Genomic DNA, 72089 nt, shown 5'->3' with positions numbered 1-72089 from the left:
ATTGCAGATGGAAGTACGAGAAATAATTCAAGTTTTTGGTCCTTTTTTTAAGTATCGTTAAAAACTCAAATAAAAAATTCTTAAAGACGTCAAAAGTCAAAATTATGTAAAACCTTGTTTTTTCTGAAAAAATAACACTTTTTCAAATTTGCTGCAAATTTTCTTATAATTTCGCTCTACAATGGTCAGTCTGGGTTATGGAAAACGCCAAGTGGGCTTTTTGGTCAATAACCCAAATAAGTTCTGGGTTCTTAGGCCAAATTTTGTTAAGGCCCATGTATAGCTTGGACCAATTTGAAATTTGAAAAAGATCTTTAAATTACATCCAGAATCATTGCTCCAGAAAATGGCTTATATCGGTTCACTTTTTGGAACAGCCCAATTGCAATGTTAATTCCGACTTCAAGTATTTTTTACGTTTTGGCCATGTTTTTCATTTTATTTTGCTAAATTTTGGCATTTTGAGTTCTTTTCAACAAAAATTATTAAAATAATTTCACCTTTTGGTACAGCAGTTCTCTGGCCGTAAAATACTTTTTCCCAATAAATTTCAATGTAGGTAAATTTTTCGGAGATTATATTTCATATATTTATATGATTATATATCCCAGATATTGGAGATAATTTTTTATTTGAGTGCAGAAAACCTTTCGAGAGATGCTGTTTAATATTACCAACAACCGATTTGCTTCAAAAAAACTCTCTCGACTGACTCGAGAGCACTAACATTTAAAAGAAAAGAGTAGAGAATAAACTTTTTGTATGATTCATACTTTTGGAGCACTCCCGGTCAGGAATATTTTTCACTCGGGGGTTAAATCGACCAAATTTGAGATCTCATTCTACATGAACTGTCTGTGCCTAAATTAAATAATACTAAAATACTAATACTAAAATAAAAATTTACTTTGTTCTAAGTCCATAATATTTGCTAGTTTCTTTAAAATTATCAACGTTTATATAAATACACACTATTTTCTTTTCATATGTTTTATAATACTTTTTCTAACACTTTTCTTTATTATGATTTTCTGTAACATAACTTTATTTCTTTCACTAAAAAATATGTGCTATGAAAAATTGAACCTATATAATTTACGCCTATATCTATTTTACTCCTAAAACCCCCAGGTGCCGCCGATGATGAATGCGAGGGTACCAAAAACGAAGACAATACCCAAATATTTGTTATGAATAATTATTTTGGCATTGGCTTGGATGCCGATTTGTGTCTGGACTTTCACAATGCCCGAATGGAGAATCCATTCAAGTTCAATTCACGTCTTCACAACAAGGGTGTCTACGTTAAGATGGGTCTACGCAAAATGATGGGCGGTCGCAAATGTACAAAGGATTTGCAAAAGGAATTGCATTTGGAAGTTGATGGCAAAGTTGTTGAGTTGCCACCGTGTGAGGGTATTATCATATTAAATATATTAAGGTGGGTAGTTGGTGGGAAAAAGTGGGGAAATATTTTAATATTTTTGATAAATTTTAATTCTATTTCCTACTTGCAGTTGGGGCAGTGGTGCCAATCCATGGGGTCCTGACAAGGATGATCGTTTCTCGACACCCAACCACTATGATGGTCTATTGGAAATTGTTGGCGTCACCGGTGTGGTGCATTTGGGACAAATACAATCGGGTATACGATATGCGAATCGTATTGCCCAGGTAAGTAGTGGATTTTTATAGCCTACACCACATAGTTTTAAGGGTATTATGTCTTTGTGCATTTGTTTGTAACATGGAGAAGGAAGCGAAATAGACTCATAGTTACTTTTGATGATCTTCATAGAATCACTTTCTGAGTCGATTTATGTGTGTCAGTCCGTCCGTCCATGTATTTTTGTGAACAAAATGCAGATTGCATTTATTATCCGATTGAGATGAAATTTGCCAAACAATATTTGTTAGACCCAAGGACGAACCCTATTGAAATTGGTGATTATCGGATCAGATTTGGATATAGCTCCCATATATATATCTTCAACCGATTTCGGGTTAATAAGTCCAAATGACCTGCATTTTGATACGTCCCACCAAACTCAGTCTAGAAGCAAACAAGGAAAATTTCCAGAAAATCATTCCTCACATGCGTAATATGCACTCCACAAAAATGATATATGGTACCGGATATGAGATGCTGCTTGAAAATACCTCTGTAAAATTTTATTTGGGGTTAATTGTGCGTCAAATGGCCAATATCAGTCCAAATGACCTGAATTTTAGCATATCCGGTCGAATTCAGACTATAAGCAAGTACATTACTGCAACAAAGTCTAACGCCATAATTTTTACATTTTTTTTTAAATTTAATTGAATGAAAGCAAAAAATGTCGGAAATAGCATCACACATTTTAGAATAATGTTGCGAATGTTGCTCTGCGGTATTTTGGTTCATTCCCGGCGAAGCGCTTGTTTGAGGTGATCGAAACTTTTGTATTTTTTAGTGCCAGCCTTGCCTTCCAAAATACTCCAATGGATTGGTATCCGGAGATTTTGAGGGCCATCGTGCGCTGGAAATGAAGCCAGGAACTTCATTTTGTAACCATTTCTGAGTGGCGCGTGCTGAGTGCGACGGTGCTGAGTCCCGTTGGAATGTCCAAGGTCTGCGGCCAAAATGTTTGTGTGCCCAAGGCTTTGATACACCCTCCAGAACATTCATTTTGTAACCATTCTTGGGTGGCGCATGCTAAGTGCTATGGTGCTGAGTCCTATTGGAATGTCCAAGGTCTGCGGCCAAAATGTTTGTGTTCCCAAGGCTTTAAAACACCATCCAGAACATTCATTTTGTAACCATTCTTGGGTGCCGCGTGCTGAGTGCGATGGTGCTGAGTCCTATTGGAATGTCCAAGGTCTGAGGCCAAAATTTTTGCGTTCCCAACACTTTAATACACCCTCCAGAAAATTCATTTTGTGACCATTCTTGGGTGGCGCGTGCTGAGTGCGATGCTGCTGAGTCCTATTGGAATGTCCAAGGTCTGAGGCCAAAATGTTTGCCTCCCCAAGGCTTTAAAACACCTTCCAGAAAATTTTAGCGATAATATTCGGCATTTATTCTTATGCCACGTTCGATTAATACGAGCGGAGAGCGACCATCGGCCACTGCGACGCGGGTTTCGATCAAGTAGCTTCTTTACTTTTCGAACCATTTCTGCTGATGTTGCTGTTTTCTTCCGCTGTTTTCAAAATGCTTTTGTACACTTGTAAACAATATAATGAGCTGTCACTGGAATAATTTTAACAGCTGTCGGACGAGTGGCTTAGAAATGACAGCAGTCTGAAATTGGTTGCAGTTTTTTCATCTCACCCTGTAAATTTGGAAAAAATCTGTTAAGATATAGCTATAGCTCCCATATATATGTTTCATCAGAGTTGGTGTTTAAGTCCCTCAAGTTTTGAAAAATATAAATATCTTAGAAATAAAAGTTTCATTCATGTTGACGTTGTACTAAATCGACCCCTTTCTTCTAGTAAGGCCTTAACAAGAGGCTGAAATTAAAAAAATCACAAAATTCCATACAAAATTAAAAAGAATTTCCGATTTGGTCTAAAACTTTGCTCATTATAACAATTTGGTCAAATCTAAGCCAATTCCCCTTCAAATTCATTCCGAATAGTCCTGTAATAAACATATTGTCTTAATATATATATAAGAAATACTCCAAGCATTTATTTTATTTTCAAATCATAAGAAAAAATAAAATTAATGACCTCTATCTCCCTTTCCTCCCAGGGTGGTCACATTAAAATGCATTTATATTCTGATTTACCCGTGCAAGTTGATGGCGAACCATGGGTACAGTGTTCCGGTGATATTGTGGTTTTAAAATCTGCTCTAAGGGTAAGTAGAACTGTCATTTCTTAAAAAAAAATGTTGTTGCGTTTTTGCAAATCCTAGTTAACTATACTTGAGCTCCCTTTAAATTATTTTATAATTTTTATAAAAAAAAAATATATTTTTTTGCATGTCTTTTTTCCAAAGCATGTTTGAAAACAAAAAAAGTAATATTTTCTTAGATTGGTAGTTTTAATTTTCGTAAACATTTTTTTAGCTTTGTTGATATAATTTTGTACTGATTTAATTTTATTGATTTCTATTGAAAGCAACAATTATTATTATTATAACACTGCCTTTTTAAAGCTTAGATATTTTGTTTTATTATTTCGAAATTTGAAATTGTTTTTTTATTTTTGAATAAACTATTTTATTTAGTTTTTATTACAAATATGTTTTTTAGTTTTTTTAATCATATAAAACAAAAACATAAACATTTGAAAAACATCAAAAAATTATATATTCGCCAAACAATGAAAAACTTCAGAATCAACAAACAATTTTAAACAGAATGCAAAAAGAAATGAAACCAACAATTTGCAATACATTGATGTATAAATTGATGTATGTTTTAATTGCCAAGATGTAATTTAATGTGTTTTATATATATTTCCCCCCTTTTGACTTAAAAAAGAAAAACAAACCTACAAGAAATTAAGAAAAAAATTAACAATAGAATTATAACTAGACACAATAACCAAGGATGGAAAATGTCAAATATCTACTCGGTATCACAAGTTATTTCAATCGATATTACAATAATTGAGTGTTCAGACTTTTGTTATTTCCCCAAAACTTTGTCACCTTAAAGTGACATCTGTCCGAAAATGTAGTTATGTTTATACTTCCATCTTGATCAGAAAATCACCTCTAAAATCTAATGATAGGACCGTATTGGAGTATGTTTTAGAAATCAAAAAAAAAAAAAAAAAAATCAAAAATGGAAAGAAAGAATAGATGATACTGATTTTTTAAACACTTCAAATTTACCCTTTAGACCCCATAAGTTACATATATTTTGAATTTTGCTATGTCCACACTATATCTGTTCATATTTCGGTGTTTAAAGGGCATAATTCCATACTTTTAATAAAGGTCCATAATTTTGTATATGACCATACCATCCGACCTTAATCATTTTAAATATTTCAGATGTATATTTCAATCAAATTAGCTGTAATGTGGTGAACCAAGTTCCACTCCGTAGAATATGTCCAATATAGGTAAACTACTCGTCATAGAGCAAAGAATTCAGCTTAAGTACCTAACTTAATGTGCAGTATTTGGAATTTCACTCAATTAATAATGAAATATCCATAAATTAATAAAAATGAAGATAAAAGTATTAAAAAACTTTGACCTTGCACATCCGAGTAATTGCAGTGCAAAATTTTAAAAATAAAAGTTGGAATTTCATTGTTATAGATTTCACATTTAATTTTGCAGTAATTGTTAGACTTCAGCCAATTTTTCACGACCCCGATTCCGAAAAAAGAAAAATAGCATGAATTACAATCTAAATTCAATTAAAAATTAATTGCAGTTAAAAATTTGGAATTCAGCCTAATTCGAAAATTTTCCAGCAGATTTGATTTTTTAGACTACCTATAATTCCACATTTGCTCCCGTTATCAGAAAATTTCTCAAAGAGATATTTTATACCTCTTAAAACAAGTAAGCAAGGTTTTAGTAAAACGTAATAAAGTACCTTAAAAGGAGTTTTTCTGACTGTTTAATTGTATTTATTTTAAATTTAACATTGTGTTGCAAATACAGTGGAATTACACTACGCTACACGGGGTTTTTATACCCTACACCACAAGGTGGCCAGGGTATTATGTCTTTGTGCATTTGTTTGTAACAGGCAAAAGGAAACGAGATAGACCCATAGTTCCTTTTGATGATCTGCATAGAATCACATTCTGAGTCGATTTATGCATGTCCGTCCGTCAGTCCGTCTGTCCGTCCGTCCGTCTGTCCGTCCGTCCGTCTGTCCATGTATTTTTGTAAACAAAGTACAGGTCGCATTTATTGCCCGATCCTGATGAAATTTTGCACAGATCATTTGTTTGGCCCAAGGACGAACCCTATTGAAATTGGAGATAATCGGTCAAATTTAGATATAGCTCTCATATATATCTTCCTCCGATTTGCCTTTTATTGTGCACCAAACGTGTAATATAAGCCCGAATTGTATGGAATTTTGCATATACACCCAAATTAGGCCCACTATAAGTATGCCAAATTTGATCGAAATCGGTTCAGATATAGCTATAGCTCCTATATATTGTTCATCCGATTTGTTATATTTGTTACCCACACCGTAATATGCACTCCGTACCAACGATATTCAGGGAAATATATCAAATACAGCTCAGAAATACATTTGCTAAATTTTATCGAGATCGGTTCAGATTTGGATATAGCTCAAATATACAACTTCGTCCGATTTCAAATTAATTGTGCACCAAATGGGCAACACAATTCCGAATTTAAAAGATACAAATGCTTCGGCATATTTAGTCCTTAGAACTTTAAATTATAATTATAATCATAGGGTGTATGGTTGAATTCTCCCATAAAAACTTTTAATTGTTATGCGGAGCTCCACTAAATTAGCAAAGTGGTGTAGGGTATCATAAAGTCGGCTCTGCCCGACTTTAAGACTTTCTTTACTGGTTTTTATTGACTTCGGCTCTGGCAAAATTACTCGACTGCGCAGAACTAATACTAACCACCCAGGAAAAAACACTTTTTCAGTCTAGTTATACCCTACACCACATAGTGATAAGGGTATTATGTCTTTGTGTATTTGTTTGTAACTCTATCAAATTTTATCGAGATCGGGTCAGATTTGGATATAGGTCCATATATATCAGGTTTGTTGTGCACCAAATGGCTAATATCAGCCCAAATGGACGGAATTTTGGCAATTACGGCTGCATTCATCCTAAGAAGCAGTACTTGAAATTTGGTGTATATTGGTTCAGATATAGCTTTAGCTCCCATATATATGTTTTATTCGATTTGGGGTTTAAAGTCCCTCACAAGCGAAATTTGTATGTATGTATGTATATCTTTGGTACCAGATATCGGATACAGTCAAATTTGGTCAAGATCGCTTCAGATTAGGAAATAGCTCCCATATATATCCTCAACCGATTTCGGGTTAATTGTGCACCAAATAACCAATATTAGACCAATTACTTGAATTTTGGCACATCCAACCGAATCCATTCTAATTAATTGTTGGCTTAATTGTACACCAAATGGCTAATATCTGTCAAAAAGTCCTGTATTTTGGTGCAACCGACAGAATTCAGTCTAAAAGCAACTTCATCAAATTAGAAGAAAATCGGTTCAGATGTATATATATATATATATATATATACACTGGTGGCCAAAACTAAAGCAACTAAAATCGCAAAGACAATAAATGTCCTGTAACTTTTACAAAAATAAACAAATCGTAACTATTTTTCCAGTTTTAATGAGGTCTTTAATTCACTTTTAAGAAACTAAAAATAAAAATACAAAAATAATTTTGAACGAAAAATAATATATGGAAAACTAAAATGACCCAATTTTTGCTTGGTCAAAACTAAAGCAACTTTTTGATTTTTTATTTTAAAATAATTAAATTTTGGACAATAGTCGATAGCATCCATTATTTTTGATAGAAGCTGCACACCTACGAGGCATTGAATCTATTACACGCTCAATTTGATCCTTGGGTATGCCTTCCCAGGCACTCCGAATTATTTAGAAAATAAGCACAACTTATTTGTTTCCGAATCTCGCTTTATCTTCCTATCTACGATAATCCATAGGTTTTCTATGGAGTTCAGGTCAGGTGATTGTGCCGGCCATGACAAAACATCGATTTTTGACTCCCGCAACAAATATTTGACATGTTTTAATGCAAGTTTGGGATCATTGTCATGCAGAAACACCTAAATGAGCCGAATATTTTACTCAGTGTAAGGGAACAACGTGATGTCCAACACATCTTTGTAAACAAACCGATCCATAACTTCCTTTATTTCATGGATAGGCCCAAGTCCATGGAAAGAAAAACAGCGCTACGCCATTTTTGACCATCCCTCATGCTTCACTGTACCTTTGCAACACTGAGGGTTGAATCCTTCATTTTTTGGTCTTCTCACCGTAAAATTTTTCACGTCTGAGTCTTTAATATTAAAGGTTTACTCATCTCAGAAATAATGTTTTTGATTTTGATTGATGAATGAGCTTGATTCCACTTAATATTGTCGTTTCCGAAAGCCTTTTTGATTTTTTCAGATATGAATGGCTTTTTTGATGTCTTACGGGCATGCAGACCAGCTGCCACTACTCGTCTACGCACTGATCTCGAGCTTATATCCAATGATTGCTCTCTCACCAATCCAGTTGAACTCTTAAATGGTTGTTTTTTTATTTCTTTCACAATTTGTGGATCAGTACGGGTTAAAGTTTTTCACGGCCTTCATCCGTTATAGACTGTTACTACTGATCCAGAAATATTTCTCGGAAATCATTTTCTGTGATATGTTGTTTTCATAGTTACTGATAATATGCTGTTTTATTCATGTACTGTATTTGCTTCTAGCCATTTTTAAACTTTTTTTGGCAAGTACTTAAAAATCGAAAAGAAAAACACATGCTGTTGTAAAAAACTTCTCAAAAAGGATTTATGACAAGCGATATTGTCGAAGGAAGCAAAAAGCGATAAATATCACAGTAAAAAGAACTGAAATTGCAGCAGTTATATGAATGTACAACAGAGTTGCTTTAGTTTTGTCCAAGCCAAAATCGGGGTAATTGACTTTACCATACATTATTTTTTATATAAGAATGAATTTTGGTTCTTTGTTTTAGGTTGTAAAAAGTGAATAAGGTACCTAATTTAAAACAAGAAAAACTTTCTCATTTTTTTAATTTTTAAAAAAGTTACAGGGCATTCATTCTCCTTGTAATTTCAGTTGCTTTAGTTTTGGCCACCAGTGTATATATATATATATATGTACATATATATATATATATATATATATATATATATATATATATATATATATATATATATATATATATATATATATATATATATATATATATATATATATATATATATATATATATTTATATATATTTATATATATATATATATATATATATATATATATATATATAATTCAACTGATTTGATCTTTAAGTCTCTCACATTCGTAATATGCATTCGACAACAATATTGGTACCAGATATCTCATAGAGCTCGGAAATACCTCTGCCAAATTTTATCGAGATCGGCTAAGATTTGGATAAAGATACTAAATATCCTTAACTCGATTTCAGGATTATTGTGTAAATAATGGCTAATATCAGACCAAATGAAGTGAATTTCGGGACGTAGGTTTCCATTTTGAGGAACTCGGCTCAAATATATATTTTTCAATACAATCCTTCTCATGCATTCTAAAGCAATGTTATTTGGTATAAAAGATTAAAATGTCTCCGTCAAATTTAGTGAAAATCAATTGGATATGCTTCCTATATATTTGTTCCCTCTGAACCCAAACTATAACTGCTCTAATGTCAAATGTTGATAGGTGGTATGATCACTGCAAATAAGCTCTTTTGTTGTGGGAGCTCTAATAAATATGCATAGTGGTGTAGGCCCGACTTTTGACTTTTCCTTACTGGTTTTTTTCTAAATCTTAACCTCCGTAGGAAAATACTAACTTTTGTATCGAAGGCAAATATGTTTCTTTTATGTATTCACAATTATAGTATCATATTTTGTTATCAGCTTTGGCTATAGAGAGTGTGGGCATTTTTCATTTACTATATACTCTTCGAGATATAAGTATTTAATCTAAATCTTAAACTCGGGATAATTCTAAATCTAGAAAATGTATTTAATAATATACAACCATACAGGATTATTGTGTCTAGTTATATTCTATAAAAAAAGAATAAAAAATTAGATACTATCGCAAAATTTGTATTAAGGTATGCAATTTAAATGAGGTGTTACACGTTTTAATTACAATTCAAATAACATTGTCCTTTGGATTAGGAACAAAGCACTGTTTCTCTATAATTTCCCACCCCCAAAAAAGAAAAACCAACAAAAAGCAAAATAAAAAAAGATTATTAAATTAAAAAAAAAAAATTGGACATATATTGAAGGCTAACTGAAATTAAATATAATTCTTCATACAACTCTAGGCTTGGATGTTGCGTAAAGTTAAGAGTAAACGTCGTCTAACTGAGCCGCATATTTCACCGGCAGTACTCAGTTTGTCGTCGACAGCTGCGGCTACATCATCTTCGCAGACGGCTTTGCAAATTGTGGCACAGGTTACGGGCCAGCAGCCGCAACAGTTTTCGGAAATGACCAATTCAGCTGTCATGGTAACAAATGCCAATGATAGGGAAAAAGACAAGGATAAGGAGCAGCAACAACAACAAATGCAGCAACAGCAGGAGCAACAGCAAAACAAACAGCAGCAGCAACAACAGCAACCCCAACAACAGACATCTAACAGCAATACATAGAGGTCGCGTCCGTCCGGTCCAAGTTTTCTTTTCTCGTGTTTTTTATAAAAAAATCAAATGCAACAAACAGAAATTCCTTAAAGAGAAAATGATTTGATTTTCCAAATTTATCTTAAAATAAAAAAAACTCAACATCAAACAAACCCAACAAAATACAACAACACCAATAAAATAAAATTCTTTAAAAAATAATAGCTATCTATAGAATTTCAAAGCCACATAACAAAATAAAATGCAAATTCCCATTTTAAATAAGCTAATTAAGCATTTATTAACGTTTAAAGTCACAACAAATTACATTTACAAATGTTTAATATTTAAATTCCTCAACAATAAAATGAAAAAAAAAAAAAATACAGAAGCCAGTTTTAAATGAAAACCCATTTAATTTTTCAGGAAAGAAACCTGAAATTCATTAGGAAGTTATTTTGGACAACAAAAGAAATAATTGTCAAATAATAATATGAAGTCCTTTATTTTTGGATCGGTCTCAGTTTCGAAACAAAAGCATCCTTTAATTTGTTTAATATTCACCAACAAAAATTCCCACCATTTTATTTTTGATTTATTTCTCATTTTTATTTTAATTTATTTCTATTTTTTTGTATTTTCTTTTGCAATATTAAAGTATGTTAGTATTTGAATTTTTTCAAAAAAAAAATTTTTTTTAGATATTTACCTTTTTGTATCCAATAGATTTTCGCTTTGCTTCAAATTCTCTTCTTGTCAAAAATTCTTAAAAAAAAATCCCGTATGAAAATAAAATTTTGATTCCAAAAAGCTCTAAATAAAAATAGCCGTACACTTAGGTTTCCCGTTTTAGGATTTCAAAGGAAATTAATGTTAAAAAAATTATCTTTTTCGGGCTATTATGGTCAAATTAAACACCTATAAAATGGGTATTAGTTTTTCGCCTCATTTTCTTTCGATATTGCGATACAACTTGAAGTTAATCTCGAACATTTAATTACAAGTTCGATCCAGGGGTGTATATTAAAAACATATAATATTAAGGTTTAGAAAACATCATGATAATCATAATCAATATCTGAAAAATCAAATAGAAACCTTTCAATTTCTAGATTTTAAAACCAACAAATAATTCAAATTTAATATTTGAAAAAGTTGAGAAAAAAATGTTATTAAAAAATAATTTTAATTGAATTACAAATTTAATATTTCGCTACATTTAAAAAAGATTTGTTTTAAAAGTAATTTTAATATTCAAAGTGAAAATAATTTTTCTATTTGAAATCGAATTTTGAACCGGAAAAATACAGGGCGAGGTAAAAAAAACTGCAACAAAGTCAAACATCATAATTTTTACATTTTTTTAAATTTTATTGAATGAAAGCAAAATATGTCGGAAATAGCTTCAAATTTTAGAGAATTTAAGTTTAGATTTGTTCGAATTGGTCACCTTTTGCACGAATTATGGCCCGAATGTTGCTCTGCGGTATTGTTTTGTGCTCCAATGTGAGCACTAATTCTGCTGAGCGTAGAAACAATTGGCTTCATTAGGCACTGTTCAAGAAAGAGTAATCCATTATATTGGGTAGCTTTGCGGTCTCATACGAGGAAGAGAGGTTTTCACTATGTACTCACTGCTGTTAGTATTGACAACTTTTTTGAAGGATATGTTGACTCAAAAATGAGCAGAATTTGGATAAATCTAAAATTTTTTTGTGTTTGGTGCAATTAAAGTTCATTAATTATAAACTACTATTATTAAATTATAAACCATGATTTTGTTTAAGGAACGTGTACTCTTTCAATTGTAGTGCTCAAAACAAAAAATCAAAAGCACATCTTACTAGTCTTAGCTTCTATAGACAAATATTCTAACTTAGTAAAAAATAATTTTAAATACTAATATTTTTTAAAAGCTTTTGCTTTATTCAAATTGTCTATTTATTTGAAATATATTTACTTCTATTATTTTATTTTTTCAATAGCTAACAAAAATTAATTAGAGTTTCTTTAATATTTTTCAAAGCTTTTTTTCAATTCTTTATTATTTCCTTTTAATATTCTTCTTAAAATAATGGCGAATTTGTTGCACCTTTAATTTTGTTAAAATTAATAACTAATTTATTTTTAATATGTACGAAAATAAATTCTTTACTTAATTTACTTGAATTGAAAGAAATTAAAAACCAAAAATATCTTTTTTCTCTTTTTTTACCAAAAAACAAAAAATATTCCAAAAAATTAAATTTACATTTAAATAAAAAAAAAATAAAATTACAAAAAATAATAAAAATTTATAAAATAAATGTGTGCGAAAAATCCAAAAATTACAATTCCAAAAATATAAAATAATTATCCACAACCAGGCGACCATGTTGAAAAAAGTCAAAAACAAAATGAAACGTCGTAATACGGAACCTTCAATGGCTTTGGCCGGCCAACAGATGTCACTGGCCCTACCACCCACAACGGCTGAGGGGGATTCGGAAAGTGAAATTGCCAGCAATAACACCGATTTCTGAATATGGTACAGCGAGCGTTTGATTTAAAATGTTAATAAATTTAAATTAAAATCAACCAAACAAACATCCCCTCGTCCAGAGAATTTGAAGAAGAACAGAAAATATTGGAGGAGTAACATCATTAACCAAAAACGCCATCAACACCATGTACAGGACATTTGCGACAGATAAAGCAAAAATAAAGCAAGAAACCCGTAAAATCATCATAATATATTTTTTTATTTATAAAACAATTTTTTGTTCTAAAAATGACAACTGGAAAATTTCCTCTAAGTCCTAATTTTTTTTTGGAATACTTTTAAGTTTATTGTTTTATTTAAATTTCTATTTTTTTAAACAAATTTATTAACACTTTTAAATACAAATAGCTCTAAAAGAAGACGAAGAACTCAACCAACAAAAAATTCACAAAAACTCCAAAGTAACAAAATGGCGCAACAGGTGCAAAATTGAAAACAAACGTCGCACACAAAGAAAACCGCTAAACAAACCTATAGAAATTATTTTTTAAATTAACTTATAAGTAAATGTAATTTAGATTTTAGATTTATGATTACCAAACAAAAGAAAAAGGCGGCAAACTAAAAGAACAATTGGCCGGTTGTATTGAAATCTAAAAACAAAGGCACAAAAAGAACTATTTAACAACAGCAACAAGAGCTTTTGAAAGTACCAAAAAAACAAGAAGTAGAAAAGTATTTTTCCATTAAAAAAAAAACTAAATATATATTTTATATATTTTTATATAATTTTTAGAATTTTAACCAAAAAAATAAATATTTTGACATTTTTATTTATTTTTAGTTTTTTATTTAATTAATTTTTTTTTGTATGAATTGTTGTTTTTTTATGGGAAAATTGTTTTTCTCAAATAAGGGTTTATGATTTGAAACAAGTATTAAAAATATGTGTCATACATTAAAAAATGAGATTAGCTAACAAGAGTATATTGTAAAATGAAAAGAAACAATTCTTAGGGTCTTTTTGAAATTAGAAAACAAAAATACAATTCTTCAGAAAAATATTAAGCAAACTAATGATTATAAATTACCCAAACTGTTAGTTTCCTTTTCCACGCAAATAGGAAAGTTTTTATCCTATGTTTTTTTAGAGTTTCGTAAATAAATTTTAAATTTAAACAGTATTTAAGCAACTCTTACTCAAAATACAGGATCCAACAGGATTGAAACAATTAAAAGTAAGGCATGTAGATTTGACATCATTGATCATTCTATCAGAAATAGCACATTAAATTCGATTAAAGGGAGAGAGAGAATAAGCATTTTTCAGCTTAAAACATTATATTAACATTTCAACAAAAATCCCATATCAAATAGACATCATTGAAGAATTATTAAAAAAGATCCGAGACATTCAAGAGTTGCAAGAATTTTCAACTGCGATTTTTGCTTATGTTTGGTTGCCATCACTACACTCTTTCTTAAAGAGAACAATCAGAAATGTCTGAGAGAAACAACATCTCAGACAGAGAGAACAAAAATATGGAAACATAAGTCAAGTGTGGCTCCTTTTTCAGGAGAGTACAAAAATGTGTCAGAGAGAAAATATGTAAACGTCAGTTCTAATGCGTATATCCGTATATGAAAGTACTTTAGACATTGCATTATCCTATCTTTTTGTGGTAATTGTTTACTTTTTTCATCTCCATTCTCCCTTTTTTCAGAAAAGTAAAAAATATCTCAGAGAGAATATGTGTAAACTTTAACCATTTCATTATCCTATCTTTCTGTGCTAATTGTTTACACTCTTCATCTTTTGATCAGTGAAGAAGAGTCAAACTGAGGTAAAAAATTTCTCAGAGAGAAAATATGTAAACTTCAGTTCTAAATCGTATACATATGAATGTGCCTGACTTATTTAATTATCCCTCCTCTCTGTGCGGTTTGTTTACTCTCTTCATTTTCTCAAGAAGAAGAGCTCGCTGCCGATCTCTGTTCCAAAGGGAAAAATCGATCGATTTTCATTTAAGCTTTGCTAATTTTAAAATGCGAGCAAAACTCGAAATCGACATCAGAAACTGTTTGCACACAAATCAACAAACTAAATAATTGTTTCCAATCGATTTCACTCTTTGAGGATACTCTTTCTCTCTTTCAAACATTTCAACTCTTACTCTAAGATTTCAAAAATTTTTAACTTGGGAGTGCTTACACAAGAAACAAAAACGAGTGGAGAGTAAACTTTATATAAATCTCATATTTTTCGAGCATTCCTCAAGTAAATATGTGTTCTAATAAAGAAGGTGTCGGGATCAACATAACATATTTCCCTCAGGTTCTTTTTGGCCCTTAAAAAATGTGTGTAATATTTGAAATTTTTGGAGACTAAAAGGAAGCATATACAAGGACTTCTGTTGAAAACAGCAATGAATTTGTTTTTCATAGCACATATTTACAAGAGGTTTTCGAAGGTATTTCGTTTATTGAAGAGACTTCAATATTTAAAACAAAATCCTTCAAGAAAATAGAAAGTCCTCTGCTTACAGGATTTCATTAGAAAGTATTCAATTTATAGACAGGATCCGAAAAATGTGTTCGATGTATAAAATTGCTGAACACGCAATAGCATCTATAAAAGCGATAAAGAAATTATTCCATTTCCCACTTGGGAGATCTTCGATTTTTAGGAGATTTATGGAAGATGTTTTATAAAAAATTGTTTCTCCTTTTGAACGATTCATAGAAAATCTTCTGTCAATAACAGGTCTAAATGAGTTATTGTGTCTTTAGAAGACCTAAAGAAGCATTCTATCTCAAGAAAGTCTATGGAAGTTTTTTTGTTTATAGAAGGTCCATAGAAGACTTATGGAAGCTATCTGCTCTCTGTAGAAAAATCATAAAATGTGTTTTGTTCATGGAAGACTGATATTAACTCTTCTGTATATAAAATTCCTTTAAAAGAAATTCTGTCTACTGGAGAATATTTCTGTATATGGGAAATCTTAAGAAAATATTTTGTCCATGCAAGACTTATTCAAGAATATTTGTATCTACATAAGACTCTTTATCACGACCTTTTGCCAAAAGAAGATTCTTCTGTCAAAAAGAATCTCCTATGGAAGGTCTTTATAAAAATCCACACGTAATAGTACCCATATAAGGTATTTTTACGATCCAGGACATTATTTGCTCTATATGTCAAAAGAAGTATATTCTTACCTTCAGTGAGAGCTTAAAATAGGAGAGCAATCTTTCTCTGGAGAAGGATTTGTATATGGGAAATCTTAAGAAAATATTTTGTCCATGCAAGACTTATTCAAGAATATTTGTATCTACATAAGACTCTTTATCACGACCTTTTGCCAAAAGAAGATTCTTCTGTCAAAAAGAATCTCCTATGGAAGGTCTTTATAAAAATCCACACGTAATAGTACCCATATAAGGTATTTTTACGATCCAGGACATTATTTGCTCTATATGTCAAAAGAAGTATATTCTTACCTTCAGTGAGAGCTTAAAATAGGAGAGCAATCTTTCTCTGGAGAAGGATTTGGCTTAAGTTTTTAAAGCACCGCTAGAATATAGATAAAGCCAAACTGCCTTAGAAAATTGGAAGGTGGCAGATGGAGTATATTGTAAATTCATTTATATTTGGCACAGTAAAAAAAACTATATAAACTAAAGTAATGTCTAGACCAGGTTCAACCAAAAAAGTTATCTTATATCAGATATTGAAAGTAAGGTTAAGCGACTGTTTATACCCTACACCACAACGGTCAGGGTATTATGTCTTTGAGCATTTGTTTGTAACTGGTATAAGGAAATAGTTTCTTTTGATAATCTGCATAGAATCACATTCTGAGTCGATTTATGCATGTCCGTCCGTCCGTCCGTCTGTCCATGTATTTTTGTAAACAAAGTACTGGTCGCATTTATTGCCCGATCCAGATGAAATTTTGCACAAATAATTTGTTTCACCCAAGAACAAACCTTATTGAAGAAATTGGAGATAATCGGTCAAAATGTAGGTATAGCTCCAATATATATCTTCGTCCGATTTGCCTTTTATTGGACACCAAACGTGTAATATCAGCCCAAATAGTATGGAATTTTGCACATACGACCAGACCAGAGCCTAAAAATAAGTATGCCAAATTTGATGGAAATCATTTCATATATAGCTATAGCTCTCATAAAGCTACAAATGCCTCGGCAAATTAAGTAGAAATCGATTCAGGGCCGACTTTAAGACTTTCTTTACTGGTTTATTTTTGGGAAAGAAAAAAAAGAGATGAGGATACAGAGAAGGAATGATGAGTAATTCCATTTTAATAACTCTTTTCAATTTCCAATTAAAATGAGTCTTAACTAAATGTTTCAGTATTTTGAAAATGAATGTAAATCTCGGAACTTTTTATTAAATTTATAAAATTGTCATATCTCCAACAGCCAAAAGTAGGTTTTTGGTAGAACTAAAAAATATTTATCTTAATTTAAATAAAATAATTTGTTTGACTTTTTTTGGAAGTTTTCCCAAAATTCTCATCAAACTTGATGTCAAGCAGGATTTTTTTAATAGTTTTTTTTATATTATAAACCCTTATTCACGAGAAGCTAATTTATTATTTTTTCAAATTGTTTTTATAACAATTATTTTATTATATTTTTTTAAAGTACTCTCATTTTTATTTAAAACAAAACAACAAAACACAAACAATTTAAAATTGGCTTGAATATTAGCAAGAAGACCATCAAAATTAAAATGAAAATTTTAAAATAAAATAAAATATGGTAAATAACAACAACAACAATTGGCAACAACAAATATAGCTATTTATGTGTAGTATACACGGGAAAAGAAAAACTTGAAGAAATCTGAGACCAATATTACCAAAAAAAAAAAAAAAAAAGAAATTCCTCTACAACTGATGATTGATTTTTAAGACAAAAACGAAAATAAAATCCTGAACAAGTCAAGCTAACATTACCAACAAAATTGTTAAACAAAAAAACAAACGCGAACCTGAGTAAAAAGTAAATTCCCACTGAACAAAGAAAAAAGTGAAATTATGAAATTGAACCAAACATGAAGTACCTTTGTAATTAAAACAAGCAAAACAAGTGAAAACCAAAAAATTATTATATTTTTAGCTAAAAAGTTAATGAAGAAGTAAAAGAAGATGAAGAAGTATTTTAAATGAAGACCTTAATAAAAAAAAAAAAAAACAGAAATGTCACAAATGAAAACTTCTTCAAATACCAAAAGAAAAGAAATGCAAAGAAGAAGCAAGAAAAACGGAAACACCCAAACTTTGACACAACAAATACAGTAAATGCTTGAAAATTGTTCACAAATGCTAATTTTGGAATGTATAGCAACCAAATTTGAGACGTAACATTGTTTTTGAAGAAAATTTTGTGGAACGATTTGTAAAAGAAGACCAAAAACGAATAAGTGACAAGGATTTGTTAAAAATTTTCTTCATTACTGTAGGAAGAAATTCTTTAAGAAAAAAAAACAAACAAAATCTCAATGAATTGAATGAAAAAAGAAAACCTTAAAAAAAGAAAACATTGAAATTCCTTTGGAAAACAAATTATAAACAAATTTCCTGTTTCAAAGCTTAAAAAAGATTTTTTTTCTCAAAAGAAAACAAAATTCCAATTTTATTTGATTTTTTGAAAAACAATTTTAATTGGAGGTTGACCAACATTTCGAAAATTTTTTAAAATAATAATTTTTAACAAACCCAGAAAAAAACAAACAACCTCTAAAAAATTTAAATGAAAATTATAAAATTTATTTACAACAAAAGAAACAAAAAGAAAATTTAAATATTTTAACAAAATCACTATCACCGCTGTCATGATTCATCTCCCCCAATCGAGTATCATTCGATATTTTGAAATAGTTTTGTATGTCTCCGCTCGGGTCTAAACACGGAAATCCCAAGGGGAGACCTAAAACAATTTCAAAATTCCCATTCCAGTAGCTCATTGACATACTGCACAATGTTCCGAAAAAAGGGAACACACAACAGTTAGCACAACAACATCTCCCCCACGAAAAGTCATTCGATACGCAACGAATTAAGGGGCTCAAAATGTACAAAGATTAATCGAAATTTCCGTGTACCAGGGCCAAAGGCCTTCCACCTGCCCGGCCCTTTTTGTGAGCTATGGAAAATTCTTTATTTTTTTGACCCAGGCAATGTCTACTCAGAAAATTATCCTCTCACCAAAAACCAAAAATGTAGTTGTAAGTCTCTCACGGGAGGATTGAATTTTCCCAGTTTTCAATGTTCTGGGTTTCCAGCGCCAATTAAGGTGGCCGCACAAAAAAAAACAAAGAATTTTTCGATATTTCCAAAAATGTCCCTCCTTGGTTGTTGTTTAAAAATACTAAACAATTGCCAAGAACATAGAATGATTGATTGAGTACATATTTAAAATTCGTTACGAGATTGAATGATTTTTGCAAAACAATCTCCCTCTCAACAAAAAAACAAAAAAGAAATAAAAAACAAAATTACAACACAACACTTTACATATACTATATTTTCTCATTAACATACTACTATATTTTAATTTCCATAAAAAAAAACAAACAAACAAAAACCAACAAATTTAAATCCTTAAAAACAAAGTTGAAAAAATTTTAGTATAAGTTAACAAAACCAAAAAAAAAACAGCTAAAAATACCTTAAATTATATGGTAATAATTATAAAAACAAAACAAAAAACAAATAAAATAAAACAAAACAATTGTAGTTTCTCTAAACAAAGAAAACATAAATTTCATCTAAAAACAAAAACAAACAACAAAAATCATTCCTCCTGTTTAAATAACAACAACAACAAGATACACGACGTTGAAACTTTGAAAAAAAGAACAACAACAATGTGAAAAAAGGGAAACTCCTACAAACTGATGCTAACTACAACTATTTACAAAAACAACAACAACAAATGAAATGTAAAATATACCTAACAACACACAACAAAAACATTACACTATAAAACACACACATCCACAAATACAACAAAACAGAAGAAGAAGAAGAACAACAACAAAAACAACTAAATGAAATGAAATTAACAACAATTCGAAATTAACCACAAAAGAAAAAAACAAAACAAAGAAAAACTATAAAAAATAAAAACTATATGTAAAGAAAAACAGAATTCTATGCGATGAGTTTTTTATTTGGTTGAAAAAATAGAGGATTTGGCGGTAAGTACAGAGTTTTTATATTAAGTCTTTAGGCTAAAGAGAATATTTAAAAAAAACCGGAACTTACCCCCGGTGCGATTCACTACCGTTTCGATTGTATTCACTTTATAAGGAGCTATGCCCAAATCTAAACAGATTTCAATATAACTTGGTAGATTTATTTTTCGAAAATGTATATAGCCAATTTTATTTCCAGGCGATATTGAAGTATATTAGGAAATTTGCAGGAAAATCAGTCTAGCGGTATTGAGTCTATAAATTACAGCAAACAATTGTAGATATGAATTTGAAAATCCCCTTAGAGCTAAACCCATTTAACTAAATTTTTGGAAACAATTCAACACATTACGTAAAAAAATGTTACCTTTGGTTTTTGACCGGTGACGTTTGCCCAGTATTTGCTCCATCTGTCGTATTTAAAAAACAAGTAAAAAAACAGTAAGTTCGGCCGGGCCAAACTTTTAATACCCTCCACCTTAGGGTAAAAGAAACATTAGAAGAAATGTGGCAAAAACCATTAAAATGCCGAATATCGGGAGGTACCGTTATATGGGGGCTACACCAAAACGTGGACCTATAATTACAATGTTTCGCTACACAAACTAGGACCCATTATGACCCACAAATACCAATTTTTAGACAAATCCCAGTATTTATAGTTACCGTTATATGGGGGCTATATCAAATCATGGAAGCTGGAACCAATTATGACCAACAAATACCAATTTTCGAACAAATCCCTGTAAAAATGTGGCAAAAATCATCAAATTACCAAAACGTGGACCTATAATTACAATGTTTCGCCACCGGAGCTGGAACCCATTATGACCAACAAATACCGATTTTCAGACAAATCCGTGAAAAAATGTGGTAAAAAAACTAAAATACTAAATATCGGGAGGTACCTTAATATGGGGGCTATACCACAACGTGAACCTATACATGCAATGTTTTGCCACACGCTCAGGGACCCGCTATGACCTACAAATACCAATTTTAAGACAAATCCGTGAAAAAATGTGGCAAAAATTATCAAATTACCGAATATCGGGAGGTACCGTTATATGGGGACTATACCAAATTATAGACCCATACATGCAATGTTCCGCCACCGGGGCTGGAAACCATTATGACCCACAAATACCAATTTTTAGACAAATCGGTGAAAAAATGTGGTAAAAAAAACTAAAATACTAAATATCGGGAGGTACCTTAATATGGGGGCTATACCACAACGTGGACCTATACATGCAATGTTTTGCCACACGCTCAGGGACCCGCTATGACCTACAAATACCAATTTTAAGACAAATCCGTGAAAAAATGTGGCATAAATCATCAAAATACCGAATATCGGGAGGTACCGTTATATGGGGACTATACCAGAACGTGGACCGATATATCTCATTTTCAATACCAACCATCCTAGACATAATGCAAATAGCTCTGCTAAATTTTGGAGCTCTACGTCAAATAATGTGGGCTGTATCGTGATTTCAACAGACAGACAGACGGACAGACAGACAGACGGACAGACAGACAGACAGACAGACGGACATCGTTAAATCGACTTAGAATTTTATGCTGATTATGAATATATATACTTTATGGTGTCTAAAACGAATATTTAGGGATGATACAAACGGAATGACAAAGTTAATATACCCTCCTTTCCAAGGTAGAGGGTATAAAAATGGCAAAAAATATAGAAAAATATCACAGAATAGAACACAGATATATCTTCATGTGATTTTTTTTTTGATTTCATCCTTATCTGTCAAAAGTCCATTCTGAATAAGTGAGAATTGTCAAAAACCCTATCCAGCCGTTCTTGGGTTAATAGCGTCATCATATTGTTTTATATATAGACTACCAAGTGCCCGCCACTTCGTCAGCGAAGATTCCACCTTAATATTTTAGATGCGTTCCAACAGTGTGTGTTAGTCCTTTGTAGTACTTAAAATACCTTTTAGCATAAATATTACGATGGTCAAAACCATCTCCCCACCCTAACACAAACAGTGACCCCTATACCGAATTTCAGAACTCCATCTCTATCCTCTATCTCTCTGCCAACTACATATACCAACAGTACGCACTACATCAAATTTCAAAATTCCAGAATCAATACCAAATCATACCATTGTAGAAGTTTAGTTCCATTTTCGTAACCTTAGTTGCGAATTTATAAAAACCCTTTGATACATCTGTCCTGCACTGCGCTAGTGACTCTCATTCCAAAATTCTAGCTTATTTCGTTTGTACAATACAAAGTATTCAATGTTTAGAGCATTTTAGAACTTTTATTATTATTATTATTACTATTATTATTATTATTATTATTATTACTACTACTATTATTATTATTATTATTATTATTATTATTATTATTATTATTATTATTATTATCAGTATTATTATTATTATTATTATTATTATTATTATTATTATTATTATTATTATTATTATATTATTATTATTATATTATCATTATCATTATCATTATTATTATTATTATTATTATTATTATTATTATTATTATTATTATTATTATTATTATTATTATTATTATTATTATTACTATTATTATTAGTATTATTATTATTATTATTATTATTATTATTATTATTATTATATTATTATTATTATTATTATTATTATTATTATTATTATTATTATTATTATTATTATTATTATTATTATTATTATTATTATTATTATTATTATTATTATTATTATTATTATTATTATTATTATTATTATTATTACTATTATTATTATTATTATTATTATTATTATTATTATTATTATTATTATTATTATTATTATTATTATTATTATTATTATTATTATTATTACTATTATTATTATTATTATTATTATTATCATTATTATTATTATTACTACTATTATTATTATTATTCTTATTATTATTATTATTATTATTATTATTATTATTATTATTATTATTATTATTATTATTACTAATATTATTATTATTATTATTATTATTATTATTATTATTATTATTATTATTATTGTTATTATTATTATTATTATTATTATTATTATTATTATTATTATTATTATTATTATTATTATTATTATTTTATCATGTTACAATTTTATTAACAAAATACGTTAATTTTTCACTAGCGCATAACTAGTAAACACATTTTAAATAGAATAAACGTGGAGCATACTTTCAGGTGAAAATACAAATAGCAAGGTGAGTATGGCGTTGCCAGTCTAAATTGTTTATTAACTGTTTTAAATGGATATTTAATGTGTTTTATTACCCTCAACCATACTATGGAGGGTATATTAATTTTGTCATTCCGTTTGTAACTCCTCGAAATACTCATGTCAGTCCCAACAAAGTATATATATTCTTGATCAGCGTAAAATTCTAAGACGATTTAGCCATGTCCGTCTCTGTGTCTGTCTGTCTGTTGTAATCACGTTATCTTTCGATCGAATTGAAAAATTTTGCAGACATGTTTATTTTGCCAGTTCGTAAATGGGTCAGGTAGGTCCACGTTTTCATATAGCCCCCATGTAACGGTATCTCCCGACATTCGGTATTTTGATAATTTTAGCGACATTATTCGCCGGAATTGTTTCAAATTTGATATTTGAGATTCGTAATAGATACTACAACCTATGACAGAAAATGGTCTGTGCAGGTCCACGTCTTCGTATAACCCCCATATAACTGTATCTCCCTATATTTGGTATTTTGATGATGTTTTTAGCGACATTATTCACCGGAATTATTTCAAATTTGATATTTGAAGTTCCAAAGGAATACCACAGCCTACGACAGAAAATTGACTGTGCAGGTCCTCGTCTTCGTATAGCCCCCACATAACGGTACCCAATATTCGGTATTTTGAAGATTTAAGAGACATTATTCACCGGAATTATTTCAAATTTGGTATTTGAAATTCCAAAGGGATTCTACAGCCTATTACAGAAAATTGTCTGTGTTGGTCCAGGTCTTCGTATAGACCCCATATATCAGTACCTCCCTATATTTGCTTTTTTACGATTTTAGGTACAATTCTCATCGAAATTGTTTGAGATGTCTTATTTGAAGTTCATAATGGAAGCTATAGGCTGTAACAAAAAATTGTCTATGCAAGTCCAGGTTTTCGTATAGTTCGGATGTAACGGTACCTCCCTATGTACGGTATTTTGATGATTTTAGCTACATTAATCACCGTTTATTTCAAGTTTCCAATTTAAATATGGTAACGGTTTATGACAACAATGTCTATGTATGTCTACGTCGTAAAGACCCTAATATAACAGCTACATTCGGTATTTTTAAGATTTTAACAGATTTTTTTTTACGGATTTTATTGTTTTTGAGAATTGCCAAATTCGTTGCAAATGGTGGAGGGTATTCGAACTTACAGCTTTTTACTTGTTAACGATACAACTAGAATTGTTGAACTATCTCTGGGAGAACTGCCTTATCCAGAAAGTACGGGAATGAAAGTTATCCAATTCATCCAAATGTACCCAGCAAAAACAACGATATATATTTTTGTGTGTTCTCTTAATTCTGCCTACAAGTTTAACTAGCTTTTCGAGTATAGGAATTGTGCTAAAGTAAATCAAATTCAAAAAAGTACACTATAGCCCAACATTGTAGGTTTTGAAACAAAATTAGTTAAAAATCTTTCAAAAATGGTGGGCTCTTGTGAATAAACTAGATGTGTGTTTTTGTATTAATGTCTTCGCCCTCAAAAAAAAAAAAAAAAAAAAAAAAATATATATATATATATATATATATATATATATATATATATATATATATATATATATATATATATATATATATATATATCATTCTATAATGTAAACTATAACAATAATTTCTGATTTTTATAAAATCGGAAATCTGAAAGAAGATCTTGTGTCTACAGCATAAGAGAGCTTCCATCTAAGGAATAAATGATATTCCCATTCAAGAAAAGCACCACTAGACGTCATTTCTACAGAAACACACCACCACCTACCAAGCATTATATAAATACCCATTCCTGGAAGGTTGTATATCTACAGAAGAGGACTTTGGGTCTTATGTTTATCATTCTAGAAGTTAACCTACCTACCTATTAAGCAAGTACTTTTACTTGAAAATATAATATATACAGGGTGAGATAATAAATTGGCAACAAAGTAAAACGCCATATTTATTTCTTTTTTTTAAATTTTATTGAATGAAAGCAAAAAATAACATAAAATTTAATTAATAATAAAAAATAATTAGTCACCTTTGGCACGAATTATGGCCTTCAAACGTCCAATGAAACCGTCACACGCTGCCCGAATGTTGATCCGGGGTATTTTGGCCCATTCCCAGCGAAGCGCTTGCTTGAAGTGATCGATATTTTGGTATTTTTTGGTGCCAACCTTGCTTTCCAAAATACTCCAGACACAATAATAACAACGGATTGGTATCCGGAGATTTTTGTGGCCATTGTGTGCTGGAAATGAAGCGAGGAACATAATTTTGTAACCATTATTGGGTGGCGCGTGCTGAGTGCGATGGTGCTGAGTCCTGTTGGAATGTCCAAGGTATGCGGCCAAAATTTTTGCGTGCCCAAGGCCTTAATATACCCTCCAGAATATTTTCACGATAGTATTCGGCATTTATTCTGATGCCACGGTCGATTAATGCGAGCGAAGGGCGACAATCGGCCGTTATGGCGGCCCACACCATCACCATGGCCAGCGCTTGAGTTCTGGTGGCCAACCGAAGGTGCACATTTTCAGCTGACCTCTTTGGATGGTAAATACGATCATTTTGTTTGTTTACAAACTTCTGGACAACAAATGTTTTCTCATCGGAGAAAATCAAATTCGACAGTTCACCACTTTCGGCCAAGCGAAACAGCTCTTTAGCTCTTTTGAGTCTATTTTCTTTCTGTTGTTGTCTAAGTTCTTGCACTTTTTGGAATTTTAATGGCTTTACCCCGATATCATTTTTCAATATTTGCCGAATGGAGCCATTTTTCGGCCACTGCGAGGCGGGTTTCTATTAATTCGCTTCTTTACTTTTCGATCCATTTCTGCTGATGTTGCTGTTTTCTTCCGTCCACTTCTTGGCGTTGGTAACGGGCGATGGTACGACACACAAAATATTTATTCACATTTAAATGCTGGAGTGCTCTAACAATAGCCACTTGTTGTTTTCCAGCCAAATATAAAGAAATCACACTATCACGCTTGAATTCCATCACGAATGACTTTTTTCTGGATAATTCTAACCAAAATACTTTTGTACGCTTGTAAACAATATAATGAGCTGTCACTGGAATAATTTTACCTGCTGTCGGACGAGTGGCTTAGATATGACAGCAGTCTGAAGTTGATTGCAGTTCTCACCTTGTATACTTGAAATCGCGTTGTACCGTTATCTGTCGGTTATGACCCATATGAAATTTTAGGAAGAATTTCTGGGAGGATCATTTTCATCCAATTCGCTCTACTATTTTTGCACTCTTTACATTCGGTATTTCACTAACTCAGTCCCAATGAGTTTTACATTTTTAATTACTCATTAGACTGATTATTGTCATATGAAAAAAGTAGGTCCACGTTTTGAAATGAGCCCCATAACGCTTTGTCGGTCATTTTTGTTTGTTTAAATGAGTTCGCATCTTCCAACTGAAGCACGATGTAGGTCCTTGATTTGAAAGCTAGATGCCAATTTTAGACATGAAAGATCGCCATTTAATAACATTTTTAATATTATTCATTCAGAATTCAAAACAATAAAAAATGTACGTCTAAAATATTTTATTCATTCGCATTTTTATTGGCATTCCGAAATTGTTTGAATTGTCAAAATCCGTCAACCCGTATTTGAGTTATAACCGTAGTAACTAACATAACTTTCTTTTAAATAATTAAAATAATTCCTCTTCTGTTGCCGCTACACTACACATCATATTAGAATTCAAAAAGAAACCAGTAAAGAAAGTCTTAAAGTCAGGCGGGGCCGACTTTATGATACCCTACACCACTTTGCTAATTTAGTGGAGCTCCACATCACAATTAAAAGTTTTTATGGGAGAATTCAATCATACACGCTATGATTATAATTATAATTTAATGTTCAAAGGACTAAATATGGCGAAGCATTTGTGGGTAACAAATATGACTAATCGGATGAACAGTATATATGGGAGCTGTAGCTATATATGAACCGATCTTCACCAAATTTGACATACTAACTTCTAGACTCAATTCGGTCGTTAGTGCCAAATTTCATCCAATTTAGGTAAATATTAGATGTTTGGTGCACAATAAAAGGCAAATCGGACGAAGTTATATATGGGAGCTATATCCAAATCTGAAACGATCTCGATAAAATTTAGCAAAGGTATTTCTGAGATGTATCTGATATATTTCCCCAAATATTGTTGTTGCAGAGTGCATATTACGGCTGCGGGGGACAAAAATAACAAATCGGATGAACAATATATATGGGAGCTATAGCTATATCTGAACCCATTTCGATCAAATTTGGCATACTTACTCAGGCCTAATTTGGTTGTATATGCAAAATTCCATACTAATCGGACTGATATTACACGTTTGGTGCACAATAAAATATGGGAGCTATATCTAAATTTTTACCGATTATCTCCAATTTTAAAATTTTAATAGGGTTCGTCCTTGGGCCAAACAAATGACTTGTGCAAAATTTCATCTCAATCGGATAATAAATGCGACCTGCATTTTGTTCACAAGAATACATGGACAGACGGACTGACATGCATAAATCAACTCAGAAAGTGATTCTATGGGGATTCTCAAAAGTAACTATGGGTCTATCTCGCTTCCTTTTCCATGTTACAAACAAATGCACAAAGACATAATACCCTTACCACGATGTGGTGTAGGGTATAAAAAGTAGGTCCACGTTTTGAAATGAGCCCCATAACGCTTTGTCGGTCATTTTTGTTTGTTTAAATGAGTTCGCATCTTCCAGCTGAAGCACGATGTAGGTCCTGGATTTTTAAGCTAGATGCCAATTTTAGACATGAAAGATCGCCATTGATTAATATTTTTAATATTATTCATTCAGAATTCAAAACAATAAAAAATGTACGTTTAAAATATTTTTTTCATTCGCATTTTTATTGGCATATTTTCACGCGGTTTTTTTTGCCAAGATGACATTCCGAAATTGTGTGAATTGTCAGAATCCGTCAACCCGTTTTTGAGTTATAACCGTAGTAACTAATATAACTTTCTGTTAAATAATGAAAATAATTCCTCTTCTGTTGCCGCTTTGTACTACCCTAAAAAGACTACACATCATATAAGAATTCAAAAAAAAAAAAAAAAAAAAAACACTACAAATATACATTCGAAAATAGTAAGTCAAAATCATGCAATATAAATCATTACAAAAGTCAAAATAAAAATTTCAAAATTTCACATTTTTACGCGATTTTATTTTCTACCAAGAGACAATTCCGAGAAAATATTCTCCGAAAAGTGAAACAACTGCGAACTTGTTTATTTAACAATGATTATATATAGATTTATTAAAATACAATTTCTTATAGCATATTGTGATTTTTTCTTCTTTTATAAGATACGATGATACATATTGCATATGTATATATACACACACATACATTCTTATATATATAGATAGCATTTTTTCCTATAATATGTATATAAAATAATAATAAAAAATCTATTTGTTGTAAAAAAGAACGCTTGATAAGAAAAGGCGAAAGATCAATGAGAACGTTATACATAACTTAGACTAAATATACAAAATTTTCATGTCGGAGTGGCTTTTTTCGATTCAAATGAAGTTGTTAATAATCAATCAGATTTATGTTAAATTTACATCCGTCATCGATGATGGCAAGTACGAAAACTAAAAGAGATTAATGCTGCAATGATTCAACTACGTGGTAAGTTCTTGGTGTTGGTATTAGAGAGTAGTGGTAGTAGGTGGTAGATTTTGGAGATGTTGGGATTATTGGGCTGCCCTATGAAAACTAAAAAAAGAAAAGAGAAATAAAACAAATTTCGAAACTAATGCCTCTTGTGGTTGCGGAATAATAATTCAAGTTAATTTTGGGTGAGAGAATGATTCAATGGTGAGTAAATGAATGTTAAATTGATCTATGATTTGTATTTATTGGCATTTATCGATTGCAGTTTAGTAGCACCGGGTCGAGAAGATGAGGGTGAGGTTAAGGGCGAAGGCAAGGCACTTTGTTGACTAACTGAGGCAGGACTCAAGTCGGGACTCAAGGGTGGAATTTCACCACGAAATGGTACAAATTGTGGTGTATTTCTGATCAACTGTTCAAGCTTGGAGATACCACGTCCATCACCCCGATTACGGCCAAAATAACGAGCCGACGCAAAGTCTTCATCATCTTCGTCATTGTCATTGCCAATCTCTGAATCTAATTTTGGTGGCAGAACCAAAGAACTATCCACCACCGATTTACCATCGTATGTAATAACCGCTCCGTTGCTGGGTTTATCAGTGGGAGGGGCTCTACTATTATCTGGTGGTAAATAATATGCCTCAATGCGTTCAGCTGCTTGTGCCTCCGGCTCGGTGCCAATATACTGATCCTCTTCCAAATCGAATAAGTCCTCAAGATGTTCATTTTCGTCAAACTGTTCTTCATCTTCGACATCCATGCTGACATCATCTAGATTTTGATTATCATAACGTCTGAGGGGCTTTTGGGGAGGTGGAGGAGGAGGAGTGCTTCGTGTGGTACTGCTACTGCCAGCATTTGTGGTTTTCAATTCTGGTTTTGGACTTGTTTGGGATTTTAATTTAAGGGAATATTCTTTGTCAATGTCCACGTCTAGTTCTTCTTCCTTTTCCCCGGCTTCTTTATGGGGTCTTGCCAAATCCAAAGTTTCAGAGGACTGTTTTGTTTTATTCTCATTTTGAATGGATACCCCCGATTTAGTCAATTTATGATGCAATGGAGTCAACACCTCCTCAATATTATTTTGTAAATTATCCTTGATTTCCAATTCCGCCTCGGTTTCATCCGAATCTTCATTGAGTATATCCTGCAATGTGGCATTTCTCAATTTGGCCGTTTCCGGCATGGATGACTTCAAATGTGAACTAATGGGTTGGGGCTGGTATATCGGATCTCTGGGAGCCAAACTTGTAGCCTGACTTTGTGACGTTTGTAGTTGTAATCCCGAAGATTTCCTTATAATTATCGTTGCATTGGTACTATCCGGTGGTGAGGGTATAAACATTGGTTCAAAGTGTTGCGTTTGAGTGTGTTGGGCCTGGGCGGTTAGGAACAGAGTGTCCGACTCCATGGCCTCGTCAATTTCTAGACCTGGGTCTTCACGACGATTGGCAATTTGTTCGACAACTTCTGGTGGTGGCATGGGTCCATCATGTCTGAGTATGGGTTTAAAGCCACTTTCCACGACCACAGTATCGGGTTTGAAACCTTCATTGACGGCCGGTTTCATGGAGGCTATTTCAGCGGCAGAGGGTTCCTCTGCCACCTCATGGACATCAAAGGGACTCTTGAACACTCCCACTGGATTTAGATCACTAACTAACGTTGGTGTCCCGACTGTGGTGGAACTTATTATCAATGGAATATCATAGGGTTTGACCTTTTCTCCGGCCACGGGATGGGGAATTTTCATGTGGGGTTTTGCCTTTTCTCCGCCATGGATTTTTGTTAAAATTGGTTTCTGCAATGAACCCTGGGGTGTCAGATCTCCATATGGCACTGGTATTATGGGTTTCTTGTGGTGGCCATTGTGTTGATCGGTTTTACGGTGATTGCTAAGTTCCGTGGGTTGGCCCAACAGCAGCACCGAGGCAGCCAATGGCTGGAGAGGAAAGGGATTTTCCTTGAAAAAGGGTCTCAGCAATGTGGGTACCGGCTTGCGATAATGATTGACAATAACCGAGGGTTGGGGCAGCGGACCATTGCCATGTACCATTATACCTCCTGCTCCCCCCGGTGGATGTCTTGGCAAATGCTGTGGCAATATGGGTTTGGAGCCTGGCAATTTTTTCAATGGCCCCGGAAAGGGTCTTGGTCCCGGCAACTTAACGGGATGGAAGATTGGGGCATTAAACGGTGGCCTCAAATACTCAGATAGGCTAATGGTTTTCTGTGGTGGTAAACTACCAGTTAGATTGTGTGGGCCCAAATGGTGATGGACCATGTGTAGCTGTGCATTGGGGTTAATGTGCTGTGTAGCCAAAAGGGCTGGTGTTAATGGGTGTTTACTAATGGATAACGTTGATGGTGCTTGCGCTAATGAGGATGATGATTGTGATGGTGATAATGATGATGTCGATGATGACGACGACGCCTGTGACTGTGCGGACGATGAAGATGGAGGTGCGTTAAAGTTTGTGTGTAAATTAGTTTCGCCATGCAAGGTCTCTGGGGCAGCTGTTGGTATGAACGGTGGCTGGAGTGGTGGTCCCAATTGATTGCCAGCTGGGAGTGCGGTTTTTACTTTTGGATTGTTGCTAACCATCACTGGTCCCAGTTGCTGTTCACCTTCATCTCCACTGGCCGTGGGCGCCACCTGTTGTTGTTGTTGTTGATGTTTCTGCCTCAATATGCTATCCTCGAGAGCCTCAGCAGCGCGGATGCCATCTGAAATCAATTTAGTAATTTCCGTTGATTTGGTTATTTCAAATGATAATTTTGGCGGAGTTCCGTTCATATTGTGATTCTTAATTAAATCTGATTGGTGCTTTAACAAAAAATTTTCGTTGGGGCTGACCTTGGTTTCATGACGTATCGACTCTTCCGCTTCCAATTCATCATCCGCACGCACAGGAGCTGGTACACGTACCGAATGTTTCTGCGAGGCGGCATAGCGAGCATCATCGCAACTATCGTGGACATGGATCTTCCAACCCAGATAACGATGGGTAAAGCAGTGATAGTACACGGTATCGGGGGTGCTGCGATCGGGTTTCCAGGTGATGACACCAGGCTCACCGGGATCACATTTTAGGGAGAGGGTACGTTGATAGGCCCCGAAAGATTGGTAATCATCGGCCGGTGGGCCATCAACATCGGGTGTCCAGTTGCAGAGACGACCTACACCGGTGGGTGTGACTTGGCCAGACCGCGAACGATGGACACCGGCAAAGATGCGTATATTCTAAAAATCACAAAAGAAACGTTAGTGATTTAAACTTTAGACAATCCGAATCCTACCTTCTTCTCCTCTTCCCGTTTGTGTTCATAGCCTCCCACGGGGTCATCGGTAATATAGAATGGATGATATTTGGCTGGTATGTCGGGGTTATTGCCACCCTCTACCACAAAGGTATAGGTCTTGCCACGGACCACATGGATTTCAGGAATCAAAAGACCATTAATGTACCATGAAATGCCCCAGCCAACATGACCTGAAAAACAAATTGCCATCACACCAGGTCATACAACAAAGCTATCTCTCCTTACCTGTTATGGCCGAATAACCATGCTTGCCACCAGTGGGACCCATCTGAGCATAGAATACCCCATCCTCGGGTTCATAACACTGTATGGGTGGTATTTCCCAGGCACCAACTTCATTGGCCACAGGTTTGGGTGTAGGCACTGGTCTACGCTGGGCTAATTGATTGCCCCCACTCTGAGTACGACGATTGGCACTTTGCAAAGCCTGCGCCCGATTATTGTCATAGAATTCTTCTTCTGGTATTCCAGCATTGCCATTTGGTTTACCGGCTGCCGGATAACCCTTACCTTGATCGGCCCTATCCTCGGCATCATCATCATCGTCGTCATTATTTGGTTCCGGGGTTGTACCCTCCGGTGTTGGACAGTTCCATGTTGGCTGACGTCCAAAATCAATGTAGTGGGTGTTCTTGTTGAAATGCGAATGGAACGAGGTTTCATTACGTTCATTCAATGGACCAATGGCCCAAACAATAGCCTCAAAACCATTACGAGAAATGGGTAAGTCCAGTTTATCGGTCGCATTCAACGAACGTTGATATGTCACAATTGAATAGCCATTAACCATGGCAGCGTTGAGCAAACGTACGGAATTTGTGTTGTCTTGAATGTTAACATCTGGGCAGGAACCACGACGACCCGAACATTGTGATTTGTCTGTGAGATAGTAGTCAACGGCATAACCCTTTCCGGTGTCTTTCTCCACCCAACTGACAACAACATCGGAACCAATCATAACACTGCGATCCTTGTTGGGTGAAATGCCGAATGCCATGTAATGGTTATCCTCTGGAAAAAATAAGGAAATGGATTTTCATAAGTTTGGTAAAATTTAAAAGGTTAAGTAGAAAAGGATTTTTTTTTATAAAAACAACAATAAAGGGATTAAGCCTGACCATTTTGCAACAACAAAATGCTATGGTATCCCGAACACACAAGCCAACACTGTTCGATTTTGTATTAAAAACATAAAAAACAGACAAACGAGTTAAAAAGTATCAGTCGGTTGTGCTTGCCAAAGAGGTCAGCTGAAAATGTGCACCTTCGTTTGGCCACCAGAACTCAAGCGCCGGCCATGGTGATGGTGTGGGCCGCCATAACAGCCGATGGTCGCTTTCTGCTCGTATTAATCGACCGTGGCATCAGAATAAATGGCGAATATTATCGCAAACATATTCTGGAGGGTTTATGAAAGCCTTGGACACGCAAAAGTTTTGGCCGCAGACCTTGGACATTCCAACAGGATTTAGCACGCGCTACCCAAGAATGGTTACAAAATAAGGTTCCTCGCTTCATTTCCAGCACACAATGGCCATAAACATCTTCGGATACCAATCCGTTGGACTATTGTGTCTGGAGTATTTTGGAAAGCAAGGTTGGCACTAAAAATATCAAAGTATCGATCACCTCAAGCAAGCGCTTCGCCGGGAATGGTAACAGAGCAACATGCGGGCAGCGTATGCCGGTTTCATTGGCCGTTTGAAGGCCATAATTCGTGCCACAGGTGATCAATTCGAACAAATCTACACTTATTCTAAAATTCGATGCTACTTCCGATTTTTTTTTTGCTCTCATTCAATAAAATTTAAAAAAAAACAAGTAAGCAAAAGCTATAGTCGTGCGGGGCCGACTATGTGATACCCTACAACACTACAATATGTTAAAAGCCCCCTTATGTCTAAATCCATTTTGGAAGATTTCGCCTTTGAAATTATGTCACGGATAAATTTAATCCAATGATTAACTAAAATACTAGACTTCTTCGATGTCCTTAACATTCTTCTCAGGCAAGTCGATTGGCTTCAATTGTGTAATCAGGATTTTTTTTCTGTTTTTGGTTCATTTGAACCCCTAACTATTTTGCGATCATCTCCAAAAGCAAGAGGCCCCTCTGTATCTCCAAATTTAAACTCATCTACATGATTTGCTTGTCTACGATATTTGTATGGTATTTTTTCACACAAAAGTAGTGGTCCATTCTACCCACTGTTCTAAACTCTAACTTCATGCGAGATTTCGTTGTTGGTCCATTTCAACCCCTAAATATATTGCGGACATCTTTGAAAACAATAGGCCTAACCCTTCTGAGCCTAACCCTACCTTTTTTCGTGAGGATAATTGCAATCTATATATAATAACCCCAACTTGTGTTGTAAAATGAAAAAATATTATAAAATGTATTCTTCATTATTGTAAGTCAAAATGAAAAAATCGCATGCGATAAAAAATATGAAAAAATAAAAAAATGTCACAAAATACTACAAAATCCATATTAACATCATTATTGACATCTTTTTATGCGATTTTTTAGATATTATTATTTTACACCAAGAGGGCATTCTGAATTGACTAAATTTGTCAAAATCGGTCCAGCCATTCTTGAGGTATAAGCATTTTAGCTAACATCCCCTTCCTTTGTATAAATGTATTGTATATATTCCGCTATATATATCCGATATATTTACTATCGGTATCTACGTAACGGTCAGAATTGACCTGTTCGCCTTTTTATGATTTTGCCGGGATTAAAAATATTCGCGGTTTAAAGGAAATTCGACTTTTATTTAACATAAATGTTATGGCCTATTTCACCCACTAAATATTACCCGATGACCATCAAAATTGGAAGGCTTCTGCCCAGCCCTAAGCTCTAGAACTATACCAACTTCCGCTTCGATTGGTCTATAATTGCGACCTGTAGAGCAGCTGCAAAATCAGCAAATTTTCCAGTTTTTGGTCCATTTCAACCCCTAGATATTATGCGATCATCTCCAAAAGAAATAGGGTTCTATTCTGTCACTATCCCCACCTCCATTCTTAATTTCGTGAAGATCGGACCATAATTGCGACCTGTAGTGTGATTACAAATTAACATGGACAGACGGACAGACGGACGGACGGACATACATAGCTAGATCGACTCAGCTCGGCGAGCTGGGAAGATCCATATATACTTTCCTATGTGGGAAATCAATATTTCGAGGTGTTACATAATTTTTGGCCCAATCAAACTTATAATACCCCCAACACATAGTGTTGTAGGGTATAATAAAAATTGTGGCGCATGACGTTGGCGTTTATCTCACCCTGTATTTATACCCTACACCACAAGGTGGTCAGGGTATTATGTCTTTGTGCATGCAGGTAGCTTCATTGCATTTATCTGCACAATGAAACAGGTATCTTTAATTTTACTTACGTGCACAAAAAGTGCAGTTATCTTTAATTTTCTATTCGTGCACAACAAAGCAACAGCAGCATAACCATCTTTTAGTGTGGGAGAGGAAGCGAGAATATGTTTTTAATGCATGCTCTTTTCTTGTGTTGTTATTGTTTTTGCGAATACAAAAACAAAAACGAAGTGGTAGTTTTTAGTGTCTTTTTTGAGTTTGCAAAAAAATTTCTTGTGCAGATAAATACAACTTTTGTAACCAAATTAAAAAATTACCAAATTTTCGAGGCAGGAATGTCCAATGTGCAGCTATCGATTGGGCACTTAAATACAATTCAAATAAAGGGATTCAGAAAAAAATGGCATAAAAAAAGTGTTTTGGTCTGCAAAGGCCAATGCGCAGCTAATGTTGATGCAGGTAAATAGAAACCACTGTATCTGCATAGAATCACATTCTGAGTCGATTTATGCATGCCAGTCCGTCTGTCCCTGTATTTTTGTGAACAAAATGCAGGTCGCATTTATTATCCGATTGAGATGAAATTTTCCAAACAACATTTGTTTGGTCCAAGGACGAACCCTATTGAAATTGGAGATAATCGGTCAAAACTTAGATATAGCTCCCATATATATCTTCGTCCGATTTGCCTTTTATTGTGCACCAAACGTGTAATATCAGCCCGAATAGTATGAAATTTTGCACATACAACCAAATTAGGCCTAAAAATATGTATGCCAAATTTTATCGAAATCGGTTCAGATATAGCTATAGCTCCCATATATATTGTTCATCCGATTTGTTTTTTTTTGTCCACCGCCGCCGTAATATGCACTATGCAACAACAATATTTGGGGAAATATATCAAATACAGCTCAGAAATACCTTTGCTAAATTTTATCGAGATCGGTTCAGATTTGAATATAGCTCCCATATATAACTTCGTCCGATTTACCTTTTATTGTGCACCAAACTTCTAATATTTGTCCAAATCGGATGGAATTTGGCACTTACGACCGAATTGAGTCTAGAAGCTTGTATGTCAAATTTGGTGAAGATCGGTTCAGATATAGCTATAGCTCCCATATCATCATCATCATCCCATTTGTTATATTTGTTACCCACAGCCGTAATATGCACTCCGTAACAACGATATTCAGGGAAATATATCAAAAACAGCTCGGAAATATCGTTGCCAAATTTTATTGAAATCGATTCCGATTTGGATATAGCTCCCATATATATCTTTATCTGATTTAGAATTAATTTTGCACCAAATGGGCAATACAAGTCCGAATTTAAAAGATACAAATGCTTCGGCATATTTAGTCTTTTGAACTTTAAATTGTAATTATAATTATATATAATTATAATTATAGAGTGTATGATTGTATTCTCCCATAAAAAACTTTTAATTGTTATGTGGAGCTCTACTAAATTAGCAAAGTGGTGTAGGGTATCATAAAGTCGGCACCGCCCGACTTTAAGACTTTCTTTACTGGTTTTTTATTATAATTCTTCTCGAAGTGATAAAATTCGCTCTGTAGCAATGATAATTGGTATAAACGATTTAAATGTCTCTGTCAAATTTAGTGAAAATCGATTCAGAATAGGATATGCTTCCACTATATCAGTTCCGTCTGAAACCAAATTATAACTGCTCTAAAGTCAAATGTTGATAGGTGGTATGATCTACTTCAAATGCATTCTTTTGTTACGGGAGCTTTACCAAACGAGCACAGTGGTGTAGGGTATCATATAGCGGCCCGCCCTACTTTTGACTTTTCCTTACTGGTTTTTATATATAAATATGATTATACAAATGTCGATCTTCCGTGGGGAAGGTATTTGATAAAAGGGCCCCATCTTGTCCATTTTCACACCTAACCAAGAAACTGATGTAATCATCATTTGCATAGTTTGAAAAAATTGGAATATCCTTTCTTGTTCCTTGAGGTAGATTATTTTTCAATTATTAATTTTGGTGAGACACATTTTGGCCATATCAAGTGCTATATACCCTCTGTAGGGTATTGTAAAAATCAAGAATTACATATGTATTCTCAAATCACGATTTTCGGAATACAACTGAAAAAGGGTGTATAGTGGTTTCTATTTACCTGCATCAACATTAGCTGCGCATTGGCCTTTGCAGACCAAAAAACTTTTTTTATGCCATTTTTTTCTGAATCACTTTATTTGAATTGGATTTAAGTGCCCAATCGATAGCTGCACATTGGACATTCCTGCCTCGAAAGTTTGGTAATTTTTTTTAATTTGGTTACAAAAGTTGTATTTATCTGCACAAGAAATTTTTTTGCAAACTCAAAGAAGACACTAAAAACTACCACTTCGTTTTTGTTTTTGTATTCGCAAAAACAATAACAACACAAGAAAAGAGCATGCATTAAAAACATATTCTCGCTTCCTCTCCCACACTAATAAAGCATAACCATCTTATGCTGGATAAAACACCACTGATGCTCAAATACATATGTTGTGAATTTGTCTCTCTGAGTTTGTCTATCCATTGCTTAACTACTTTTGATGAGCTAAAAGAGAACACTCTTTTGTTTGAAGTTTCGATGACGCTAATGGTGAGCATTGTTTGCCTAGACAATTCATGAGAATTATGAATTATATATTTTATGTTAAATTGTTGTGTTTAATATAATTAAACCACTTAATAAATGTATTATAAACTTTAAAAGATTCCCCATTGATTTTGGCTGGCTATTACACGTACGTAAGTAAAATAAAGATTGCTTCTTTGTTGTGCACGAATAGAAAATTAAAGATACCTGCACTTTTTGTGCACGTAAGTAAAATTAAAGATACCTGCTTTCTTGTGCAGATAAATGCAATGAAGCTTCCTGCATTTTGGGCATTGCTGCACAAGATGTCGTGCAATTTTTGATTGTGCAGGTAAGCAAAAAATACTGTAGTATTGAAATCGATTATTTAATTAATCCGTTTTTCCATTTGTAATTAATTGAATAGTTTCCGGAAACAATAAATCCTAATTGTAATATAATCCATTATTATACAATTATTCAATATTTTGAGAGCGAATTCTTTTTTTTTGATTCACTCGCAAAATTATTACGCAATTCTTCCTTCATTTTCACCATGCACATATAAAGTCAAAATTCATCTGCTAATTGCAACCACATTTCTTGCGGTTGTCATCCAAACACTGTGCCACACTGCACACCGTAATAAGAATTTTCAAAAGGAAATCAGGTGTATTTTATGGAGGCTATTATGACAACATCTCTGTCATTAGTGACTGCTACTGGTTTTTCTTTAGGTGCTGCATTCCGACAGTCAGGCAGTCAGCCGGTCGGTCAGTTAGTGTGTGTTGCCAAAGCATCCACCAAGGGAAGAAACGTTTGGTGCTTTAATTTACACATTCCGGTCGTTTGGCCAATATCCATGCGTATCTGGTGCATGCTTCTGGTTTTCGGCTTCAAGAAATGTCATTTAAACGATTGGTGTTGGATATTAACTGTTTTCAGTTAGTTTGTGTTTTTGTTGCAGCGCTAATCTGTTACGGTGATTTCTAGTTTCTGGTCAATGGATAGATGGTTGGACGACTGAAGGATGGTCGCAATAACCTGTTAATAAGAAGCCATCTACTGAAGTTCAATAAACGGAGCAACAGTAGCAACAATCTGTTTCATTGGCACACTTTGGAATCTTGCTTTCAAGTTTGTTGCCATATTTCGCTGTTGTTGTGTTGTTGTGATCTGCTGGCTGCAGCAGCTGCTATTGCTGCTCCAAACATTCGTCAACAATTCACCAATTATGGTGTGTGCATGTGAATGCAGGTTGAAGAGGAATTTTGATACTTTCATTGGATGCTTGGCTTGGATGGCATTTTTTGTTTCAAACTAGAAAATGTGTGAGTTTGTGTGCAAATGTTGCCCACTACGTGAGGACTTGTTGTAATGGAATTTATTGAAAACAAAAAAAACCCCATTTGATTACGAACAATGTTGAGACTTATGTGGCAATGTGACCGATAAAAGGAATCCTGCTGTTATTTTATTTTATAATCTCATTGAATTAATTTAAATGGAAAAATGTGTTAACTTTATTGAGTTAATTAATTAACACACACGCACACAAATTTGCCAATATTTTTATTGGTCTCCAATTTGCCATAAAAAATGTTTTCTTATTTCTATTTTTATAAATTTGGAAAGTGTTACTCTAAATATTATGTAAATACATATATAATATGGCCCATAAAATTATGTGGTTGTCGACTTACCCAGTTTGGAAACCAATTGCACAACGATGCTATCACCAGCCATGGCCCAGCGGACTTCAAACGCCAAATCGTCATATAACACTTCACAGTTTAGTTTGGACTATAAAGTTTAATAAAAAAAGGCAAATAAAATTAAGAAAAGATATATTATTTTTAAATAAAAAATAGTATATATCGAAATATGCAATTATTAAATTATACAATATTATTAGTAGATTTTTGAGAATGGTAAAAATGTCTAGTAAAACAAAGTTTTTCGTAATGAAAAAATGGAGATAGCGGAAGAGTAATATTTGGGTTGTAAAAACAAGACTAAAGTCACATACAGTAACATGAATAATATAAAACAAGTAAGCAAAGGCTATAGTCGTGCGGGGCCGACCATGTAATACCCTACAACACTTCAATATGCTAGATGCCCCCTTATGTCCAAATCCATGTTGCAAGATTTCGCTTTTGAAATTATGTCACGGAGCACTGCCCAGATATTTCCCTTAGCATTTTGACCAATATTTACGCACTCCGTCGTGCTGTTAGTTGTTGTGGTCCATTTTACAGCTGAATATAATCCAAAGGTCATCCAAAATGCTAGAATTCTACCCTGTCCTTAACTCTCTTCTCAGGCGTGTCGATTGGCTTCAGCAAGAAGTTCTGATTTTGTGTATTTCAGATATCATCTGTAAGTAATGTTGGCATTTTTTTTACACAAAAGTAGTGGTTCATTCTATCCGCTGTCCTAAACTCTAACTTCATGCGATATTTCGTGTCCTTTGGATGCGTTGACATTTTGAAAAAAAAAAAAAAAAACAAGTAAAAAAGCTGTAAGTTCGGCCGGGCCGAACTTTGAATACCCTCCACCATTTGGAACGAATTAAAAAAGTTAAAAAAAAAATCCATTAAAAATTCTTTTAAAATCTTTAAAATATATAATAAAGGAAGGTGCCCATATATGGGGGGATATACGATATTGTGGACCTATAAAGACAAATCTATGTCTGCGTGTAAAGTACTTACAAGGAACTCCTTGTGTGGATTTTCAGATAATTCCATTGGAAAAAGTGGCTAAAATCATCAAAATACCGAATACCTTGGGGGTACCGTTATATGGGGGCTATACGATATTGTGGACCTATATAGATAATTCTCTGCCGAGGTATAAAGTATTCACAAGGAACTCCTTGTGTGGATTTTTAGACAATACCATTAAAAATGTGGTTAAAATCATCAAAATACCGAATATCGGGAAGTGTCGTTATATGGGGGATATACAATATCGTGGACCGATATAACCCATCTTCGAACTTGACCTGCCTGCAGACAAAAGACAGATTTGTGCAAAACTTTAGCTTTCTATCTTAATTCGTTTTAACTGTAGCGTGATTAGAACGGATAGGGCCAAATCGTCTTAGAATTTTACGCTGATCAAGAATATATATACTTTGTTGGGTCTAAAATTATTATTTCGGTGAGTTACAAATAGAATGACGAACTTAATATACCCTCCATACTATGTATGGTGGAGGGTATAAAAATGGAATACTTCGGTCGAGTATATCTGGTACCTCATACACATTTTAACATTTTCTAATGTAAGAATCTAAGATTCTGACCTTAACTGAAACTACTTCCTGGGTTAAATAGGAATATTTTGCAAGTCTACATTCTTATTAATGTAAGAAATAAGTTTTTCATCCGAACATTGATTTAGATTTTTGTTAAATTCAACTTCATTGAGTTATGTGTAAATCCGTGACATATTTTTGTTCTAGGATTTATTTGGAACTTGGAGGTTATTTCCAGGTCATGTAAAAATTTGCTTTCCAATTTACTATTCTTAACTAGTTTTTGTTTTGAATGAATCATAATTTTATTTTTCATCTTTGATCCAAATCGTCGGAATCAGGCAAAGAAAATTGCAAAAAATGGGCGTAATGATATTTTACGAGCACAAACTTGGGTCATGGTCCATTGTTTTACAATTTGGTGAACTCACTAGCTAAACAAAAATAAGTTGTAGTCTCGAGAAGATGAACAACATAAGAAAAAAGTAAAAAAGAAATATTAAACATAAATAAAACTTAACAACTTAACATGGACCAAAGATGATCAAAAAAAGAAACAATAACTGCAATGGCTTGGCTGGTTAGTTGGTGTCTGGCTTAAATATCAATTTCTGCAAAGATGATCACCTTGACAGTGTTTATTGCCAAAAACAAAAAAATAATTAAATTAAACTGCAATAAAATGAATTGAATACAAATACCAGAGGAATGGCACCTTAGGCAAACCTTGCTGTTGGCCAGATCATAAATAAGTCAAATAAACTGAACAAATAGCATGCAGATGCAGCCAACAAGCAGCAAAGGCTTGGTTTAAGTAAAAATAGCAATGATGGTTAGTTGTTGTGGTTGTTGTTGTTGTACTAAAAATGTTTACAATAAACGCTACGATGGCTATGCTAATTAAGTTAATTAATAATTACTACGGCTATGGCTGTTTCAATTTTGGTTGTATGCAAATGTGTGACATGTCTTCGATTGGGTGGTGTTGGGTGGGCATTGTTGTGTGTGTGTGTGTTTGCATTTGATGATGTTTTTCATGTTTATATGTTTTGTCTCTCTTTTTTCTTCTTCTTCTTATTTTTATTTTGAATAATACAAAATTTTGTTTTATATATAATTTTGATTTGCATGTAGCTATTGTTGAATGAAATTTTAAATTCGAAATACAAAATGAAATAAATGTTTGGAAAAGTGGGAAGAAATTTTCAAATACAATTTTTTGCCGAAACTTATTATTTTTTGGAAAATAATGATCTGTATAGAGTTAGTAAACCTGTTCGTTGGATTTTTCTTTAAGCGGGTAAAGCAGGCAGAAAGACAGGTGAATGGATTTCAAGAGGAAAGGCAAAAATGCAAGCAATACCAGGACATTTGTAAAGCATTTCTTATAAACTGTAAATATGTATGAACCCCAATTCCAAGTGTATGAGTTTTTTCCAGTTTTGTATAGGATATATATTTCACTTTGTATGTTTTGAATTTTTTATTTTCCAATTTCACCAACAATATATTGCCACATGTTGGTTTATCAGTCGCACAAAATTATATATAAAACCATTTTGCATATTCAAACACAAGTTGTTAATTTTGTTTTTCATATTTTTCATTTTATTTATAGAAAACAATGATTTGTTTATTACAAAAAAATTATAAAATAATTAACTTAAATAAAAAATGACCTTAATGTATATATAAAAAATATATTTGATAGGATTTGGTTGAAGTGTATAAATATAGAATTTCAGAAAGAGAAGAGAAGATTTTGAACAAAAGGTGAATCTCAAGAAAATAGGAAAATTTGAAAGATATTTTATCTTATTCTCTAACAAAAATAAGTAAAAATTTGGATTTAGGAAATATTAAACTTTTCTACTTCTTTAAAATAGAAATTTGCTTTCAACAAAAATAACGACTTTTTAGAATATCGTTTTTTTAGTTGCAAAACTTGAATTTTTTTTACTTCCGAACCAGAGGCCGAATAAAATCGTCACCTTGGAACATGTTAATCGAACTTTAGAAAGAAAATTATACTTTTTCATAAGACTTCTGCCAAAATTTCCCAAACTCAAAATTTTCTTTTTAACAATAAAAAATTATTAGAGTGAAATTCAAAATTGTATCCCCTAATTGCTCCATAACTTTTGTTCAAAATTCAAACGAAAATAACAGCAGATCTCAAATAAATATTAAAATAATAGAAACAATAGGGAAAGAAGGAAAATCTAAGAAAATGCACATATGTAAGAAAACAAATTCTCTTAAAACTAAATTAAAAACAAAAACATAAAAATAATATAGAAAATGCTTGCTGTCAGACATCATCATCGTCATCATCACACAGAACACAATAGTTGTAAAAACCCTATGCTAAGACAATCTTTTGTTTAGGTTGCGATTGATTTGTTTTTTGCTTGTTGTTGTCAAGTTATATAAAACATCAAGTGTGAACACTTCTCAAGTGTTTGCTGTCTCTAAACATCTAAATTATTTAATATTGAATTAGCATGTTTCTTTACCTGAGGACTAATGCCCAACATTTTCAACGATGGTGGGACATTCAAGGGCTTCGGTATACGAATGTGGCCGAAATCAACGGTAAACGCTTCGCACCATACACCGAAATGACCAATATCGAAAATGGTCAAATCATCGGGCAATGTTAGGACAATGGTTTTGTGGTCATAACGACGCAGAGGGTTTTCTTTGCCATTTTCATCGGGTATACGCAGGCCGTTGGGTGTGGGACGATCGCCTTGACCAACCCAGAATTTGGCATCTAAAAAGGGAAGAAAATAGGAAATTAAAATAAATATTTATTAACAAGTAATGCAGACTAATTACAAATTAAAACCAGTAAAGAAAGTCTTAAGGTCGGGCGGGGCCGACTTTATGATACCCTACACCACTTTGCTAATTTAGTAGAGCTGCGCATAACAATTAAAAGTTTTTATGGGAGAATTCAATCATACACGCTATGATTATAATTATAATTTAAAGTTCAAAGGACTAAATATGCCGAAGCATTTGTATCTTTTAAATTCGGACTTGTATTGCCCATTTGGTGCGAAATTAATTTGAAATCGGATAAAAATATATATGGAAACTATATCCAAATCTGAACCGATCTTGATAAAATTTGGCAAAGAGCTGTATTTGATATATTTCCCTGAATATCGTTGTTACGGAGTGCATATTACGGTTGTGGGTAACAAATACAATAAATCGAATGAACAATATATATGGGAGCTATAACTATATCTGAACCGATCTTCACCAAATTTGGCATAATACCTTCTAGACTAAATTCGGTCGTAAGTGCCAAATTCCATCCCATTTGGACAAATATTAGACGTTTGGTGCACAATAAATGGTAAATCGGACGAAGTTATATATGGGAGCTATACCCAAATCTGAACCGATCTCCATAAAATTTAGCAAAGGTATTCCTGAGCTGCATTTGATATATTTCCCCAAATATTGTTGTTACAGAGTACATATTACGGCTGCGGAGGACAAAAATGACAAATCGGATAAACAATATATATGGGAGCTATAGCTATATCTGAACCGATTTCGATCAATTTTGGCATACTTATTTTCAGGCGTAATTTGGTTGTATGGGCAAAATTCCATACTATTCGGGCTGATATTACACGTTTGGTGCACAATAAAAGGCAAATCGGCCGAAGATATATATGGGAGCTATATCTAAATTTTGACCGATTATCTCCAATTTCAATAGGGTTCGTCCTTGGGCCAAACAAATGTTGTTTGCAAAATTTCATCTCAATCGGATAATAAATGCGACCTGCATTTTGTTCACAAGAATACATGGACAGACGGACGGACGGACGGACAGACGGACTGACATGCATAAATCAACTCAGAAAGTGATTCTATGCAGATCATCAAAAGGAACTATGGGTCTATCTCGTTTCCTTTTGCCTGTTACAAACAAATGCACAAAGACATAATACCCTGACCACCTTGTGGTGTAGGGTATAAAAAGGTGAAAATCCCATATCTAATTGCGATTAGAGGTATTAAAAGATACCGAAAGTAGTTAATACAAAGGAGTGGATCTAGAACTCTAAAAGTTGGGATGAGGGTCGCTTCTAGTGCGAACAAAACAAAAAGGACGGGGTGAATGAAAATGTATATCCGTATACATGGAATTCACATAATTATTAGTATTTGGGCTGGAATTTTGAAATTTGGCGTGTAGGAGGTCCAAATTTAATTTGGCTTTCGTAGTTCTTTCCTTATTGTTTCCCTAACTCAATAAAATGTAATTTTTTAATGTAAACTTACCAGGTGCTTCACCATCATAACTGAAATTTGGCACCAACAATGTTTGAGCATCCACTACAACAATGGGATCCGATTTAACGCCATGGACACCAGCTAGACCGGTGAGTTTTTGTGGCCGGGGGAAATCCAAATTGTTGGGAATGGTAACATCACCAAAGTTCACAGCAAATTCATCACACCAAACCGAAAACCATTTGATGTCCTTGAGAGAAATGCCTTCGGGCAGAGTGAGGGTTATGTCCTTGTTGCGATAACGTTTTGTCAGTGAGGCGGTGGCTCCACGTTCATCTCTAAGGCGAGTACCGCCAGCAGCACTTGGCTTACCGGTACTGCCCACATAAAAGTAGGCAGCTTAAAAATTAGACAACAAAAAAAAAAACGACAAGATTAATGATTAGATACGTATTTTGGTTATTGTTTCGGAGGCATTTTGGTGTTATTTTATTTTTGTTGTTGTTGGTACCTACCTGGTGCTTCGCCATCATAATTGAATTTTTTCACAAATATTGTTCTGGAATCTACGGCATAGACATCGCCGGAAACGCCATGATGTAATCGCTTTAATGCGCCAATTTTTGTGCCATAATATGGAAATGAGGCATGTGTGTATGAAATCACTGCGAAATAAAAACAAAAAAAGAAGAGATTAGCATCAACGTCATTTGTTTACAAAATATAGAACGCAGAAAATATTCAAATCTATTGAAATACAAAAACAAAAAAAAAAAAAAAAACATCGCACACACACACACGTAATCATCAACAAAACATAGCAAACCGAATTTTAGCATCATTAAATTTTAATGTGTTTTCACAGCAGTGTTATATGGGCGCATGGCTAGGAAAACAAAAGACTTAAGACACAAACTTGTTTTAGTTTCATTATTTTTTTCGTCAACTCATGTGGCACATTTCAGTTGGTATTTTTTTTGTTAATCATCGTAGCATTTAAAATTTGTTAATGATTTTCTACTGTTTCAATTTGTTGATATTTAAAATTCATGTTTTTTTTTTGTTCTTCCATGGAAATGCCATGAACGATTATAGTGTTCTTTTTTGATATTTTATTTTGAAGAATTTTGGGTTTTTTTTTATTAAATCGTAATTTATTGCTGGTGATTAATCATTTAATTTGCTCAAATTAAAAATATAATAAATCAATATTAACCGAATGTCTTGACCCATAAAAAATCTATATATTTTTTTTCTTTTGGGAACGTGTTGGATGTTTAAGGTCTTACTACTTTTTCATAGATTAATCATTTCAGTTCTTCATTCATTTGTGATTCCCAGCAAGCGTACAAAATTATGTGGAATTTATAAACTTTAATCCAAAGATTTAATTCAGTTTTATCTTGAATTTTTCTTTTTCTTTTGGTGGTAAACAATTTATAATCAGGGTGAGGGTATTCTACGAATGTAGTATGGGGTATTGTGGAATATATCGACTGATTTAGCTCTTGAAATGTAAAATTCAAGAAATGGGTTAAGATTCTATTTAAGATTTTATTTGGCATGACATTGTTATTGATCTAGCTGTAAGGGAAATACCTTTAAGTTGTTCCATGAGGGTTACTTTTGTTCTAAAGAAATAAAATGAGGCGAAAACTACCAAAATGTTTTATTTTGAACTAGAACGACAAAAAAGTTGAAACGAAATTTAAGAGCACGAATTTCGAAGTTTTGGAATTTTTAAAACAATTTTAATTTAAACGTACACAATGTTCTAAAAGGTAGAAAGGGTACGGCATTGTTATTGAGCGATAAGTAAGAGCTTAAAATGCACTACAGGGTAAGATAAAAAATCTGCAACAAAGTCAAACGCCATAATTTTTAATTTATTTTTAAAATTTATTGAATGAAAGCATTAAATATTGGAATAAGTTAAGATTTGTTCGAATTGGTCACTTTTGGCACGAATTATGGTCTTCAAACGGCCAATGAAACCGTCTCACGCTGCCGAATGTTACTCTGCTGTATTTTGGCCCATTCCCTTGCTTTCCAATATACTCCAGACACGATAGTCCAACGGATTGGTATCCGGAGATTTTGGTGGCCATTATGCGCTGGATATTAAGCGAGGAACCTCATTTTTTAACCATTCTTGGTCGGCGCGTGCTGAGTGTCATTTTTAACCATATTCGGCAGTTCACCACTTTCGGCCAAGCGAAACAACTCTTTAGCTCTTTTGAGTCTATTTTCTTTCTGTTGCGGTGTACGTCCTTGCTCTTGGAATTTCAATAGCTTTACCCCGAGCTCATTTTTCAATATTTGTCGAATGGAATATTTCGATATTTTCCGCTCACGAGCTATTTATTGGTTGTGGGACGAGTGGCTTAGAAATTACAGCAGTCGGAATTTGGTTGCGTAATATGCACTCCAGAAGAATGATATTTGATTGCGGATATCAGATACTGCTCGAAAATACCTCTGACAAATTTTGTCGTGATCAGTTCAGATTTGGATACGGCTCACATATATATTCTCAAACGATTTTAGGTTAATTGTGCACCAAATGGCCAATATCAGTCCAAATGACCTGAATTTTGGCATATTCGAAAGATTTCAGTCAAAAATCAAGTACCATAAATTTGGAAATCGGTTCAGATATAGCTATAGCTCCCATATATATGTTTCATCACATTTGATGTTTAAGTCCCTCACATTCGTAAAATGCACCCTACAAAAATTATGTTTGGTATCAGATACAGACCTGAAATACCTCTGCCAAGTTTTATCAAGATCGGTTGAGATTTGGACATAGCTCCCACATATATCTTCAACCAATTTCGGGTTAATTGTGCACCGAATGGTCAATATCAGTCCAAAAGTCATGAAGTTTGATACATCCGACCGAGTTCAGTCTAGAAGCAAGTACATCAAATTTGGAGATAATCGGTTCAGATATAGCTATAGCTCCCATATATATGTTTCACCTTTCACCTTCGTAATATGCATAAGACAACAATTATATTTGGTACCAAATATCTTATAAAGCTCGGAAATACCATAGCCAAATTTAATCGAGATCGGCTAAGATTTGGATGTAGCTCCCATATATTTCCTTAATCTGATTTCAGGTTTATTGTGAAAATAATGGCTAATATCAGCCCAAATGAAGTTCATTTCGGGACGTACGTTTCCATTTTGAGCAACTCGGCTGCGATATGTATTTTTTTAATATAATCCTTCTCCATGTGATATAATGAACTCTATAGCAAACTATAACTGCTCTAAAGCCAACCTATCAGGTGGTATGATAAATTATAAATTCTTTTGTTATGGGAGATCTACTAAATATGCATAATGGTGTAGGGTATCAAATAGTCGGCCCCGCCCGACTTTTGACTTTTCCTTACTGGTTTCAAGGAGTTAGAAAAGAAAAAATCCTTAAAGTATGGTGGAAGGTATTAAAAGTGTTAATTGCAAAAGGAATATATCACGAATTTCGAAATGTTGCATGAGTATTATTTCTAATGTAAAGGGACCAACAACGTATACAAAAATGGACTAAATTAAAAACATAATTGAAAACTGTGTCTATTGTTAAACACATTTGAGAAACCAACTTATTTTTTGATCGGAAATAATACTGTAGGAATTATATTAGCACTTCAACCTGATATTAACTAACACAAACTAACTTTTTTAGATATTCTCAATTTTCAATGGAAACTTTTTGTTCGTTCATTGATAGTATTTATGCAAAATTAATTTATTCACATTAAAAAAATAATAATTAAGCTAATAATAATTATTCAATCTCATGCAGCGCAGTTCATTGTGGAATGTCAAATACCTTCTTGAATATCTTTACAACTCAAAGTAAATAAAGAAGTATTTGTAATTTCCTTTATTTAATAAAAACAAGTAAAAAACAGCTAAGGTTGGCCGAACTTTTAATAAATAGGTGTGTCTGGTTACTCTAAAATTTGTAACAATTGTTACAAATTGTTGCTGGAAGTCGTCTGTTAACCCGAAAGTTCTGCAAAAGAGAGCGGTTAGAGAGAGAAATTTTGACAGTTCTTTCAATGAGAGTTTGCAAATTCTTGCTGGACAAATTTCTTCTTGCAATCTCTTGCAACTCTTCTTCTTCTCATTCATCGACATTTAATCAGATGTTTTCTATTGTTTATTTATTTCTGTTTGTGCATTCAATTTGAAAATATTGTTTTGGAATAAGCAAGACTAAATGTTTTTGGAGAACATCTTAACAAAATGTGAAAAACATAAATATTAATATGTAATAAGAAAATGAAAGAGTATTTCCAACATTTTTAGACAAACGCCATTAGCAACAGGTTTAAAGGATTCCGGGGAACACATCAAATCTATTTTTCTCTAAGAGCTCATATTTTTATTTTATTGCCTATTTTCTGTTCATTTATATACCTTGTAAAATTGGTGGTGCTTCCTTTATTTTAACTCTTTTAATGGGGGACAAATTGGTTTGTTTTGACAAATCAGCTGATTAGTTGCAAGTTTCCGCAGGAATACCGTCTGTTTACTTTTCGCATTTTCCTTGCAAAAGAGAATAAAACTACCTTACTCTCTCAGAAAGAAGTTGCTGGACAATTCTTGATGGAAAAGTAATCAGACACACCTAATGAAAACCGTTATATGGAAACTATACGAAGACGTGGACCTGCTTACGACATTTTTTGTCATAGACATTACGAACTTTAAATACGAAGAGGAGGATCTGTATACGATTTTTTTTTTTTACAAAGGTTGTAGTACCCATTAAGATTTTTCAATACGAAATTTGAAACGATTTCGGTGAATAATGTTTCTGAAATCATCAAAATACCGAATATATGGAGCTACCGTTGTATGGGGGCTATACAAAGACGTGGACCTACATGGCCCATTTACGAACTTAACCTGCCTACTGGTAAACTATGCATGTATGCAAAATTTTAGCCTTCTATCTCAATTCGTTCGAAAGATAGCGTGATTAAAACAGACAGACACCGCTAGATCGTCTTAGAAATTTACGCTGATCCAGAATATATATACTTTGTTGGGTGTATTATGAATATTTCGAGGAATTACAAACGGATAACAAAGAATGGCGGAGGGTATAAAAAATACTTCCTAAATTTCTTGTCTTCCTTTCGAGCTACGTATACTGCAACAACCATAGAAATCAAAGAAAATTAGGGGTTTTGGAGAACAAAACAATCAAATCGCATGTTTATTTACTTTTTTTTTAAGCACATCAGAAAAGTTCTTAATAACTTTTAATATAACATAACTTTAGCCTTAACTTAGTTATATTTTCACTTTACGTTTTGCAATGCACTCCATAATTTCTTTTAATTTATAGTCTTATTTAATTTAAATATCTCTATCAGCATTTAGTATGTCAGTGTGTTAGGGACAAACTCTAAATCGACAATGTCCATTAAATATAAAAACCGCACATGTGCAATTCTCTTTTTTTTTCAATTCAAGGTAAAGGCTATTTTTAATTTTAACGCCACGGCTTGCCGCTGCTGGTGTCTTGTGTTTTTTGTGTGATTGGGTGGGAGTTTTTTTTTTTTTTGCAAAATAAATAAATTAAACATGTTGTCCAGTTCGTTGAATAAATATAAAATTTATTACTTTAATAGCAAACATGATTTACAACAAATCGTATGTCTTTTGAATGCATGTTTGTTTATGTCTTTTTTATTATTGGTTGTCTTTTATTTCATTTAATTTATTATCTTTTTTCAGAGGGGAGGGGAACGAAATCAATTGAACTGAACAAATTTGTTGGGCAACAAGAAATTGTTTGAGTGAGGCTGTAATTTATTTTTCTTTTTCTCAGATTACTTCATTAATTATTATAATCTTCTGTTTGACGGGTGAATATATCAACGCCCCATTTTACTTATTTATTTATTTTTTTGAGTGCAATTCACGTAGGGAATTGTTTAAATTGTTTCGTTCTATGATAAATTACTTAAGCAAATAAAAAAGGATAGAAATCTTTTGTTTTAGAATATGTGCATACAGTTTGACTTGTATAAATATGATTTTGTTTCAGAAGGCCACAAAAATGCAAAAAAAAAATGTTTATCTTGAAAAATAAAAAAATTAAAAAACAATAGTTCGGCCGGGGAGACCTTTCAATACCCTACACCTTAGGGTAATGGAAATATTAGAGGCCAATATGAGCCACAAATACGAATTTTTAGACAAATTCGTGGGAAATTGTTGCAAAAATCATCAAAATACCGAATATATGGAGGGGTACCGCTTTATGGGGTTACAAAAAACGGCCAACAGAGATAGAAACCATTATGACCTACAAATGCCAATTTTTAGACGAATCTGCGAACAAATGTGGCAAAAGTCCTCAAAGCACCGAATATCAGTAGGTAGCGTTATATGGGGGCTATACCAAAACGTGGACCGATATATCTCATTTTCAATACCAACTATCCTAGACACAATACTAATTGTTCTTCTAAATTTAGACGCTTTACGTCAAAAAATGTGGGCTGCAGCGTTATTTCAACAGACGGACGGACAGCCAGACTAACGGACATCGTTATTTCGAATAAGAATTGTATGCTGACTATGAATATATGCACTTTATGGGGTCCACAACAAATATTTAGGGATGTTGCAAACGGAATGACAAAGTTAATATACCCTCCTTCCCAAGGTGGAGGGCATAAAAATGGTATATGAGATCCCACTTTAAAACAGTTATTACTTTTTATATCCTACATCACAAGATGGTCAGGGTATTATGTATTTGTTCATTTGTTTGTAACAGGCAAAAGGAAACGAGATAGACCGATTGATGATCTGCATAGAATCACATCCTGAGTCGATTTATACATGTCCGTCCATCCATGCAATTATATAAACAAAGTACAGGTCGCATTTATTGCCCGATCCAGATGAAACTTTGCACATTTTGTTTAACCTAAGGACAAATCCCATTGGAATATATATATATATATATATATATATATATATATATATATATATATATATATATATATATATATATATATATATATATATTTCATCAGATTTGTTATATTCGTTATCCACAGCAGTAATATGCACTCTGTAACAACGATATTTGGGAAAATATATCAGATACATCTCAGAAATACCTTTGCTAAATTTTATCGAGATCGGTTCAAATTTGGATATATCTCCCATATATATCTTTGTCCGATTTCCCTTTTATACGTGTATAAAACGTGTAATATTAGTCCAAATCGGATGGAATTTGGCACTTACGACGGAATTGAGCCTAAAAACAAGTATATCAAATTTTAGTGAAAATTGGTTCAGATATAGCTATAGCACCCATATATATGTTTCATCCGATTTGGGGTTTGAGGTCCCCCACATGCGTAATATGCACTTCAGAAGAATGATACTCATATTTGGTACCGGACATCAGATAAAGCTCGAAAATACCTCTGTCAAATTTTATCGAGACTGGTTCAGATTAGTATATGGCTCCCATATATATATCTTTATCCGATACCAGGATTCAGATTTTTGAGGCTATTGCTCACCATATATGTAATTGTGTAATTGTTTCATATTCAACAGAATTTCACTATTTGGTGAAACTCGGTCTGGTACCCTTGTCCTTATCGAAGTCAGTGCATGATATGTTATTTGGTTCATAGTTGGTATAATCTACTTCACATAAATTCCAAATATAAACTTTTTGTTACGGGAGCTCTACTACGGTCGGCCCCGCATGACTTTTGACCTTTCCTTACTGGTTTTTATTTAGAAAGGTTGTTAGAGAATTTTTGGATTTAACGAAAGTAGATTGTAGTTACTTTAAAATTGGAAAATATGCAGGTTTTTATTTTGTTATAGTCCTCTTTTAACTTTCTTTAATTATCATAGGTGGATGCTTTATGATCACAGGACCATGGTCGATAAATTTATCGACCTGTTACAATATAACTGAAATTTCAACATTTTCTGAAAATTTTCTTGAAATTTCAAAATTTTCTAAAAAAAATAGATTTCTGAAAGCTTATTTCCTTCTTTAAGTGCTTATCTGATATTTCACAAGGTCACCATTTACCAACATTTTGTCATCATGCGATTGAAACTAAACAGTTATAAGCACTTGTAATTATTTTCAATACAAGAAGAAACCAAGCTAAATATTAGTTAAAGATCACACTAACTGGTCATTAAAATACAACACCACAATGATATTCACATAAAAACAAGTTTCAAAAATAAAATTCAAGTCAAACCATACACATAACTAACGAACTCTTCATATATGCATGTATGTATGTACGTACCAACGCTGAAGGTTCAACGAGGCTAATGATAATAATTTTTAAAGTCGTTTAAAGTTGCATAAAATCCACTAAAACTAGAAACCAATAAAACGACATTGCAATGGCCCAGATGCATATTTACAACTACAGACACCAAGACCAATACACACATATATACGAGTGTATGTGTGTGTGTTTCTTTGTGACCCACTAGTCAGTTTCGAGCTAAAAGGTGTTATTTAAATGTCAACATAGATGGAATACCAATGAATGTCGTTGGCCTGAAGACGGACGGACAGACAGACCGACTTTTTCGATTAGAGATCAATGTTCCAATTAATTAAAATTTTGCTTGCCACTTGCTTCATTCTTTGCACAAATAACGGTCATTTTTCACAATCTATCTGAAGTGTGCGAATTTTTTTTCCAATATTAATATCATAGTGTAGTGTATAAATTAAAAATGATAAATTAATATGCAAATTAATGTTTTGGAATATCGAATGTTTTCAATACATGCGGGCCTGAAGCTCTTAATTTATAACCCGTTTTATTGCCCAGAAGTCATCGCATTTCGATTCTTTTCTAGATCTTTTCTTCGTACAGGTCAATATGCTATAATTTGATGGGTGTCTCTTTCAAACATTTATGAATATCTGTTTTGGTATTCTTTTATTTGCTTATGAAAGTGTATTTAATCTCCTAATGACGATTTAGAATTTAATAATAAAATCTGTGTCACATTTTAGAATTGGTTCGCGAAAGTTTTTTAGATAAGATTTTCATTAGATTAGTTTTCAGTGTGACATTTGTTATTATTTAAATCGAGGTCCCAATAAATTGTTGTGATCGATGACTATGTTTTTTTTTTTTTGAGAATATTCTTCTAGACTTTTCGGATTTAGATGGAATTTTTGCTGATTGTTTATTTATTGTCTTAATGCCGACTCAATATCTCAATCAATTTGTTCTTGAGTTTCGTGACTATTTAAGTGAATGTTTGTTCAAACAAAGTTGTTCCGAGGTATACAAAGACGATATGCTTAAGTTTGACGGATTGTGAAAAATATTAAAACTATGTAAATATATATTTTTTGAGATCAAGTCGCATTTATTATCCGATTGAGATGAAATTTTGAAAACAATATTTGTTTGGCCCAAGAATGAGCCCTACTTTAATTAGTGAGATTCGGTTTATATATAGCTCCTATATATATATCTTCAACCGATTTCGGGTTAATTGTGCACCAAATGACCAATATCAGTCTAAATGACCTGACATTTAGCAAATGCAACCAAATTCAGACCGAAAGCAAGTACTTAGAATTTTGGTGAAAATAGGTTCAGACATAGCTATAGCTCCCATATAAATTGTTCATCGGATTTGATGTTTCAAGTCCCACACGTGCGTAATATTTATTCACAACAATGATCTTTGGTATCACATATCAGATACAGCTCAGAAATACCTCTGTCAAATTTTATCGCTATTGGATGAGATTTGGATATAGCTCCAATACATATATTTACCCGATAGCAGGTTTATTGTGCACCAAATGGGCTGCATTTTGGTAATTCCAACTGAATTCATCCTAAAAAACAATTACTTCGAATTTGGCAAAAATCGGCACAGATATAGCTATAGCTCTCATATATATGTTTCATCCGATTTGGGACTTCAAGTCCCTCACATGCGTAATATTTCGGTTCAGATATAGCTATAGCTCCGGTACAAAACGAAAATACCTCTGCCAAATTTTATAGAGATCTGTTCAGATTTTTACGGTTATTGCCCAAAATATATATAATTTTAGCCCAAATTGAATAGATTTTTATATCCCCTTCGCCATTGTATGGAGAGTATATTAAGTTTGTCATTCAGTTTGTAACACCTCGAAATATACATTTTAGACCGCACAAATTATATATTCTTGATCAGCATAAAAGTCTATGTCAATTTAGCGATGTCCGTCCGTCTATCCCTGTGGGAATCACGGTTATCACTAGCATCCGAACAAAATTAAGTAGGTTTTTTTAAATTTTAATCAAATGTCATTATGTCTGCAGGACTTTTGGTATTGAAAATGGGCCATGTAGGTCCACGTTCTGATATAGCCCTTTTTTTGATGATTTAAGTGACATTATTCATCGAAAATGTTTCAAATTTGGTATTTAAAGTTCGTGGTGAATACTACAGCCTAGGACAGAAAATTATCTGTGCAGGTCCACGTCTTCGTATAGCCCCATATAACGGTACCTCCTTATATTCGGTATTTTGATAATTTTAGCTACATTATACACCATTTTTTTTTTTTTTAAGTTTCGCATTTGAATATTCTAGTGGCTTATGATAAAAGTTCCCCATTCAGGTCCACGTCGTCGTATAGGCGGCTACATTTGGTATTTTTAATAGATTTTAACAGAATATTTAACGGATTTTATTTTTTTGAAAATTGCCAAATTCATTCCATATTGGGGAGGATATTCGGCCGGGCCGAACTTACTGTTTTTTTACTTGTTTCATATTAAATAGATTTTTTTCCATTTGGTGAAACTCTGTCTGGTATATCTATCGCTTTAATTAATATTTTCTTCTTAACGAAGTCATATCATTCACATTATGTCCCAATATAAACTTTTTTGTTACGGGAGCCCACGACAGACTTTAGAACTTTTCCTTACTGGTTCAAAAACTATTTATTTTCCTGTATTTCCAGTTATTTTACAGCTCACAATTATAGACCAATCGACGCCAACTTTTTTATGAGTTTAGAGATTAGGACATGGTAGAAGCCTACCATCTTGAATGATCATTACATAGCATTTAGCAGTTGAAATGTAAAAAATACGAAAATTCAACAGCGAATATTTTTAATGCTCAATGAAATTGACTTTCCAAAGGTGTCAGACTTAAAAAAAATGCAGTTTTGAGAAAGTGAAGTAAGTGTTTTATTTATTTTATTTTAAGTATGAATGTAAAAAATTATTGCACAAAAATAATATAACATATGCATATGTCAGTGCCAGATTTCTGCGCAAGATCAAGTATGGTTTGAAGTATTTAAGTGCTTCTTTAACTCAATATAATTTTTTCTTGATTTATGTCACAATTCAAGATTAAAAGCTGTAACTCCTACAAAAATCAAAATAAAAATGCGATAAAAGAAAGGGTAAAAAATACTAGAAAAAAATAACAATTTCAAAAAAAAAATCTTTATGCCACCCTTTGGGTATATGAGCGAAAAAGGCCATTGGCCTTCGCATTGGTTCAGAGTAGGTTGACGTATATAATTAGATATTTGAGATATAAGAAAATATTTAATTGTGAAATATTGTTCTATTGAATTCTATTGGTATGACAGAGAGCGTAAATATAGAGCAAGTGGAATGAAATTTTGAAAAATTTCGAGGCTCCAGTCAAAGTCCAAAATAAAGGATGTCATTACATATTTTGAAAATAGGATTACGTTTTAAATTCTACCCCGCTCATATCTAAGAATGAACTCAAAATATTCTTTCTTCTTTAGGTAATGAAGGGATACCAAGTAAATAAGTGAAAAAGTTCTATTGAATTCTATTGGTATGACAGAGAGCGTAAATATAGAGCAAGTGGAATGAAATATTGAAAAATTTCGCTGCTCCAGTCAAAGACAAAGGTAAAGGATGTCATTACATATTTTGAAAATAGGATTACGTTTTTAATTCTACCCTGCTCATTTCTAAGAATGATCTCAAAATATTCTTTCTTCTTTAGGCAATGAAGGGATACCAAGTAAATAAGTGAAAAAGAAGCTAAGTTCGTCCAGATCGAAACTTGCAATAACTGAAAAAATGCCGTTAAAATTGTAAAATGCAGAATTTCGTGTGGTAATGTTATATGGGGGCTATATGAAAAAAATGGACCTGTATAGCAATTTTCTGCTAGATCATCGACATACCCATTTGAAATAATGAGATCAAAATACCTAACATAGAGAGGTAACGTAAGATGGAGGTCATACGAGAACGTGGGTCCGTAGTAGATAGTTTTCTGTCATAGAAGGAAATATTCATTACTAACTCAAAGTACTAAATTTTAAAATATTCCCTTACAAAGTGTGACACAAATCATCAAAATAACGAATATATGAAGGTATAGTTATATGGGCTATATGCCAAAACTTGGTGCTCTACAAGTGTATTTCCTACATACTAAAAAAACTGCTAATTTGTAACAAATTTGGTTTAAATTAAAAAAACGCTCAAAACACCTTAAACCTAACGGTACAGTTATATGGGGGGCTATACCAAAACGTGGACCTATATGATCCATTTTTGGGATCATAGCAAGACAATATATTCTAAACATGCATTGGTCATAAAATTATATATTTTAAGGAAATATTTGCATCCATTTTGAGCAAAAATAGAAACGAGAAAATATTTCCTAATTATACCCTCCACCATAGTATGGATGGTATATTTAGTTTGTCAATCCGTTTGTAACTCCTCCAAATATACATGTTACACCACGCAGCATAGAATTCTATGTCGATTTAGCGATGTCCGTCCGTCTGTGGAAATGACTCTAGCTTCCGAACCTACTTCATTTCCACAGTCATTTCCACAGACGGACAGACGTCGCTAAATCGACATAGAGTTCCATACTATGGAGGGTAAACAATTTTACTTAAATGTGTATTATGTCTGCAGGACTTTTGGTATTGAAAATGGGTCATGCAGGTCCACGTTTTGGTATAGCCCCCATATAATGGTACCTCCCATTTTTCGGAATTTTGATGATTTTATTAACAATATTGACCGCAATTGTTTCAAATTTTGTATTTGAAATTCAAAAAGAATACTTCAGCCTAAGACAGAAAATTGTCGGTGCAGGTCCACGTCTTCGTATAGCCCCCATATAACAATACCTCCCGATATTCGGTATTTTGATGATTTCAGCAACATTATTAACAGGAATCGTTTTAAATTTCATATTTGAAGTTCGTAATGAGTACTACAGCCTATGACAAAAAATTTCGTAAGCAGGTCCACGTCTTCGCATATTCACCATATAATGGTTTTCATTTAAGTGGTAGTTTTTGGATTTTTTTTTAGCAAATATTTAAGTTCCTTTCAAATGGTGGAGGGTATTAAAAGTTCGGCTTAGATTAGCTGCTTTTCACCTGTTTTTTCTTAGTTTTTATGACTAGAGAGAGTAGTGACAGAATAGTGAGTCCATGAAGTTAATCTTAAAACCCGGTCAAAAATTTGAGTAGCGTGCTAACATGAGCTTATACGAGAAACATGATATTTCATATTTTGACTATTTGGGGAAGAGGTAGCAGCTGAAATGTATGGTGTTTAAGTTTGGCTTCTCACCTAAATCTGATAACAATATTGCGATGAAGAATATTTATGCCAAAACTTGGACTTCATTCATTTTATATGTGGCTATGATTTTTTCCCATTTGCGGGGCAAGTACAAATCTATTTTCCCAGTTTGAACTACATTGAATAATTTCTTAAGTTTTATATGGCATGTAATATTTTATGCATATCTTTCATGTAAAGCCAGTGGGGTGTCCGATGTAGCCAATGTTAGTCAAAATAACATTTTCAAAAAACACTTTCGATAGCTCCATACAAACATTTTGACAAATTAAAAATCACAAACATTTTAAATTGTTCTCTGTTTTTTTTTTCAAATGTCGCACATCTCAAAAATTCTGTTTATATTAGGTGAGATATGAAGTATGACATAGGGTCATTCTTACTGGTACCGGAGCGGTACCAGAAAATAAAAAAAATATGAAAATAAAAAATTCAGTATTTTTATAAAACTATGATCAGTTATATTCTTTGGCAATCTTGGTCTGGCGTTCGCACATCGTAGTTTTACCGGCCAACAAACATCCGATGCTTAGAAAACTACATCGTACACCCTTTTTAAGGATTGAACAAAATCCATTACACAATATTTTTGTACAGCCATATCATACAGAGGGATTGTGCCTCTATCAGAATATTAAGTAAAGAACCTTTTGAACGTAATTCCCTGTTCGGATCAGGGACATTTCTATAAAACAAATTTTAAGTTGGTCCATTTCATCTGAAATCTTAATAACAATAAATTTGTCGGCAAAACTGATTGATATGTTCTAATTCAATTTACATTGAATTATTTTCGATGTTATAATGCTCAAGTTGATCCTAATTTATTTTATTAATACATCGATTTCGTTAACATTTACCAATGTTTATATTTACATATGTAAAATCAATGATCCCTGATGAAGTTGGAAAGTCCCAACGAAAAATTAAATATGTAGTTCTTATTTTCATTAAAAAAACGCAGACCTAAAAAGGCCAATAAGTCCTAGTCTTAAATCATTGCTATAAAAGTCAATCAAAAATCGTTGAACTGTAACATGAAAATGGTTTCATCATGTACCTGTTTTTATCAATTATAATTATCATTTTCGACTTAGTTCCTGACCCAAATCGACCAATCCAATTATTGAACGGAAAAAAAGTTAAACGCTAGAATTGCAGATGTCAATCATCATCAACATCAGAAGTAGAAGGTCTTCTTCAAAATGATATCAAGGAAAATTGATTCGAACTTGAATACTGAATATAAAGACATAAATTAATAGTATGCATTCAAGATATTTGAATATTCAAAGCCAAAAGCAGAAAAATAAAGGGGCAAAACCAACAACTAAAGTAAAAAATAAAACAGCTGCCCCTTGATACAATCGAGGTTACTTTGTAAGACAGCGGCATTAGCAGCAGCAGCGGTAAAGTTCGTGTCTTAAGTCTTTTGTTTGTGGTACCCCCACAAGATAAACAACCGAAAAAAAACAATACAACTTTTTTTTCGCTAATTGTGTTGTTTCAAATGTTACAACAACAATGAAACTTAAATTATTTTGTTTTAATCTGTGGGAGAATAACAAATCCGACAGTCTTTTTTTTTTTGCATGATTTGTTTGGTGGAACTGTGATGGGGTGGGGATTTTTATTTATTTTTTGTGATTTAACAAAAAAGTTTTTTTTTTTTGTTTATTTGCATAAATATTTTATACTTACAACTTAAACAGATAAATCCAAATGCATACAGCATTTTGGGTGCTATCAGAGAATTTAACATTTTGGCAATGTTTTGTATTTATTTCTCTCGATTTATTTTTAAGGTCCTTTTGCGACCGTTAAAGGATTTTTCTTTTACACAAACTATAAAAAATTGAGAAAATAAAAACAACTTTAATGAAAATAAATCACTTTTGCAGAATTTCCTTTTTTGTATTTTCAAAATATTATTTTTTCTTTTCTTTTAGGGATTTGAACATCCTTTTGTTATCACTTGTATTCCTTTGGTTTTACTTGCTTACATCCAATGATATAAGAATTTGCAAATTGTCACAAAAAAAACTTGAAACTTAAAATAAATTAAATTTTTAGGACCAGTTTAGCGTTTTATTTCGCGGAGCTCACTTCTTTTTTATCCAACCGATCACTGCGAACACCCAAACCGTACTGACAATTTAAATGCCAACTTAATAATAACTTGGCTCTTACAGATGCTGGCTAACTGACTAGATGGTTGGCTGGCTGACTCGCTGGTTGGTCCGTTGATTTGCCGCTGCCTGTTTAGCTTTTGCTGGCTAGTTTTTGATGCCAGTCAGCCAGCCATCAGGTTGTTGGTGTTCGTATTTGAGTTGTCTGGACACAATATAATGTGTTATTTTTTGCCTGTACATTCATTCGTACACGATGTAGTTTTGTTTTATTCTCCAAACTCCATTTCTTTGCACAAAACCAAAGATGAAACAAAATAAAACAAATGCATGGCACAAAGTTCAAGCAACATGAATAGTAATGTACCCTGCCAGAGATACGATACAAAATGTTTATAAGAGTCATAGGCTTTTGATGAACGGTATAAGGGAAAAACATATGTTAATTAGAAAGACATAATTTTGGATTGTTTTGAGGTACATTTTTTTGCAGGCTCTTTCATCGAGGATTTGTAAGAACTTTTTAAAAGCAATTCCTATGAGCTCTATTAGTGGAATTACATAATTTAAAAAAAAAAATCAGTCATGATTCCTCTTCATGTTTCTTGAGATTTTTTCAAGGCTATCAAAGAAATAATCGTGGTCATTTCCTCAAAATATCAACGACTAACAGAGCTATAATCAAAGATTTTCAAAGACATTTTTAGGACTATCATGCTTCTTTTTCAAAATATTTAATACATTCAAGATATTATCCGTATATATCTATATCTTTAAATGAGGAAAATGTTTGTATGTTTCTTTGTTGTTTGTAATTTATGGACTCGAAAACCGCTGAACAAATTTTCGTGAAATTTTCAAGTATACTACAACATCGCCCGAATGTAACATATGCTATATACATTTTTTATACCCTCCACCATAGTATGGAGCGAACATTAAGTTCTTCATTTCGTTTGTAACACCTCGAAATATACATTTTAGACCCAACAAAGTATATATATTCTTGATCAGCATAAAAATTCTATGTCGATTTAGCGATTTCCGTCCGTCCGTCTGTGAAAATCACTCTAGCTTCCGAACGAAATAAAGTAGGTTGATAAATGTTTATTCAAATGTGTATTATGTCTGCATAAAGCACCTACCTTCTTTCGGTATTTTGGTGATTTTAGCGACATTATTCGCCGGATATCTTTCAAATTTGTCATTTGAAGTTCGTAATGGATGCTACAGAAAATTGTTTGTGCAGGTCCACGTCTTCGTATAGCCCCCATATAACGGCACCTACGTTCTTTCGGTATTTTGATGATTTCAGCGACATTTTTCACCGGAATTGTTTCAAATTTGGTGTTTGAAATTCGTAATGGATACTACAGCCTATGACAGAAAATTGTCTGTGCAGGTCCACGTCTTCGTATGGCCCCCATATAACGATACCTCCCGATATTCGGTATTTTGATGATTTTAGCGACATTATTCACCGAATTTTTTTTATTCACGTTTCGCATTTGAATATTGTAATGGTTTGTGACACGTCGTCGTATAGACCCTAATATAACGGCTACATTCGGTATTTTTATTATTTTAACAGAATATTTAACGGATTTTATTTTTTTGAAAATTGCCAAAATCGTTCTAAATGGCGGAGGGTATTCAAAGATCGGCCCGGCCGAGCTTACTGCTTTTTTACTTGTTGAAATTCCACTTGGAACTGGAGCTATCGCATCAGAATCGGAGGTGATTTCCAAAAATTTAGATTTTATATGCACATAACTATTGATCGATTATAGATACAGTCTCCAAATTTGGAATGCGTAACGGAATTTGAAACAAAAATAACTTTGCCAAATTATATTGAAATCGTTTCAGATTTGGATATAGCTCCCACATATATTTTCGACCGATTTAGTAATTTGATGCACCAAACACATGTATGTTTGTTCTATTCCAATGAAATTTGGCATGAGAGACTAAATTTGGTGAAAAAATAAGTTTGTCAAATTATATACAAATCGTCTCCGATTAAGATATAGCTTCTATATTTATTTTCCGCCGATTTTACATATTTGATGCACCCAACCCAACGATATATATATATATATATATATATATATATATATATATATATATATATATATATATATATATATATATATATTGGCCGATTTCGTGTATGTTATGCACCAAACACGATATGTCCGATTCCAATGAAATTCAGAATTTGTGACGAAATTTTATGTAAAAGTAAATTTTATCAAATTATATTGAAATCGGTTCAGATTGGGATATGATTTTATTAAGAAACATTGACCCACAACGCCTTTGCCATGGTGTTAGGCTAACAATAAAAATTACATGACAATTTAATTGAGAATACGATTATTACGGGGAAGTATGTTACTACCTAAAATTTTCTAATTGCAACAGTAATGCCATCCAACTTCAAAAGATTACAGTTTCCTGCACAATTGACTTTTGCTATGAAATTAATAAATCCGAAGGAACAAACCCTGCTTTTCTCAAGGTCAACTGTTCCTGGCATATTCAAGCGTTGTGAGAGCGTGTTATTTGTTTGTTTACTCATTAAACTATTACAATAATAACGTTTTATATATTTTTGAATTTGTTTTATTTTTTTTTTTATACCCTCCACCATGGAAAGGAGGGTATATTAACTTTGTCATTCCATTTGTAATATCCCTAAATATTCGTCGTAGACCCCATAAAGTATATATATATATATATATATATATATATATATATATATATATATATATATATATATATATATATATATATATATATATATATATATACCTCCCGATATGCGGTATTTTTTTTGTTTTTTTTTCACATTTTTTCACGGATTTGTCTAAAAATTGGTATTTGTTGGTCATACTGGGTTCTGGCTGCGGTGGCGAAACATTGTATGTATAGGTCCACATTTTGGTATAGCTCCCATATAACGGTACATCCAGATATTTGGTATTTTGATGATATTTGTCACATTTCTTTGCGGATTTGTCTAAAAATTGGTATTTTTGTGTCCTAATGGGTTCCAGCTCCGTTGCCGAAATATTGTATGTATAGGTTCACGTTTTTGTATAGCCCCATATAGCGGTACCTTCCGATATTCTATATTTTGATGATTTTGCGACATTTTCCGACGAATATGTCTAAAAATTGGTATTTGTGGGACAAAATGAGTTCTAATGTTTCCTTTACCCTAAAGTGGAGGGTATTAAGAGTTTGGCCCGGCCGAACTTAATGTTTTTTATTTGTTATTTTTTTAATATTTAATGATTCGTGGATTTTGCGTCATATTTCCAAGGACTCAATGCTGGGTATCTGGTAATATTTTCCAGTAATTCTAACTGGAATTTAAGCATAATTTCTATAAATATTACAATTCAGAAATATTCTCAAATTTTTTACAATGAATATTTTGAATGTCTTAAGTCGTATTTCCTGATTTATATTATTGAAGGTCTCTAAATGTGGAGAAGATGCACATTGATTTTAAGTGATATTTTTAATGCATTCTAAAATTAGATTAGCAATATTTATTTTTTAGAATTTATGAGTTCCGATAGCGGTAACATACAAATCAATCAATTCAGTACACATATACTTCTTCAATCCTGCATCATTATCGCGCTCAGAGATTCCAGCAAAACATAGTTTTGTTTTTTGTCGTCGTCGGTATTATCGTTGTATGCATAAATCTCATCGCCATCGACCGCCCGACCATTCATTCAGTTTCGAGCAAATAGTTTTCATTGCTGGCCACTAAAGCAGTTGGCAAACTCTTCTATGCATATTTCTAACCAAACAAAGATGTTGACGCTGACGCTGCTCCTGTAGCTGTTGCCTAGCATTGGCAAAAACGTCGTCGCCGCCGCCATTAAATCGCAAATATGTTGTTGTACATCCAACAGCAAATGTAGATATCGCCTATGAAAATGTTGTTGATTTAAACGGCGGCTGCCCGGTGTGATGCTACTTGCCGTTTTCTTGGCTATAATGGAGAATATTGTTGTTGTTTGCTGTGGCTTGTATTTGTATTTCAATTTTACTTGCCGCTACTTGTCTTGTCTGTCAAGATTTGCGTTTGGTTTTGTTGGTTGGTCGCCAGGCTTGGCTTGGCTTGGCTTTAAGCTCATCATAAGAAGAACAGAAGATAAACAAGAAAAAAATAGTTGCTGTTGATTTTTTTTAATATTCAATATGTTTTATTCGATGAATTAACCGACAAAAAAAGCACAGCAAAACACAGCAAAGCGGTGGAATATTTTTTTTCTCGATTTTATTTTACTTATTTAATTTTGGTTTTTAATTTATTATTTTTGTTTTGTCTTCATTTTTTGTAGATACCTCTCGTATTAGTTCCAGTGACATAAATTTGTTTTAAACGAAACAAGTTTTTCATTTCAACAACAATTCGGACATGTTTTAAAGTGTACAAGAGATCCAAATGAATTTGAATTTCAAAGAAATCCAAAAAACCCCAAGCCGCATTCAATCTCAATAAATTTAAAGCAGATGCTAACAAATACTTTATGAATTAAATAGCAAATATTTATGGGGGGAAAGATTCGTTCTGTGAATTCTTAAAAAATATAAATCTGTTGTCCCATGAAATCATTTCAAATGTAGACAAGTTTGCAGGGAATATTTAGCCGACAAAAGAGAAATGATATTGCAATAATATTGTTCTAATAAATATTGTTAAGTATTTAATTATTTATTTAAGATTTATCCAAAATGAAAGACCTTTGCAAGGAGGAAGACAGCGGAATTAAACAATGGAAGCATTTTACCCCACCAAACTCGAATACTGTCTATTAAACACCAAAATCGGAATTCTGACCATATTTGTTTATAAAAGTTTGTTTTTGGAAGAATACAATTTGTAACCTCATATATATTTTAGACCCCACAAAGTACATATATTCTTAATCAGCATAAAATTCTATGTCGATTTAGCGATGTCCGTCCGTCTGTGGAAATCACTCTAGCTTCCGAACGAAATTAAGTAGGTTCGGACATCGCTAAATCGACATAGAATTCCATACTATGGAGGGTAAAAATTTTACTCAAATGTGTATGATGTCTGCAGGACTTTTGGTACTGAAAATGGGCCATGTAGGTCCACGTTTTGGTATAGCCCCCATTTAACGGTAACTTCCTATATTCGGTATTATGATTATTTTAGCGACATTATTCACCGGTATTGTTTAAAATTTGGTGTTTGGAGTTTGAAATGGATTCTACAGCCTAAAACTGAAAATTATTTGTGCAGATCCACGTCTTCGTTTAGCCTCCATATAACGGTACCTCCCGGTATTCGGTATTTTGATGATTTTAGCAGCATTATGCCCCGGAATTGTTTCAAATTTCCGGAAAAAATTACAGGCAGCTGCTTCTGTTTTGACTTTTAGCCTAATACCATACAATAATAAAATTTATGATGCCCTCAACACAGGGTACATAAACTAGAAATTTCAAAATATGTTTTTTTATGTTATTAACTTCGGGCCCAACGAACCAATTAAAAATAGCATATTTATACCAAACTATCACAGGTAACCGTGGCCAAAAATTTAATTCAGATACGTTTCCATAAATGTGTGATTTTGAATATCAACAAGTAAGAAAGCTGTAAGTTCGACCGGGCCGAACTTTGAATACCCTCCACCATTTGGAACGAGTTTAACAATTTTTCAAAAAATAAATACGGTTAAAATTCTTTTAAAATAATAAAAATAGCGAATATAGCCGTTATATTAGGTTCTTTACGGCGACGTGGACCTGCATAGGTCCTAAATGTAGCTAAAATCATCAAAATACAGACCTCTGATGTGCCAGAGCCGGAGATACCACCCTCCAAGGCAAGGTGAGCCTGAGGTTAAATCTACTAAACCGCAGACCACTAAGACGGCTGCGAGGAAGAAGAGGAAATCGAAAAATGACTCTGCCGAACCCACAGGTGGAAAGAGCAGAGTCAACTGGACATAAGATATCTTATTTGCTGAGTTGCTAATCTCGCTGAAGAAAGCAGTATCGAAGGCGATATATGCTATGCTATATATGATATGCGATGCTTAATATAATATTGTCAACACTGTTCTATAGCACGATTTGTTCTGGTTTAGCCCTCTACTTGGGTGGTGGGAATGCGACGTTTAGTTATGAAATCGGGTGATCTGCCAATACATACGATTAATGGGTAATGGTCTAATCTAAGATAAATGAAGGGTTGCCAGGACACGTCATTTATCGGACCAGAAGACACTATGAATTGACGACGCAGACATTACAACAATCCGTCTTGTATGCTTCGGGCGGCAAAGAAGGATAGTGGAATGTACATAAAATCTTGCGACCCAAGACCGAAACAGGATATTCAACCTGTTCAATATAGCACCGGGCATTGATCAGGCTGACCCCAACGAGTTCATCAGCGCAGATCATTGAAGATCCCATGCGGTATGTTGGCTTTGGTGATTATCCCACCTCCAATTATAGAGTTGATGGAGATCCTGAAGCTGATTGACAAGCTGGTCTTAGTACTGGAAACTGGATTATTCTGAATTCCTTTACTAAAAACAGTGCGTTGATTCTCAAACTAGCCACGGTCAAGGCCGGAGGCCTTATAAGAAGTTTGGATTGCGGAGGTTTCACTTCCGCTTCCCACAAAACAAGTAGTAGTGAATAGAGGTCGTTTTCTGGCCTAAGCTTTGTTCACATTATTTTGCATTACTGCAAGGCCGATGAGGCCGAACTCCAGCCAAAACTCCCAACGTCAAATATCGATATCATCCTGGTTTAGGAGCACTTCCTTTTCAAGAATAGGGTCTAATGGCAATAAGTATTTCGTATTTTCGCTTCGACATTACAGCTTATAAGTTGCGAAAAGAAGCTTGAATCTAATACTTCATTCTAATTTCAATGAAGGAAACATCAACGCCTTAAGGCTTAGTGTAATCCACTAAGACCCGGACCCACCACACAGATGTCCTGTACCTGTTAAAAGACATGGGCTACACATGCGACTTCATCCTCAACATCATCAACATTTTTGAAAGTTTATTGTTCGATTAATATTAAATTTGCACTGTTTGTATGTTCACCTATAGTAGGGAAGGTAAAGTAGAAGGTATCTATGTTCAAAACTTAAATAACATCGGTGAATAATTTGATTTGTGCTACCCTGGCTCTTCCCCTAACTCCACATTCCACACACATTCCCTAAATCCAACTTCTGGAGAGAGTTTTGTAGATTCTGCAAGGCAATTGAAGAGACGTTTGCAAATGTTCCAGTACGAATTAAGACGACTGCACCGTGGCAGGTCTGAATACTCTTTCACCACGTAGCACTAGGGTTCGCCAACAATACTGAAGCTGCATAGCTAACAACCGAACCGACCTACCGGCCCACGTCCCAAGTGCTTTTAGTTTATCGCATATAACTCTGGCTTGAGAGGACGAAAAGCAATGTTCTCATCTTTATATATTATGGTGTAAAGAGTATGGTCGTTGATTTAGTAAGGTATATTTTCATACTTCTCGCTTGTATAAGGCGGCAAGCTTCACGATATATATCTTCAGCATTATACATATATCAACAACGACAGGCATAGGTTACGATAGGGAATAGTAGAAGTTCAACAGTTCCCCACTTTGAGCAACTCTCTATTTCACTCCATGGCGTTTGTTCAGGAATTCAAGCACGGCTGACGCCCACACACATAGTTGACCATCTAACGATTTAAACTTGCAAAAATATTCTCATGGAAATGGAATATATGTCCATTATTTTGGACTTATATTTAAAACTTTGTTCATGAAGGCTTTTTATTCTCTTAGAACTTAAAATCCGAAATTACAATTAATTTGTTTAAAAAATACGACGTAAAAAATCAAACTACGGGATTTAACTATCTTCAAAATTTTTCACAGATCGTGATTCTACATACAGAGAACCGTAAATTATAAATTACAACTTCTTCTGTTTGAAATTATGGTCGAAAATATAAAAATACGAAAAACTATGAAATAAGATTTTCTACAAAAATTAAAAATAAATAAATAAAAAATCTATGTTGGCGGGACAGGCTTTTAATACTTTCCACCATTTTGAAGAAACTTAAAAAATGTCAAAAAAAAATCCAACGAAAAATACAATTCAAAGGAAAACCGTTGTATGGGGGGCTATACGAAGACGCGGTCCTTCATATTAAATTTTTGTACCCATTACGAACTTTAAATACAAAATATAATATCATCAAACTGGAAACAATTCCGGCTAATAATTCCGCTAATATCATTAAAATAACAAATATCGGGAGGTACCGTTGTATGGGAGATATACGATATCGCTGACCTATATAGACAGTTCTCTACTAAAAGGTAAAGTACTAAGAAAGAACTCCTTGTGTAGAATTTCAGACAATTCCATTGAAAATGTGGCTAAAATCATCATATACCGAATATCAGAAGGTACCATTACATCTTGTATACAATTTCAAACAAACCCCTAAAAAATATGGCTAAATCCATCAAAATACCGAATATTTTTTTTTTTTTTTGAGGAATATACGATATCGTGGACCTTATATGTGGTACCGTTGTATGTGGGCTATGCCAAGACGTAGACCTGCATACACAATTTTTGTCATAGGCTGTGGTACCAATTACGAACTTTAAATACGAAATTTGAAACAATTCCGGTAAAAATTGTTTCTAAATTCATCCAAATAAAGAATATCGGAATATCGGGGGGTACAGTTGTATGGGGGCTATATGGTATCGCGGACCTATATAGACAATTGTTTTCCAGAGGGTAAATACTTAGAAGGAACTCATTGTGTGGATTTCAGACAATTCCATTGACAAGTGTGGCTAAAATAAGCAAATACGGAATATCGGGGGGTAACGTTATATTGGGGCAATACAATATCATGGACCGATATAGCCCATCTTTGAACTTGGTCTGCCTGCAGACAAAAGATTTATCTGTGCAAAATTATAGCTTCCTATCTTAATTCGTTTTGACTATAGCGTGATTTCAACAGACGGACGGGCGGACAGGGCTAAATCGTCTTAGAATTTTATGCTGATCAAGAAAATATATTTGTTAGGTCTAAAATATTATTTCGATGAGATACAAACGCAATGACGAACTTTTTATACCCTCCATACTATGTATGGTGAAGGGAAAAAAAGCTTATTTTTAAACAATTCTGTTATTCTTCCGGACACGGCAAATCTTCATAGGAATATTATTGTTAAACATCTATGATAACATTCTTCATTAAACAGTCTTACACTCGACAAAAACAAAAGACTTAAGCAACGAACATGTAAATTTACAAAATTCACTTTCATTAAAAACATTTACTTCCATTCATTAATGATTGCACGTTGTAGGTTTTTTGTTCAGCTTTTAATGAAATGTTATCTGACATCATAATGTCAAATTGTAATTTGCATTTCCTGAATGGAATGGAAATAAAATGAAAGTTAAAATCATCATTTTTTTCATTGTTCATTTCAATTTTTTTGCATTGCAAACGGTCAACAGAGATGCCATCTACAATCCACATTTATTCACCACCAAAGATGCATGCGATGTAAACCGTTTATGTTGAAACAATTGTGTGTATGGATGTAGGAATTAGGAGAGAGATACGCATCTTGTGCAGAAGTTTAGTGGGGTTGGCTACAGCGCAAATGAAGATAACAAATATTTTTAGATTTATTACATAAAAAAAATTATGTTATGCCTTGGATTCTCTGAAAATAGGTTTTATATGAAAGTTGTAATACACTAATATTGTTGACGAAATCTAAATGAATATCTGTATGTTTCAGAAGGACTTGTTATTAAGATTTTTCGAAATGTTTTAGTTAGGACATTTTATATTATAACCATTAAAATTGTTCACATATTGTTACTTACATATCTTACCATTACAACTAGCCATTGCGTGCAAGACGAATGGAGAAAACAGCAAATAATGCCACAAAGAAGCAAAAAGATAATGTAAATTAAACACTTTTTGTTTTCATTTAATGACAGAGCCCCACCATGGATGGCGTTAACGGTGTTACATGTGAACCGCATGACTTGTATGTTGTTATAAGTGTTTCAACATCGCACATTCATTCATCAGCCGCTATTAGCCGGCATTCAAAAGTTAATTCGAAAATGTGAGTTTCTTGCCTATTTTTATTTTATCTTTCTCCCATGATGATTACACCAATGAGGATAGCCCTAAAAAGGTCATAGACCAAATAAATCATTTAAGATGGGACTGAAGATATGCGAATAATTTTTATATGCACAGGGTAAGATGAAAAAAAACTGCAACAAACTTCAGACTACTGTCATTTTTAAGTCACTCGTCCGACAGCTGT

General features: G+C 33.2%; 2 protein-coding genes across 17 annotated transcripts in view; one reads left to right on the top strand and one right to left on the bottom strand.

The window, feature by feature from the left end:
- LOC101893201 (diacylglycerol kinase theta) overlaps window positions 1-20036 on the top strand; it is an 85172-nt gene extending 65136 nt beyond the window's left edge. For 8 of the 11 annotated variants that reach the window (XM_059123147.1, XM_059123157.1, XM_059123178.1 and 5 more), the window contains 4 exons: window positions 1132-1441; window positions 1518-1674; window positions 3740-3847; window positions 10070-12766. In XM_059123147.1, the coding sequence (XP_058979130.1) occupies window positions 1132-1441; window positions 1518-1674; window positions 3740-3847; window positions 10070-10399 (905 nt within the window). In that variant the 3' untranslated portion in view covers window positions 10400-12766. Of the gene's footprint in view, window positions 1-1131; window positions 1442-1517; window positions 1675-3739; window positions 3848-10069 lie in introns of all 11 variants that reach the window. The other 3 variants (XM_059123173.1, XM_059123183.1, XM_020036537.2) reach the window with 1 other exon arrangement.
- An 8689-nt stretch (window positions 20037-28725) lies between these two features.
- Window positions 28726-61698, bottom strand: LOC101892905 (protein Skeletor, isoforms B/C). 6 transcript variants are annotated; one of them, XR_009342338.1, is made up of 11 exons: window positions 61542-61697; window positions 61240-61383; window positions 46360-46509; window positions 45893-46243; window positions 44098-44357; window positions 40020-40119; window positions 32577-33362; window positions 32328-32521; window positions 31885-32271; window positions 31612-31754; window positions 28752-29126 (listed from the first exon to the last, which is right to left on the bottom strand). XR_009342338.1 is itself a non-coding variant. In XM_011293984.3 (10 exons), exons 2-10 carry the CDS (start codon window positions 61298-61300, stop codon window positions 29254-29256), a joined length of 4830 nt encoding a protein of 1609 aa, XP_011292286.1. In that variant the 5' UTR covers window positions 61301-61383; window positions 61542-61698; the 3' UTR covers window positions 28726-29253. The 6 variants fall into 6 exon arrangements, 2 of the variants coding, with proteins under 2 accessions (XP_011292286.1, XP_005182952.1); XR_009342334.1 differs by having other exon boundaries at window positions 31630-31754; XR_009342339.1 differs by having other exon boundaries at window positions 31656-31754.
- Between the last annotated feature and the right edge of the window lie 10391 nt (window positions 61699-72089).

This window comes from Musca domestica, unplaced genomic scaffold (genome assembly GCF_030504385.1).
Source record: "Musca domestica strain aabys unplaced genomic scaffold, Musca_domestica.polishedcontigs.V.1.1 1, whole genome shotgun sequence".
NCBI classification, from domain to species: Eukaryota; Metazoa; Arthropoda; class Insecta; order Diptera; family Muscidae; genus Musca; species Musca domestica.
This window is presented reverse-complemented; position numbering and strand designations above follow the sequence as displayed.

What these genes read in the sequence shown, in the direction of transcription:
- LOC101892905 (XM_011293984.3), bottom strand. Translation starts at nt 61,300, where the DNA reads ATGTTAAATTCTCTGATAGCACCCAAAATGCTGTATGCATTTGGATTT. An exon ending in TTATGATGGCGAAGCACCAG is followed by an intron (nt 46,244 to 46,359) that starts GTAGGTACCAAC and finishes CTAATTTTTAAG; the next exon opens with CTGCCTACTTTTATGTGGGC. An exon ending in TTATGATGGTGAAGCACCTG is followed by an intron (nt 44,358 to 45,892) that starts GTAAGTTTACAT and finishes TTCCCTTTTTAG; the next exon opens with ATGCCAAATTCTGGGTTGGT.